Source organism: Acinonyx jubatus, chromosome D4 (genome assembly GCF_027475565.1).
Source record: "Acinonyx jubatus isolate Ajub_Pintada_27869175 chromosome D4, VMU_Ajub_asm_v1.0, whole genome shotgun sequence".
Taxonomy (NCBI): domain Eukaryota; kingdom Metazoa; phylum Chordata; class Mammalia; order Carnivora; family Felidae; genus Acinonyx; species Acinonyx jubatus.
This window is the reverse complement of record NC_069391.1, coordinates 78,139,549-78,211,637: the sequence shown is the minus strand read 5'-3', so window position 1 is coordinate 78,211,637 and position 72,089 is coordinate 78,139,549. Positions and strand designations below refer to the sequence as shown.

The 72,089-nt window shown below is 39.1% G+C and overlaps 1 protein-coding gene across 1 annotated transcript; it reads right to left on the bottom strand.

Annotated features, from left to right (window-relative positions):
* Window positions 1-12,842: 12,842 nt before the first annotated feature.
* ALDH1A1 (aldehyde dehydrogenase 1 family member A1) lies at window positions 12,843-71,486 on the bottom strand. The gene is made up of 13 exons (XM_015063261.3): window positions 71,332-71,486; window positions 57,646-57,750; window positions 49,639-49,779; window positions 47,368-47,497; window positions 45,168-45,229; window positions 43,271-43,399; window positions 41,734-41,847; window positions 36,934-37,036; window positions 35,188-35,372; window positions 30,451-30,615; window positions 25,283-25,440; window positions 18,370-18,444; window positions 12,843-13,458 (listed from the first exon to the last, which is right to left on the bottom strand). The coding sequence occupies exons 1-13, from the start codon at window positions 71,395-71,397 to the stop codon at window positions 13,386-13,388; spliced, it is 1,506 nt and encodes a 501-aa protein (XP_014918747.1). The 5' UTR covers window positions 71,398-71,486; the 3' UTR covers window positions 12,843-13,385.
* Between the last annotated feature and the right edge of the window lie 603 nt (window positions 71,487-72,089).

The window sequence follows — 72,089 nt, the reverse complement described above, 5'->3', positions numbered from 1 at the left end:
GTTGCTTTTAGTGACCCTGACAGCTTTTCAGAGTCCAACATGTTCAATGTGCCTCAGGAACCCTGGGATGACCAGGTCCTGACGCGGGGCTCCACCCTGAGATCCCCCACGGGATCATGACCAGCGTGGAAATCAAGAGTCAGACACTCAACTGACTGAGCCACACAGGTGACCCTCTGTATCCCATTTTCAACTAAAAATCTGTTGTTGAAGCAGAGTATGTAACTAATACAGGAGATGTTCTGGTCAGAGCTGGAAGGAGCAGGCAGAGCTCCCCAAAGCTGGCCATTCACCCTTTGCCTTGCTGCAAAACACCTCTGCCCCGTTCCATCAAGCAGGCCACGTGGGACAGTTTGCACAAACCAGAACGAATGCACGAGAAGCAGGCTGTCACTTTAAAACAAACCTCCATCCTGTTGAGCCCCAGAATGATAACCTCTTATCAAAACTGAACTGCGAGGGAGGCTATTATACTAAAAGAGCAAGACCGTTCCACATATGTATGGTAGGCTGTCACCCTCAATAGGATGCAAATTAAGCAGGTCACTGGGATGGGACTACAAACCCAGGAAGATCAGAATTCACTCAGAGTCAACCGGATGGGAATTAATGCCCATCCCAGCAGTTAGAGAACATGCACGGGTTCCAACTTTCCCAAACCATATGAAGTGAGAATGGAGTAAAGCTGGCTCCCCAAACACGTACTAAGTTGGTACAACAAAACAACCACCACCAATATGTATGGCAGCAACTCTCAAGTCACTTCCCAACTCAAGGTGCAAATAGCAAACATTTTTTGTTTAGAAAATTGTAAGTTGCGAGCTGCTGGGAAAGATCCCAGGCGACAAATCAGCAATCCTAGATTCTAGTTGTAAAGCTGCCACTAAGTAGCTGTGTGATAGCGACCATCTCACTTTACCTCTAGGACCCTCAGTATCTTCATCTATATAATGATAGGTCTGGGCTAAATGTATACGTGATTCCTTCTCCCTTATAGCCCCGTGGCAGGTATAGAATGATCTTGTCTGTTTCTAGAGGGCTGATTTTGACTTTGCAGTCATTCGATGCTGACTTCCTCCTCAAATCTACAGCGAACAATCTGTCACAGCCAGAAGAACCCTGGAAAGTTCATTGCAATGTGGATGACTTACAGAAATGGAATTTCAGTGCTTCTCTTTTACCTGCTGGGTATAATCGTGTCAGAGCTGCCCACATTTCCTTGATTCTAAAAAAGCTTATAAACCAGGAGAAGATCAGATGGGATATTTATAAGCCTAGCAAAGCCATTCTTTTTCTTCAAATTGCATCTTCTGCCTTATGGGAAAATCCTACCTGGTTTTTCCTCTCCAGAAAGTAACTCAAGATGATTAGAGAGAAAAAAAATGATAATGCAACAGTGGAGAGAATATCCTGCAATCCTTTAATATCCTCTGCATAGTCATTTTCTGCCTATTCTTGCAGTCTGAGATCACAGGATTCTTGACAACCTAATAGCACTTCATGCCAATAAAGTCGAGACTGCCTTTTTGTTTGATGTCGTTTGGAACGTGCAATTATCCCAAGGGCAGGTTGTAGCTAAACATTTTCATCTACCCTCAACCCTTTCTGCCCGAGGAGAGGCTGTGACAGACTTCTCAGTTTCATTATGCAAAGGTCCAGGATTGGCAAGGTTCAGGGCTTTTGCCTTTTAGAATGCCTGATGTTGCCAATCCTGTTTGGGGGAGGTTTTTTGGCTCTTTAATAACGGCCATTTTGCTTCTAATATTTACTTGGATGACAGATCCAGAAATTTCCATATTGCTCCACTTCCATCACCATTCAGACCTTCTTTTGAAGCTTTTGTCCATCTTTTAGATATGAAGGGATTTGTGATCAAATTCTCAAGCCCCAAATAGAGAGGGATCTCTTCTGGATGGAGGTACAGACAGCCTCTATTCTTACACTGTCCCCACCCACCCTGCCCTATGCTCTACCTACTATTTAGAAATGGTAAGGAAACAAGTAAGAGTTAGGAGGTCAGAGTTTTGAAAGGAAACAGAGCATCCCTGAGGAAGTCATGTTACGGTGTCGTCATCCCAGGAACACTGAGCGCTGTATCCCATACATGCATCCCTTCCTTATGCAGAGCTAACCACATGCAGCTCTCCTTTGACGTTCATTGGCAAAGTGAAGGAGAAATGCCACACTGCCTCCATGCGCCACCTTCCTTCCTCCCTTTGACTCTTTCCCCAGTACTGAGCTACTGTCCTTTGCCATAGCTGCTTCTCCAGCAGGCTCTGAGTTTAAAAGTATGGTGAGAGAAAGAACAATTATTGACGTAAGGGCACTGTCTAGGAGCCTGGAGTAATGAAATCAGAAGATCTCAGCATAATCTTTGTGCCATTATGCCTTACCTGTGTGAACCCGAGCAAGTCGGTAAATCTCTTAGAAGCTGGGATTTCTTATATATCCAGTGGGATAACCGTACCTTCCCAGATCACTTCACGAGACATCACAAGGATCAAATAGAATAAAGTGTGGGCAATTACCATATAAAATGCAGTAAAAATGTTAGCTGTCGTGAATAATTTCATAGTTAATGATTTCCCAGCTAACCTTTACGAACCAGGGGCTGTGAGCCGAGAATCAGGCTAAGTTAGTTACTTACGTGGATTCTTCCAACCCTCCAGAGTTTTCACTGTTATGTCCCCGTTTCACTGAGGAGATGAAGAGAGTAAAACCTAGAACGGTTATTCCACCCAAAGGGGCTCAGTTACTCACATCAGAGTCGGGAGCTGGCTCTTTTGAAGCAAGTCTGTGTGATGTTCGAGTTACCTCTCTTGTGCAAGATCTCTATAGTATTTCTTGTAAGGATCGCTGTGCCTGCCTGGGTGAAGAAGGGCGGATTTCTGATCTTCTTAGCTTGTTCTTCTCTACCTGCAGCCCATGCAATGACGGGCAGCTCTGGCTCTCTCTCTTAGTCTCTTTTTCTTCATCACTGGGTTCCATACCCTTTCCATCATTCCCAGACATAGAGGAGTGGGAAGAGCCAATGGCCAAAACCAGGGTCGTGGCAAATCCAACATATATGATTTATATATGAGACCATTTTTTGGAAGTGTAAACAGAGCTTGCAAAGGACCAGGGTATTGGAGCACAAATTCACTCTGTTACTTTTATTTGAACTTCTAATACATGGTAAAGCACGATACTGGATCTCAAAATGTAAAATAAAAGCAAAGCATCCAATCTCAGGTTGCAACTTTTCCATCCGATGAGTAAAGCAAACAGGTAAGCAGAGGGTGACAGTTTGGACCAATAACTTCCAGGTGAGAGATCGACCGAGCATCTTGGGGAGTACATAGGAGAGCCAAATAACTAGACGAGTGGGAGACAAGCGTGCAGTAGGGAGGCTTCTGGGTTAAGGTGACCATTGACTGAAGCCATGAAAAAGCATCACCAAAGTCAACGCTATAAGAAAATACAGTTGTTCTTTCCCCTTCAGCACCTGTGACTCCAATCCCCTTGTACTTTCATTCCTTACTTCTACAAATCTTACCCTGATTTTCCCCTGAACCCTCACTTTGTTCTTTAAAAATTCTTAAAAGTAAATACATCTTCCTCCATCCTTTCCCTTCAGACTTGATTTGACCGAAAACTAGCACTCCCTTGGTTACTGGAGGGGATGAGCCCTAACAAAATCCTTCTATCTTTGAACATCGGCTGAGAGCAGCTTAAAGGTCTTGAGATGTTACAGAAGTATGACAATCAATTCCCTTGGCTGAAGAAGACCTTGGGCACTGGAGTTGTGGATGCCAGTGTTTTGAGCATCATGGAGCTGGGGAACATTTTAATGCCTGAGATGACGGCTTCCCTTGTGTGCTCCTTCGTGAAAATGAGCATGAAAGAGACATGGAGGGACTTCTCCAGCAGCTGTGTCTTTGGGGGTTAACTGCCACCAAGACCTCCCAGCCTATGGATCTTTTTGACAGCAGAAGTCAAGAAGAATCTAACAGAGAAGTCTGGGACATCTGGACTTAAAGGTCAAAAAGAGGAGGAAAAATAAAATATACTTGAAATCTGAAAAGTCTCAATGACTTTTCATGCAACATTTAAGGCAAAAGGAAAAAAAAATTAAGTTTTGCTAATTATACTCTATAGTTTGGTTTTGCCTGACTGTGCTTTGATGCCCAGTTATTACAGTTTATTGGTTAAGAATGAGGAGGGCTATGTAGTTAGACTGCCTGGCTTTGAATTCTCATGCTGCTACTTACTCGACATGTAATCTGAATTTTCTGCGCCTCAGTTTCTTCGCCCACAAGTTCAGGAAAGTAGTTCTGGTCTAATGTAGTTGTTGAGAAGAGGTGATGAGATGACTCATTGAGTGCGCCTACAATAGTGGCTGGAGTGAACTAAGTGGTCAGAGAGGGGTGCTGCTGGTCTGTGTGCTGTTCTCTGGTGTTGGGTGATATCCGATGGTATTTCATGGTATTCTGGGGCGGCTACACCTTCCACTCTGCAGGGAGGGTCACAAGTACTTCTGAGTGTCACCATAGTCATAGCCGGATTTAGCAGTTGGAAGAGTAGGGAACAATCCAGGTTCATGTGGAGACAATCTAACTTCTGGAGGGGGGGAGAAGCAGGAGGAAACCAGTCTGTTTGGCAGTATGTCAAAAGCTCCTGAGGGAGAAATTACATGCTTTCTACCTCGAGCTTTCTGGGGAGTACTCACGAATGGAAATGAATGAAGAAGACACATAGTGTAGAAAATCTACTGACCTGGTTGTCTAAGACTATGAAGCACCCTTTCTCCCATGGTGCCCTGCACCGTACCCTCAAGCCTTTGTTGAGCATCTAACACTGATGCTGAAAGGATTGTTTCTTCTATTTTCTCAAATCTAACTCAGAACTTCAGAGGAGATTCGGTTACACTTTCTGGAAGTGAGGAAATGGAACATTCTCTGTTTCTGCCAACAGATCCTCCTCCTACTTACCTACCCTTTCATTGTTATCCTACACTCATACTTGGTTGGAATATGATAAGACAATTCCACTCAATTGAGAAGTTATTAAAGAAAAAAATAGTGAATGTCTCTCTAGAGGTATCTATCTTAGGATCTGGCAAGACGCTTCCCATTACAAGTAGTAAAATGCAGGGGCACCTGCGTGGCTCAGTCAGTTGAGCCTCCAACTCTTGGTTTTGGCTCAGGTCATGATCTCACTGTTGTGAGATTGAGTAGGGGTGTGGAGCCTGCTAGGGATTCTCTCTCTGTCTCTCTGCCCCTCATCCTGTCTCAAAATAAATAAACTTAAAAAAAAAACCAAGTGGTAAAAATGCAGCCATATATTATAATTTACCACACACAATAACTTGGATGAATCTCCATAGAATTATACTGAGAAAAAAGGTTACATACTGTGTGATTCATGAAATGACAAAATTATAAAAATGGAGGACAGATGGCCAGGTGTTAAAGAAGGAGAAAGGTGGCAGAGACAGGGTATGACCATAAAAGAGCAACTTGAGGAATCCATGTGATGATGGAAAGGTTCCGTATCTTGTCTGCGATGACATCAATGTTCTGTTGTGATATTGTACTATAGTTTTGCAAGATGTTACCATTGGGGGAAACTGGATAAAGGGCACATAGGATCTCCATTTTTTTTTAATGTTTATTTATTTTTCAGAGAGGGCGAGCATAAGCAGGGAAGGGGCAAAGAGAGAAGGGAACAGAAGATCTGAAGCAGGCTCTGCCCTGACAGCAGCGAACCTGATGTGGGGCTCGAACCCACAAACTGTGAGATCTTGAAGTCGGATGCTCAACTGACTGAGCCACCCAGGAGCCCCCGAATCTCTTTTTATTATTTCTTACAACTACATGTGAATCTATAATGATTAAAAAATTAAGAGCTTAATTGAAAAAAATCCACTTAAAAAAAAAGAAAAATCCCACAGCAATGTATTTGCTGTTGATTTTAAGAGTTCTCCTTGTTAAATTTTTATGGCTTAACTTGGAATTCAAGTTTTCCATGATCTTGCCCCAAACTGCCTGTCCAGCTTTTCTTCTCCACCCACCAGGGCCATGTAAGTTCACCGTTCACCATATAAAGTGGGGCTTTTCCACTATTACTTTTCATTTCCAGGATAGAACATGCTCCTTGCTTTATTTGCTCGTGTTCAGGGTCTGCTGCTCTGTGTCGGGTTGGGCCACGTGCTGCCTACTTCATGAAAGTCACTCCAGAAACTGACCATTTTCTTTCCCGCAAACAATTGCAGATTTTGTTGCTATCCATCTTACAGTACTTCATACATTTAATCTTTTCTTTTCATGATTTCGTGTATATTTCTCATCTCCTCTACTAGATGGAAGCACTGTACGAGCAGGATTTTTCATTTTTATATGAAACAAATAACCTGTTTAAGGCACCTAAAATTGTGTTTGCACAGGACAAGGACTTGATATTCATCCTTTTTTTTTCAATACACAATATTTTGTACACAGTAGACTTCTGATAAGTTAAGAAGTTAGCACATTTAATGGATTTTAATCTTTGTGACTCTATCAAGACACTCTGCTTTGCAAGTGGTTGAAGGCTTATTAAAAAAAAAAAACTATCACTTGGAGGTTTTTCCCTTTGTAGACAAAAGGAGTAAATTCCAATAAATAAAATACATGCAAACAAAATGCAGCATTACTTTTTTTAGACAAAAAGAATAAAAATAATAAATAAAATACAGCACTGCATGTTACATATTTAATTAAGTATCAATGTAAGCATCTACGATACCGCATGGGACACAGGCAGTGGCATAGAACTAGGAGTTAGAATATAGGGGTTATTAGCTAAACCCTGCCACTGGTAATTTAGTGATGCTTCAAGCATCACTTGATTTCTGCATGCCTCTGTGAAATGAAGCTATTGGGTTAGAAGGACGCTAAGTTCTTTTCTAGCTCTGACATTTTGTGGTCGCATGAATGCAAGGTGACTGAACATTGAACACAAATGCTAAGCCATGTGCTTTTAAGTCCACTAATCCTCACTGAATGCATGTGGGCTGAATCTCTGAATCAATCACCGGATGACCAATGTCATTGTAGGCTCCTGTGCTGCATTTGAAACCAGCCTCTTCAGTTTGTTGTTCTCTTAGTCCCGCTGTCCCTGACTATTAGCTTACGGATTAATCATTATGACTGGCAACTCAGGGGTGAAAGGCATTTGGGTTCATTTAATTAGAACTAGCCCCACTTTGGTACTAAATGTATTTAAGTTTCTAACTTCGATTCTAAGCCAAGTTTTTTGCTCACATTGTCCTCCACTCTGCTCTTTCTTTGATAATTTTCACCTGTGTCTAAAGGAATGATATTTTTTTAAAAAGATGGTGGGGAGGGATGGGCAAATCATAATTATATGGCCCTAACTGAAGGTAGCCTAATAGCTAGGACACAGGAAACCAGAGTCAAGAGACCAGAGTGAAGGTCAAGAGAAAGATACTTCCTATAGTGTCTAAAGAAACTTTATTATCTTTGTTGATATTGTTATTAATTTTTTAAATTTTTAAAATGTTTATTCTTGAGAAATAGATACAGAGCATGAGCAGGAGAAAGGCAGAGCAAGAGGGAGACACAGAATCTGAAGCAGGCTCCAGGTTCTGAACTGACAGCACAGAGCCCAACGCGGGGCTCGATCTCACTGGTCGTGAGATCATGACCTCAACCGAAGCCAGATGCCCAACCGACTGAGCCACCAAGGTGCCCCGATATTGTTATCATTAATTCCAGAATCTTCATCAGTAGATCAGTAACATGTATTGAGTATTTGTTATATGCTACGAAGCTTACTAAGCATTTTACAAACATTATTTCTTTTAATAGAATAACTCAGTTAGATAAGTACAGTATTAATTCCTCCTTACAGATTAAAAAGCAAAAACAAAAACCTGAAATTTAGAAAGGTTGGTTATTTTTTTCCAAATCCCAAGGCCAGTGGGTGCTGAACAGGCATTGGAAACCAGATTGCTGGACTCCAGGAGCCCATGGGCTTATGTACAATATTATATTGCTTCCTAAATATCAACAGCCACCATTACCTGTTGAATGATGGCTAAATGGGAAGGGCTTAATAATTGACCTAAGCTAATACCACTCGTGAGTGGTAGAGCCAGAATTTAGCGTCTCTTTGACTCCAAAGATCAAGATCTTCCTACCACAACCGTACTTTGAGAGTAAAGTCATTTAAGATGTTTCTAAGTCACCAAGGGATTTGTAACCAAGTACAATTATGGTGCCTCCCTAGATGTCATCAGAATGCAGACAACCTGTTATTATGGGAAAATATTCAAATAATCTAGGGAATGAAATGAAAACAGGCAGTATTGCAATAATGCATGTAAGAAGTAGGGACTAGCGTCCTCAAGGGAACACAACTTTTCTTCAGAATTGTCAGCCTGTTTGTCAGTCTATATGTATAGAATCCTTCTCAGTTTTATCATGAAGGATGGCAATTAATAATCAATCTAGAAATGAAGTATTTATTCTTTCAAACTATTTAATGCTCTTTTCTGGCTTCTCTTAATTTAGCTAACTCTGTGAGTTTTGTGTGTTTCCTAGGTTTCTCTCCAGGCCAAGACATTAACCAACCTGGCAGAATATTAGATGTGTTTACATGTTACACCACCATCAGTAAGGAAGAGTAAGACGAAAGAAAAGCATGAAAACCAAATGCAATTCGTGATCCTGGATCAAGTTTTGGACCACCGGCAGAAAAAAATGCCATCAAGGACAATAGGGGCAACTTGAGAAAATAGTATGTGGATTGTATATTGGATACTAATATTTTGTCACTGTTAAATGTCCTGAATTAGGTCATTACTCCGTGGCTTTTGTGAATGAGCTTGTTCCTAGAAAAAGATATTGAAGCATTTGGGGGCAAAAGGACCTGATATCCAAGAGTTATTCTCCAGTGCTTCCCTCAAGAAAAAAGTGTATCTATCCAGAGAATTGGAATGATAAAGTGAATGAGGGAAAATAGTAGAAATCAGCGAATAAAAGATATATGAGAGTTCTTTGAACTGCTATAGCAACACTTCCAAAAGTGAGGTTATTTTAAAATAATAAGTTGAAGGAAACTGTTTTGTGTTCTTATATTTGGTAATATTTTTCTAGGCATGATGAATATTTATTATTTTTTAAAGTCTTATTTATTTATTTTGAGAGATGAGCAAGTAGGGGAGGGGCAGAGAGAAGGAGAGGGAGAAAGAATTCCAAGCAGGCTCCGCACTGCCAGCATGAAACAGGATATGGGACTTGAACCCATGAGCCATGAGATCATGACCTGAGTTGAAACCAAGAGTCGGGAGCTTAACTGACTGAGCCACCCAGGCACCCCTAGGCTTGATGAATCTTTAAATAAGTGACTTGACAAAAAACAAACAAACTAAACTTTTAAAATCCGGTGAAATCCACTCCTGGAAAACACTATGTCAGCCTCCTGTGAACATTTCTATAAAACTCAGAGATGTCCATTTTCTATATTTTTAAAAAAATTTTTATTTATTTATTTTGAAAGGGAGAGAGCACAAGCGGCAGAGGGGCAGAGAGAAGGAGAGACAGAAACCCAGGTGGGCCCTGTGCCATCAGTGCAGAGCCCGATGGGGGGCTCCGACTCATGAACGGTGAGATCAGGACCTGAGTCGAGATCAAGACTCCAACTCTTAACCAACTGCACTGCCCAGGTGCCCCCCAGAGATTTCCATTTTTCTAAATAAAACAAAAGGCTAGGGAGCACATGGCACTAAAATAAACATGTGAAAAGCATTGCTATACCTTTGCCGTAGATATTTCATTTGGAAAGAAAGTTAACTTTCTAGGGATTTTGGAATTAGGATAATACCAAAATAAGTGTTGACAGATGTGACTATTTTTCCCTGGGATAAACCCACTGCTCAGAATCCAAGGGCCCATTTAGAGACATAATGTAGGGCAATCTTTTTTTTTTTATTTTTAACTGTATTTATTTTGCCAGAGAGAGTAAGTGGGGGAGGGACAGAGAGAGAGAGAGAGAGAGAGAGAGAGAGAGAAGGAGAAGGAGGAGAGACAATCCCAAGAAGGCTCCGCACTATCAGTGCAGAGCTCGAACTCGGGAACTGTGAGATCATGACCTGAGCCGAGATCAAGATTCAGACTCTTAACCAACTGAGCCATCCAGGCACCCCATTCTGTGTTGCAATCTTAAGCCCAACTAAGAAGTTTGTGGCTGTCTTTACCCTTCCACAGAATGTCAGAGTGATAATTGAGCTGTTTCTCTCTCATTTGTGTCTTGACTCAGGATAGCATCTTCCAGAATACCACAGTCCCCGCGTGCTGTAAGAATAAGCTTCCCTGCCCTTCCGGCAGTCACTGCATTTTGATATCGAGGGAGAACAGCCACCATCTCCAATTCGTTCCAGTATATTCTTTTACCATGAAAATGATAAGGCTCAAATGCATCTCCAGAGAGTATATAAAATAAAAATTTTTTTTAAAAATCCCAAGATAAATCAACGAGTGAAATTCCAGTTGGGAACTTCCGCTTCATGTCAAAATATAACCTGGTTATTTGATATACTAGAAAGAAAGCAAGCAAGAAAGAGAGCAAGAAAGAAAAAAAGAAAGAAGAAAAGAAAATAAACAGGAAGAAAAAGCTTTCAGTAGATGGTATATGTACACTTCTAAAGGTCCAAGTGAAATGTGACTCAAAAAAATCATGCATTACCCAGGGAAGGGGGTCTTCTAATTCATCACTGCCTCCGAGTATGTGAGGCTAAAATTCCCTACTTTGAGTTGGTTCTATTTTCAATTGGCCACAAAAAAATTAAGAAAAAATACTTTCCCCCATTTCCCCTTGGCTATTACACCGGAATCCAGAAGCATGGATCATAGAAAATGGGCAGGGGCGGGGTGCGGGGAGGAAAGGAGGTGGGCAGACATTCGGACATTTGTATCGTATCCCTGACCCTGTCTCTACCGGAACAGTGGTTCCAACGTCTGTGACATCATTTGGCATTCCTGGAACAGAAAACACTTTCTACCACGTGGATACTGGGGACAATGATAGCACATTAATGATCGCAGAACTGAATTCTTCATGATAAAATTCCTTATATTTTCTGTAGCGCATAGGCTAATAAAATACCCTCTAACTTTTCAAGGTTTTAAGAATTCTTGCCAGCATAGCTTTATAAATCGGAAGAAAAGAAATACAAATAGTGTCTAAAGGCTCAGGGCAAGCCAATATAAAACAGATATTTTCTGTTTAATCCTGTAATGTCTTATTTATACAATGAAGATTTAATTTTCAAATATTTAAACTTGCTTCTGGCTTTTCTCTTGCTCTGGGATCAGCCCTCTTTGTTTTACATTTTAAAATGTTCTGGTGGGTTGCCATTACAATATTAACTTGTCCGCCTATTAATTTATTTGTGCATAGTTTTAAACACATCTTTTAAAAATGTAGACATTGTCTGGTTTTGGGGAAATGTGAGTCTCCTCTGTATTTGGGTATTTTTTCTTCTCAACTCCCAAAGATCCTTTAGGTCTCCCTATGCCTTTGACTTCTCCGGACTTCAAAGTAATGAGGTCCCAAATACTACGAGGTGGTCCAGATTGCAAATCTTATAGGCTCACAGAATCCCAAGAAATTCTTGCAGTTGGAGTTCGGATTATTTCGGGTCTGAGAAGCCAAAGAATTGCGTTTGTTCATACATTGTGGCAGCTGTTACATGTCCTAACAACAGTGTTACTGAGGTATCTGCTGATGTAAGACGATAAATAATTATTTTTATAAAATCTGAATCTGAAAAAAATGTTAATCTGAACATTTTAGGTTGCTGAACGAAGAGCCTTTTAGAATATATGTGCACACAAAATACTCACTTGTTTTTACTTTCTACATGGGAACCCAGGCAGAAGTTCTTTGTAGGAGGGCATAAATATGTTAATTTACACTGAGGACATTCATTCTTCCAGCTGCCCCGCCTTGATCTCTAGCTCTCCCCAGAGCACTCAGTGCTAATTTGTTGTGTAGAACAGTGCCCAGCAATGTGGATTCCTTAATGTTAATCAGTATTAACTGACAGGAGAAAGGGAAGGTCTACGGTTAAATAAATTTAGAAGAAAATACGTATCAAACAAAACTGAGCAGGTGCTAGAACTTCTCGGAACCTAGAAAACAGCAACGTGCAATTAGAAACTCCAGGAGAGGAAAATATGATATAGAATTTTTTCCATTTTTTCCAATGGAATATGCCCTGAGAGAAAGTATGATATGGAGCCTCTTTCCTCTTTATTCACCGCAAATCTGCTCATTATTCAGGTTCATATCCTGTTAAATTTCTTCCATGAGGTTCTTCCCAATTCCCTCAGTTAAAGGTCATCTCTACCCCATTGGTACATTATTATCACGCTCTTCAGTTTCCTTCAATTCTCATTCCCTTGCTATGCCCCATCACTAAAAAATTTTTTTTGGTGTATGGCGTTTTTGTTCCCCATTAAATCAAAGCATTTTGAGGTAATGGAACATCCACTATTCACCTGTTTTTTTTTTTTTTTTTTCAATAATACCTAATGTAGTGCACAGAACTATCTACAAACTGAATAAATACTTGCTGAAAGACGGAAGCCACTTACTTTAAATGGTTACTATTGATTTCAAGAATTCCTCTGGAAAAGAAAATCTCTTTCTTTACCTATTTGAGAATGAGTGTTTTTGACTTTTCTTCTTAAATACATATTTGTGCCCAATTTAACATTGCTTTTGAATGACAGGGAGAGTAGTAAATCCCCATAACCAAAACTTCTACTTAAAAAATCCAAACTTGACAAAAATCATGCAAGGTTGTTTTTATTAAGCTTTACGTCTAGATTACAGCTAAGTATTTCAAGCAGGACTTCATTTGACAAGCAGACATGACATTCTAGGAAACATTTCAACAAACACCAGTGACGTCAAAACTATTGGGAACAGAACACATCTACTCTGCAGTTCAAGGGTGTGTTGAGGACTTTAAGGGGTCATTAGAGAAAGAAGCTACATGGCAACTGGTCCTCTTCTATAACATGATTATTCCGGACAAGTAGCTACAAAGAGAAGCACGTAACTATCACAGAGCTTAGAGAGATCTTGCCTCCAATCCATCCTTTTTATTACCAGTAGGACTTGGGGGTCACATATCAGAAGAAAAAGGATTCTTTCAGAATAAGCTACATGTCAAGTGTTCTATGTATAATCTTAATGCTAATATGATTAGCTTACGTTTTAAAACAAAATCAAGAAAAGAACAGTTTTATATTTAAAACCCACTACGATATATTACGACTGGAGGAGATGCTTATCCACTGAGGATTCTTTGCTCCACTCTTGTAGTTTCTTTATGAGCTCTTCTGAGAAATTTTCATTGTGACCGTCTTGACCTCTGTGTATTCGTGGAGACCATATTCTCCCCTAGACAGGGGAAAAACCCACAGAATTTAGCACAGCAGTACAATTGTACTAGTCCATGATTTGGTACAAATTTGTTCTTGCCTATCTGGTTAGGGACAATGGAAAATATTCTCTGTGTACAGAAGCATTTCAAATAGTAGCCAGCCAGCCACCCATAAGATATCTGGTCTCACACAAATCCCCTTGTGGGGCAAATTTTCAAATTTTTTTTTTTTTGCATTTTAAATGACCATGTACATTCTGTTGATTTGCACAGAAATTGTCCAGTTTTGACATTGTTCTATTTGACTATAAACAAATAGTCACCACACGAAAAAAGACGGTTCAGTCCAAGAAGAATTGTATCATTTCTAGTTTAGGTTCAAATAAACAAGACATATTAGTACAAGAGGAGAAGTAGTAATATACAATCACTTAAGTAGTGGAGTAAAACTGTAAATTCAAGTACAGCTTAGCTTAGTGTTTTTACTGTGTGTGATTGGCCTGGAAGTGATGAGGGGCCAAAAAATGGCCAGACTTCTATTTTCATTCTAAAGTGCTCTGATACGGTTTGACACAAAATATTTTCTAGCAGTAGTATTAACAGTATCTCTTGACTTTTGGGAAAACAAAACAAATCCTGACTTTTATTGTTACAGTTTTTCTTCCTCCCTTCTTTCTTTCCTTCCTTCCTTCCTCCCTCCCTTCCTCCCTCTCTTCTTTCTTTCTTTCTTTGTTTCTTTCTTCTTTCTTTCTGTTTTGTTTTGAAGGGAGAGAAGACAGGGTTCATTGGCCCAATTTCAGACCTTTGGGCTGCTTGTGGGTTTGGGGTTTTTCTATTCAGACAACCACTGCCATTTGCTTCTATAACTCTTAAACCCAAACCAAATGACCAAGAATTAACCTGAGTTAATCAATTAGGACCCTGGTATCCTATTATTGGGTTCATTGAGAGTTCCTACCCATTTTGAAAACAGTGATTTACCCTCTGTTGAAGAAATAACGAAAAGCATTGAGCTTCCTTATTCTCTGGATTATTTTGATGATAGGACTACATCGCATGTACATAGGAACACTCTTAAAATTATAACACTCAGGCACATGCAGGCTTGCAGAAGAAAATGATCTTGATCCTTTTCTACCCCTCCCTTCTGGTGAGGTAGACAGGTATGTAGAAGACATCTTTTTCTCTTGGGTAACCTAATCTTCTTACACTGATTATTTTCCTGGGCAATTAAGCTTCTGAAAATACCTTCTAAAAGCTTCAATGAACATGTTCTTCAAAGTAATTAAAGGGCTTAGCCTCAGTTGTCTGAAACCCATTAAGGGATAATATTTTAGTAAGTATTTTATCTCACAAAGTTAGATAAATTAACCCATGATTTCTGCCATAGGCTTTCCATTGTATTTTGTTACAGGGACACTTGAAACTCTCAGGAGAGTACTAAGTGTCATTATTGTCATACGCAGGTTGAACTTAGTCCCACTCCGGAGTATTCCAATGCGTAGACATTCCTGTCTATAATATAACACAAAAACATCTGTGTGCATTTCTCATTATCTTGCCAGTCTATGAGCTACTAGGTTTTGTGCTAAATTCCTCAATGTACCAATCACCTGGGACCTTATTAAAATGCTGATTCTGTTTCAGTAGTAGTATTTCCAACAAACTTACACATGATAACCTTGCTTCTCACCCAAGGTCCACACTGTAGTAATAAGGTACTAGTAAATACGCTACATCTGTTTTTTGTTTTTTTTTTTTCACTCTGTACCCAGAACTGAGCCTGGCACTACTTAAGTAAGCACAGAGGTAATGTTTGTTAGACTGACTTGGTGAACATAATCAAACAAAAAATATTCCTGCGAGCTTGGTTTGTAAGTTCAGTAGTTCACAACAATTTCATGCTCCCCTTTTCTCCAAGGGACAGGAGGAAAGAAAGAGCTTGTGAGGTGCTGAGAACCAATGGAGTTTGCAATGATATACTAGTAAAGTCTCAAGTGACTTATGTTAACTGAAGTGAAAATTAGTACAATTACACACAGGAAGGAATTTCTACCATTTGACTCATTGCAGGGCCAGCACCATGATCTGAGACCCAAACCCTGGTTTGAGCGCTTTGTATTACCACCACACTGAGGTCTGTGTACCACTATTTCTGGCTCTCTAAGGAATTTGTTCCCAACTGATCAATTATACCTTCCTATCTTTGAGGATAAATTGTAACTGAGCCCTTAGGAGTCGTGTGAGGTTATTGCTTCAGTAATTCTCTTTAAACATCTTGTAGCAAATGACTTGTTTATTAAGTTCACCAAATTTGGTTTCAAGTAGAAATTAACAGCATCCTCAACTGGAATTTTTGAAGGAAAAAATTATAGACTGACTCTTTTCTTTATATTTATACAGATGTAAAAAGGAATTATCTGTATTCATTTCCCAGAATTTTAAGAAATTACTGAAGTTTAATTCTGACATTCCATGCCCTCCCTTATTTGATTTCTGTATGCCTCAACCATAAAGTTGGACCAAACTATAATCAACAAAATTGACCTATTTGGTCCTTCTTAGTTATTTTGTCCCCTTTGATCGTTTTATCTTCAATATTCCTAGGGAAATGTCTTAGGTAGCTGGGCCAGCCATGAACTCCGCCCTTCAAAATAATCTAACCTTTGTTACAGCTTTTTGTACAAAGTAGTTCTGCCAAGGCACTCTCTAATAATGAATACTGTAAAGAAAAGAAACCAGGGAAGGAAGGAACCATTTGCCGAGTCCTCACCTTGTGACAGAATGCTGGTGAACAGGCACAGGGTGTGTCATTTCACTCTCAAACGACTATCTCAAGAGGCTTGCTAACATCGCCATTTTGAATAAGAGGAAATGGAGGCTCCAAAGTTGCACAACGTGAAACAGGCTGCATGGCCAGCAAAAGGTGGAGTTGGGATACAAGTGCAGGTCGCTTAGTGTCCAATTAAGCTTCCTCTACTGGGCCATGCTCCCTTTATATGTTGATCCTTTGTCATTCCACCTCCCCAACGCCATTCTACAGATAGCCATGGCTTTTCACTGCTCTACTAATGAAATGTAAGCCAAGACTTCTTAATCTGTATCCTACTTAACTCTGGTATCATACTCCCCAACTCCACAAATCCTCGCCAGCCATCCAAATTCACAAACCCCTCCACGTGTCACATGTAACGTTGTGTTCAAGAATGCTCTCTTCTCTGCTTACTGACATCCTACATTTGTTTCCTGCCCTAGATCGAGTCCTGTATTTTCTGTAGGGTCAACTACCAGTAAGTTCTTATCCACTGAGTTATCACAAGGGTTAATACTATAGAATCTTAAGTATGGGAAGGAGCTCGTAGACCTTCTACATCATTCTCCCACTCCTATCCCCACCCACAATTGTTGATTTTACCTGATGGATGAAAATTGTGGAAGATAGAGCCATGCCACGGATGTTATATTCTGGTGGTGCCCAGGTTTTCTGTCCTTCAGTGCTGTGTGCTCTGCATTTTATCTACTTTTCTACCTCATGACTTATGAACTCACGGTTTATGACTATTTACTTCATGTTGTGTATAGGTTATTTTGCACTACTTATCTTTTGACATATTCCTCCTGCCACCACAATTATGTGGAGGATGGGATGTGGTATCATGTTTCTGGGGCTCCTGGGCAAGTACTTAACAAATGTGTACTGAGGAGAAGGATGGATCATTTTATCATCCTTCTTTTTTACTGGTTCTCCAAGGAGATTGCGTCATTTCAATTTCACTGATTTATTCAGATGACAAAGTAGATGGCTACCTAATGCATTCATGACCTTTAGAAACTGAGACTCATTTGCTCTTGCTATTTACAGAATGAACAGCTTTAACTATGTTTGATTCCATAGGGTTTGTATATGATGTGTCTTTTTGCCGCATGACTTTTAAAATGTGTTGATAAATACAAGAAGTGTTTAAGAAATAAAATGGTTAGAATTGTTTGAATAAAATCAATCAAACATTTTGTCACCCCTTTCTGTGTATACACGTGTATATATGCACATTATAAAAAGTCTACACAGGGGCGCCTGGGTGGCGCAGTCGGTTAAGCGTCCGACTTCAGCCAGGTCACGATCTCGCGGTCTGGGAGTTCGAGCCCCGCGTCAGGCTCTGGGCTGATGGCTTGGAGCCTGTTTCCGATTCTGTGTCTCCCTCTCTCTCTGCCCCTCCCCCGTTCATGCTCTCTCTCTGTCCCAAAAATAAATAAAAACGTTGAAAAAAAAAAAAGTCTATACACCCAGGTTTCTAAGGCAACTAAAGGCTTGTAAATGATTTTGTATATATATTCTGAGCATAGTCATGACTATAAAACATGTTTTCCTTAGTTAAATTTCCCTTTCAGCTTATATTTTAGTACAAAAAGATAATTAGTTGAGGTAATTTAAAATTTTAGATTCCACATCAAAAATATTTCAACACGTGAGAATCACTCTTCTTACGCTGAAAAGCTTTTTGAGATAAAGTCACATGATTTACTTGTTTAAGAGGCATATTTAAATGGCTGGAGTGTTCTTATAATCACACTTCTTACAGTCACCAATTTGTACTTTCTGCCTCCTTTGTGGAAATGTTTCCCAGATGGATTACATTCTTATATACAGGAAGAAATCGTAAAAGTTGGCATTATTTCAATAACTAAGGTAAAGTGCTTAGCATGGTCCCTTATGAATAGTAGGAGCTTAATATGTTATATTTCCCCTATGCCATCACTTTTTTGCACTCATGGGCTAAATCCAGCTTTTAAAAGCTATTTGACAGTAGGAATTTCCAGGGAAGAACAGAGGTAGGTTTTAATTCAAATAGCAACTGTGGATTAATTCCATTGAGTGACAGCCATTTTTATCAAGGTAAACATTTGTCTTAATAGAAAGTGGTTCTTACAGTTCTCTTCCATTTCCAGACATCTTGAAACCACCAAAGGGGCACTGGGCAGATACCACGCTATAGCAATTCACCCTGAGGACAAAAAGAAGTATATGTAGATCATACATAACCTCTGAAATAACTCCTAAATTTGGAATTTTAGAAATTCAGAAAGCTCTTTAACAACCTTGTTAATTTCAATGTTACATACTCATTGTTATTTAACAAAAAAGCAGTACTATAAATTAGAATGCAGAAGTATAAGTATATGGATAGGTACTGCCTAGAAAGAAATAGAATGGTACAGCTCTGTGTGTAGAGAGCCATTTTGAATGGTAATAGGATAGCCAACGTAGCATAGGAGAAAGGATATGGTTTGCCAGAGAATGGAGTTTGGTGGGTGGATATTCCTTACTGCCTATATTCATAACCTTTATAATTCTCTGGAGGACTGTGTACTTAACAGGCTCGAATCAGTTATCTTTTGCAATTGTAACATGTATCACATTCCTCAGTTTCCTTTTTTCATTAATTGCTTTCATACAACAGGCTTTGGCAGGAGTTGGATTTCACTACTGATTTGTCTTTTCCTTGCCGTCTTTCATAAAATGTTTAAAGATGCTTGTATGAACAAATATAGTTACAAAAACATGAATAATTAGAATTAAAAAAAAGTTACAGTAGAAAGTCAAGACAAGGAGGAAAGGTTAGAATGTAGTCTCGCAGGACATGAACAATTTGTTTAAATTTCCTGGTGGCCAAAGTCAACAGCAAAATTTAATTACCTATATGATTGTCATTATATATAAGAGGAAAAATATATTATCTAAAGGAGAAACAATATTTTTAAAGTATTTCCTCTCCTTTGATGTTATCATAATAGGCAAACAACAATGTGACTTCTAAATACATTGTATTACGCATGAAGTTTGGTTATTAATTTGATCCTGAAATAATATCCACAAATTTCCTCAGTAAAGCATTTACAATCCCGATTCCCAGAGCTCCATATTCTCACTGGACTACAGATTCTTATCCAAGTCTCTCCTTCTGGAGCATAGTTCCTTAAAAAAATGTATGCTTTCAAAAGACAACTTGTCTCAGTTTTGTTTAATTGCCCTTTAAACTGCAAAATAAGATCCCTACTCTGAAATTATGGGTAAAATCCCAGCAACCCTGGGATTCAGTAGTTATCTTGAATACACCATGTGGAAACTATGTCTGGGACAATGCCAGAACTTGAATTATGCTCTAGAATAAGTAGCAGTAAGAATATGCCTCTGTTTTAATAGCAGAGGAATTCCTGACTGGGGATTTCCATGCCACTGGGCAGAATGATGTCCTAAGCTTCTTGATCCAGCAGGCATATAGCATTCCGAAGTCAAAAACCTGAAACTTGTCTTTGTTGAAAGGTGCCGAAAATGAGTTTAGTCTTTTGACCCTATACTGGAAATGAAACTATTTTAGTTTAAGTAAATGGAGAACTAAGAAATATCCAGTTGGAGAAAACCTCAAGTTCAAAACAATCAGCCTGGCCAATTGGTTCTCCTTCCACAGTCCTTTCTTGTTATAAAGAAGGGAGGTTCCAAGCCCACAAATCCTGGCTTTGCCCCTTAGTACCTAGTTGGCACTGGGAAAGGTGTCTGGCTTCTCTAAATATATGCTTTCTCTCTGTACAAGGGAAGTGACAATATTTAATTGGGTTATTTCAAGGTATAAGTAAGACGATGCATCAAATATGCTTCTTAGAATGGTTGGTACTGAGTAAGGTTTTAGTGACTGGAGATAATATACATACATGCATTAGGAATGCTGAATCCTACAAATAATTTTATCGTAGGAAAACCCCACTTTAATCACTGTCCTGACTGATTATTGCTTGACTTTAAGCCTCTGAAGGAAAACATCCCATTATAAAAACAATCAGGCTTTTTGAGCAATTTCTCAGTCCTAGTCCCAGTCCTAGAATCACATGGGAGCTTTGAAAAATACTCTTTAAATAAAAATCCATATTGAATCACAGAGTTGATACAACTGATGGATTTTATGTGCACCACCCTATGCCGAATCAGTTTATTATTTTTAAAGCTCCCCAGATGACTAATGTACAGCTGGGTTGAGAATCACTACTTTAGAGTCTTGAAATAGGTCTGCATCTCAGCTGCCATTTATTGTGTTAGCTTTGATCAATGACTGAACTTCACTAAACTTCAGTTTTTTCATTGACAAATTACACAGATTAACAATTGCACAGTTGTTGTAAGGTGAAACGAGATAATGAACATAAGGAATGCAGAATAATGCCTAGCATAGAGTGTATTAATTAATGGTGACTCTCTTTGATTAGGAAAAAAGATTTCAGAGCTACAGAGACAGGCAAGGACTGCTTGGCTGTCTCTTAAAGATAAATACCTTTCAATGTCCAGTGGATGTTTAACCTGAGTAGATGTGACTTATCATCAGGAAAGAAAATAAACTTTGAATGTTGACAAGACTGAGGGAACAAAGTGAGGTTTGGGGAGGGGGGAATTACCAACAAAGCCGTCCAGAGATTGGGGGCTGGACAGAAGTGTAACAGTTTGTGAGGCATAGGCTTAAAGTATAAAATTCGGAGATATAAATAAAGATATAATATAAATCACAGGGCGCCTGGGTGGCTTAGTTGGGTAAGCATCTGTCTTCAGCTCAGGTCATGATCTCATGGTCCATGGGTTTGAGCCCTGCGTCTGGCTCTGTGCTGACAGCTCAGAGCCTGGAGCCTGCTTTGGATTCTGTGTTTCTCTCTCTCTCTCTCTCTCTCTCTCTCTCTCTCTCTGCCCCTCTCCCGCTTGTGTGGCTCTCTCTCTCTTTCTTTCTCAAAGTGGGTATAAATCAGTTAAAAAGGAATAGACACGTTCCTCAAAACTCACTATGTTCTCCCAAATTAAGACCTTCAGACATTCCTAATAATCTTAGAAAAACAAACTGAAATAAGAATTAAATGTTTTCTGACATAGGGACATTGAATAAATATTGTCCTAGCATTTAATTAACTTGATGAGCAGAACTTTCATCTCCTTTGTGTATAGCATAGTGCCAACTACCTAGAAATTAGTAACACTTATACTATATTAGCCAGACAATGAAATATTTTAGGGGAGCTATTTAGGAGGCCAGACAGAAAATGCCCTTCCGAAGTTCTCCCAATATAGCAGGTTTTTAAAAATTTTTTTAAAAATTTTAAAACAAATTTGATTTTTGTTATTATTTTGTTTTGTATTGTTTTGTTTGTTTTTGGTGTGGTTTGGTTTTTAAGGCAGCAACTGCTTGTCTAATAGGACAGGTAAGTCTAGGAAAAAAAATCAAAGTCTGAAAAAATTCAAGTTGGGGCAACTCAAAACAGTAGTATAAGAGCATCCTGAACTTACCTTTTTCCATGGATGCATACATAAATAACCTAACTTTACACTTAAAGAAACCAAAAAAAAAAAAAAAAAAAAAAAGGAAAAATGAAGCCTAAAGTTGGTAGAAGGAAGGAAATAATAAAGATCATAGTGGAAATAAATGAAATAGAGACTGGAAAAATGGTAGAAAAGATCTATAAAATTAAGAGCATGTTATTTTTTAAAAAATGTTTATTTATTTATTTTGAGAGAGAGAGACAGAGCCTGTGTGTGAGAGTGGGGAAGGGGACGAGGGAGGATGGGGTGTGGAATCCCAAAAAGGTTCCACCCTTAGTGCAGAGCCCCAAGTTGGGCTTGAAATCAGGACTGTGAGATCTTGACCTGAGCCAAAATTAAGAGTCAGATGCTTAACCGACTGAGCCATGCAGGTGCCCCAAGAGCATGTTCTTTAAAAAGATAAACCAATTGATAAATTTTACCTAGACTCACCAAGAGCAAAAGAGAGAGATTTAAAAAATAAAATCAGAAATGAAAGAAGAAAAGTTACATCCAGTACCACAGAAATAAAAAAGATCGTAAGAAAATACCATGAATTATACACCAATAAATTGGACTACTTAGAAGAAATACATAAATTCCAAAAAATCTAAATCAGAGTTTTTCAGGATTGAATCATGAAGAATAGAAAATCTGAATAGACCAATTATTAATGAAGAAATTAAATCAGTTTTTAAAAAATTCCCAATAAACGTATTTCAGGACCAGACGACTTTACTGGTGAATTCTACAATACTTTCAAAGATTTAATATCTATCATTCTCAAACTCTTTCAAAAACTTAAAGACAAACTATTTTATTAGGCCACCACTACCCTGACACCAAAACCAGACAAGGACACCACCAAAAAAAAAAAAAAAAAAAGAATAGAAAATTATAGGCCAATATCCCTGATGAACATAGATGCAAAATCTCCAACAAAATATTAGCAAACCAAATTCAACGTTTGCATTAGCATTAAAAGAATCATACACCATGATCAAGTGGGATTTATTCCAGGGATGCAAGGACGGTTCAATATCTGCCAATCAATCATCATGAAACACCACATTAACAAAATGAAGGGTAAAAATCATATGATAAGCTCAATAGATGCATAAAAATTTTGACAAAATTCAACATCCATTAATGATAAAAACTCTCAAAAAGTGAGGATAGAGGGAATATAGCTCAATGTGATAAAAGCCATATATGACAAACCCACAGCTAACATCATACTCAATGGTGAAAAGCTGAAAGTTTTTCCTTTAAGATCAAGAACAAGACAAGGATATCCACTCTTATCACTTTTCTTCAACATAATATTGGAAGCCCTTACCAGAGTGATTAGGAAGAAAAGGAAAGAAAAGCTATCCAAATAGGAAAGGAAGAAGTAAAACTGTCCTTACTTGCAGATGACATGATTTCATACATCGAAAACCTTATAGACTTCATGAAAAGACTCTACAAAAATCAGTTGCGTTTCTATACATTAAAAATGAAGTATCAAAAAAGAGAAATTAAGAAAAAATACCATTTATAATTCTATGATAAAGAAAAATACCTAGGAAGAAATTTAAGTAAGGAAGTAAAAGACCTGTGTACTGAAAACTACAAAACCCTGATGAAAGAAATAGAAGACATAAATAAATGGAGAGATATTTTGTGCTCATGAATTGTAAGAATTACTATTGTTAAAATGTCCATACTCCCATAAGCGATCTACAGATTTAATACAATTCCTGTCAACATGTCCATGACATTTTTCACAGATACAGAACAAACAATTCTAAAATTTGTGTGGAACCACAAAAGATCCTTAAAAGCCAAAGCAATCTTGCAAAAGAAAAACAAATCTGGAGACATTAGTCTCTTCAATTTCAAACTATACTACAAAGCAATAATAATTAAAACAGTATGGTATTGGCATAAAAACAGACACACAGATCAATGGAACAGAATAGAAAACCCCCAAATAAGCCCATGCATGTATACTGAATTGATTTATCGCAAATGAGGCAAGAACGGACAATGGGAAAAGGACAGTCTCTTCAATCAGTGTTGTTGAGAAATACATGCAAAATACTGGCTCTAGGCCACTGTTGGGCACCATACACAAAAAATAACTCAAAATAAATTAAAGACTTAAATTAAGACTTGAAACCATAAAATATTAGAAAAAAACATAAGCAGTAAGCTACTTCAGTCTTGGCAATAAATTTTTGAATCTGACTCTACAAGCAAAGTCAACAAAAGTGAAAGTAAACAAGTGGGGACTACAGCAACATAAAAGACTCAAGCGTCGCAAAGGAAACCAAATGAAAGGAAACAAAATGAAAGACAGGCCACTGAATGGGAGAAAGATTTTGAAATCATCTATCTAATAAGAGATTGACATCCAAAACACATAAAGAACTCATACAACAAACAATCAAAAACCAAACAGTCCAGTAAAAAAAATGGGGAGATGATCTAAATAGACATTTTTCCAAAGAAGGTAGGTAGATGGACAACAGACACATGAAAAGAGGCTCAACGTCACTAATTATCAGGGAAATGCAAATCAAAACCACTGGAGATATTGCCTCACACCTGTTAGAATGACTAGTTTCAAAAACGATAAGAAATAACAGTATTGGTGAGGATGTGAAGAAAAGGGAACTCTCTTGTGCTTTTGGTGGGGATGTGAATTGGTGGAGCCACTATGGAAAACAGCATAGAGATTCCTCAAAAGATTGAAAATAGAACTACCATATGATCCAGCATATTTATCTACTTCCGGGTATTTATCTAAAGAAAATAAAAATACTAGTTTGAAAAGATGTATGTGCCCCTATGTTCATTGCAACATTATTTGCAATAGCTAAGATATAGAAACAACCTAAGTCCCCATCAACAGGTGACTGGATAAAGATGTATACGTATATAAAATGGAGTACTACTTAGCCATAAAAAAGGGGATCGTGCCATTGGTGACAACACGGATGGACCTTGAAGGTATTATACTAAGTAAAATAAATCTGAGAAAAAACAAATGTAAGATTTCACTTACATTTGGAATTTAAAAAAATCCAAACAAAAGAAGACTTATAGATACTGGTGGTTGCCAGAAGGGCAGGGGTTTGGGGTGTGGAAGATATATGTGAAGGGGGGTCAAGATGTACAAACTTCCAGGCATAAAATAAATAATTCATGGGGATATGATATACAAAATGGCAACTCTAGTTCATAACTTTGTATTGTATATTTGATAAAGTTGCCAAGACAATAAATCTTAAAAGTTCTCACCACACACAAAAAATTTAATTTTGTATAGTGACTGATGATAACTAGGTTATTGTGGTGATCACTTTGCAGTGGATACAAATATCAAATTATTGTGTCGTATGCCTGAAACTAATACAATGTGAATACCTCAAAAATAAATAAGTAAATAAAGAAACAAAAACGTTCAAAGTAACATGTTAACGCACTTACCAGTGAAAAGGCAAGATGATGTAGATTTGACTTACCACACTGTCCCAGCCTGCAGAGCGGAGGAGACTGTTATGGCTTTATCCACATCTTTGGTAAAGATCCCTGCTGATAAGCCATAAATGGTATTGTTTGCTCTCTTGATCACTTCATCTAAAGATTTAAATTTCATGATTTGCTGCACTGGTCCAAATATCTATACGGTAAAAAGAAAATGAATGAAATAAATCAGAGTAGCAGGTTAAAACTAAATGTTTTACATGGTATTGTAGTTTTATTCCCCTACAAACTATCCCAGATCAAGATTTTATTTTGTATTTTAAAATTTAGGAATCAAAATGGTAGGTCCTGGGTTGGCAGGTTAGGACAGGCAATGGTCATGGGTTAAATTCCCTTTGGAACAAAATGGAGCACAGATAAATAAGGCAATATTTATTTTCTTGGTGTTGGAATTAGACTTCCAAGACTTACCATTGTGTAGAAAGTTATTAACTTTGAGTTTCTTTTACCTTTAGGAATGTGTTATATTCTCTCTCTTGTTTTCTTCATCATCCAAATCACTACCTAAACAGTAAACCTGAGAAACCAATACTTGTTCTACTGGATAAATGAGTAAAGCAACAATGGATGATAATTATAATTATTTGTCTTAGCTATCAGTGTACCGTCAACTGAAATCTATTGGACGTAGATCTTTTCACAATCAGTCAAATTAGGTGAAACAACATGAATTTTTGTTCAGCTCCTACTCTTCGGCCAAATCTTATGCAACTCACATATACCAAACCAAATAGTCTATTACTGAAAGAGCTTAAACCTTCAACCACTAACCAAAACATGGTTTCATTAACAATGACCATAATCACAGGATAGGAAACAAAAATCACAGTTTGCTCATTCAAGCCTAAACTACTCTTTCACTTTTGCTGGATTCTCTAGTTAGCTCAGCCCAAAGTCAGCTTATTCTTTGTCTCCTCCCCAGATGGGAGAAAAGCGACTGAGTTTTCTCTTAAAACTTAAGCTCCTGTATTATGTTTCTATAAAGCATATATTAAAACTAAAGGAAGAGGGGTCCTTCGGAGTGTTATGAGAATTTTCTGGGAAATGGAAATCAGGGGAGGCAAAAATCAGTGTTCATCACTGACCTAAGTATTGGGAGTTGGGGGCTACCATTCCACAGAGGCTGAGTGCAAATCCTAAGGCTGTGAATCTAATTATAATACCGTAACCTGGGAACCAGACATATAGCAGCGACCGTAATAAGTATGTTAATATCTTACATAATTTTAATTGACTACAGCACGTGGCTCAAGTCTTCTTTGAAACAAGCAAAGCTACTCTACTATGTATATTATAGGGACACAATAAATGCGTCCTGGATTGAATGGTGTTTTTCTTTGTTCTTTCCCATGGTATGCAAGAACGGCAGCTCTAATAAGACAAATATTTGTCAACACACGCAAAAATTATATGCAAATAAATGCAAAAAAATCAGTGGAGGGCTGAATTGATGTGGAGAAACTGTTTGGTTATCCGATGCATCTGTTTTGTTATGGTTTATTTTTCCTATTTATTTACCGTTTGCAAATCTGATTCTGCACTTCCCCTCTTCCTTGATAGCATTTTGGGAGGTAGAGAAAATAACTCTCCCAGATTCTCTATTGTATAACAAACATGAAATACAAGTTCATTGAATGAAAAGATTCTGATTCAGTGTGTTTGAGTTGGCAGGGCCTTGCTGCTGTAGTGCATATTGTGTAACACCTTCGTAGCCCAAGGTCAATGAATCTATCTCTGAATTTGCTAAAACCCCTCTCTCCATGAGGTAGATTATTCATAATTCCCAAATGCAAATTAGCCTTTCCTAGTTACATATCATATCTCTGGATAATATCTTCTTGATGTCACTTGGTTTGTGCTCACAAAATATTTAGCTGAAATATATTTGTCTAGGAAAATTACGAAGTGTAAGAGCTGAAAACAGGGCCAAGAACATAGGGAAGGTAAGGAGTAATGTAGGGGACGAACGTTGTTTTCGATTATACGGATGGCTTTTATGTGGAAAAGGGCAGAGTGCAGATATGAGGCCAATAGATAGAACATAAGGGGAGGGATTTGTAGGCCGCCAGAAGCAGAACTTTCTAATGCTTAGCATTGTCTAAACATGGAAAAGCCTAAGAAATAATGAGTTACCCATTGATGGATTTGTTTGAAGAGACACTGGCTGGCCATTAGTCAGGAGCAAACGGATGGACATAGTGGAGACTGGAGAGGTGGGCTTAAGAGATCCTTCTAGTTTGATGAAGCTATCTACAATTCTGTAACAGTAAGAAGTCACCTAACCTCTTTGCATCTTAATTACCTCATTTATAAATTTGACTTTTGGCTTAAATCATTCATAATGTTCCTTGTAACATTAACATTCTATCACCTTTTAGCAGAAAGTTTCCCACATGCTCCATGGGGTTCTACAATGTCCGGTTAAGTGGAATTGGATGGATAATGAAGTTGGTATGAGCAAAAGTAGGTCACAGTAGAAAGAGCGGGGAACGGGGTCATGAGAATCGGCTGTACTCCCAAGCTGCCTTTAGCTAGTCATGTGACCTACCCCTTTCTGCTCCAGAACTTAGGTTTTTCATTTACTATTTAGGACAAGAATCCCAAATCATAGTTGGGTCTGTGGATCAAAGGCGAACTCAAGACCCAGGACACATAACAATACAAAAAGGTTCAAAAAAGTTTGACATGTTATATTCATAGGGGTAATAAAATAGGTATAATGTGTAGATGCTGAAAACAACTACCATGTCATTACTTAGGAAAATTCTTGGACTGAAACATTATGTTTAATTTTATTTAATAACCAGTCATAAAAATGTAACATAGGAATTTACACCTTATAAATGCCCTGAGGTTTTTATTAGAAAAATACTACCACTCTAAATAGGTGAAAATAATAAAAGAGAGCATTTGTTTCTGGGAAGAAAAGACTAAAGAAAAGAATATAATAATACTCCTCTTAAGAGGTTGATGTGAGAATAAAATGAGAATATTTTATATTATAGTAAATATTTTATATTTATTTATAAAAATATATTTATATACACTAAACTTTATAAAAAATGAATACAAATGTCATAAATATAAATATGTATTGATGATATAAATAAAATATTTATATTTAATATATTTCATAGGAACATATTTATGTTTTATATTGGTGCTGATAAGTCTTAGCACTATATCTGGCATATAATAAGTAATCACTAAATGGTTCTTATTATTAAAACAAACAAAACTATAGACCAATATCCCTCAGACTAAAGACAAATATCAACCACAGCAAAGGTTCTTAAAAAGTATTAACAAATAGTATTCAGCAATACATACAAAGAATTATACACCATTACCAAGTGAGATTCATTCCAGAGATGTACGGCTGGTTCATTATTCAAAAATCAATTAATATAATACACCACATTGGTAGAATGAAGAAAAAAAATACCGCATAATCATCTCAGTTAACACAGAAAAAGCATTTGACAAAACCATTCTCTTTTCGCTCTCAACAAATTAGAAGAAAGGCGCTTCCCAAACCTGATTAAGGGCATTTACGAAAATCTCACAGCTAACATCACATTCAATGGCAAAGACTGAATGCTTTTCCTCCTTGATAGAGAACAAAGCAAAAGTGTCCGCTCTTGCTACTCTTATTCAACATAGTGCTAAACAGCTAAAATCAAAAACAGTCGCAACATTAATGTGAGCGAGGGTGCAGGGAAACTGGGTCGCTCATACATTGCTAATGGGAACGTGAAAGTGTTCAGCCACTCTGGAAACCAGTTTGCCAGTTTCTTTAAAACTTCCGTCTACCATACGGCCCAGTAATTGTACTCCTGGGCATTCATCCCAGAGAAAGGAAGACTTAGGTTCTTACAAAACATGCACACCCATGTTTATAGCAGCGTTATTCATAGTAGCCCCAAATGGAAAACAATCCACATGTTCTTCTGTAGGTGAATGGCTAAATGGTGGTACATCCATACAACAGAGTACTACTCTGCAGTAAAAAAGAACAAACTATCCTTACACACAATGACGTAGTTGAATCTGTAGAAAGTTAAGCGGAGTGAGAAAAAAACCAAAAAAGCCAATCCTGAAAGGTTGCATGGAGAATGAATCTATTTATGTAAAATTCTTGAAACAACAAAGTAATAGAAATGGAGAACAGATAAGTGGTTGAAGGATAGTGTGTGTAGGAGGCACATGGATTTGACTCGAAAGGAAACATGAAGGATTTATGTGGTGAGGAGACATTCGGTGTTTTGCCTGTTTCCATGTCAACATACCTGCTGTAATGTTATGCTATAGTTGTGCAAGATGTTCCCATTTGAAGGAGACAGGGTAAAAAGCACATGGGACCCGTCTGCATCATTTCTCATAACAGCAGTTGAATCTACAATTACCTCAAAATAAGAGGCTTAATTTTGCTTCAAGTATTTTTTTTTTAAATTCTAGCTAAAGTATAGTGTATATTAGTTTCAGGAGTAGAATTTAATGTTCATCACTTACCTATAATATGCACCCCGTGCATATCACAATTAAGTGCCTTCATTAAAAAAAAAAAATCCTGCCTATCTGGGGCACCTGGGTGGCTCAGTCGGTTAAGTGTCCAACTTTTGACTCAGGTCATGATCTCATGGTTTGTGAGTTCAAACCCCGTGTCTGGGTCTGTGGTGGCAGTGCAAAGCCTGCTTGAGATTCTCTCTTTCTGCCCCTCCAAACTCTCTCACTTTTTCTCTCTCTAAATAAATAAATAAAGTTAAAAAAATTTAAAAAATCCTTCATATCATGTAATAATAATCATTAATAATCAATCCAATAATCTTCAAATATATTATTTCCAGAGGAGAAAAAGGAACAATGAAGATGAAGTTTTCTTCATCTCTCAGGCTGTGGAAGAATCACCTAGAAGTTATTAAGCATCCTGATCTGCCCTTGGCTGGAAACTCTTGGCCAGGCTCATGACTCCCTTACTATTTTGAGTCTTGATCACAAATAAACGTTTATCGGTAGCAGAAATGGAAAGTTACATGCAAACCAATAACGATGTTCAAAGAACCGAGAATTTTAAAGGGACACTTTGTACCCACACACGTAGATAAACCTGGCAACAAAGGGAACAGAGCAGGATGAAAGCATTTACCTCCTCTTTGGCGATGCGCATCTCGTCTGTAACATTAGAGAAAACTGTGGGCTGGATGAAGTAGCCTTTATTCCCCCAGGGGCCTCCACCGCATTCCAATTTGGCCCCTTCTTTCTTCCCACTCTCAATGAGGTCAAGTATTTTTTCATATTGTTCCTTGTCAATCTATTTGAAAAATATCATACGGAGCGGAAAATAAGTGAATGAATTAAGAAAGCAAGTTTATGGAAGTAATACATCACTCAGCCTGTTAATGAGGGCTTCAAAATGCTCGAAAATTGTTATGAAGTCAAATATCCTATCAAAATAGCTGACAGAGGCTCAGATTAATTCTGTGTTTATTCTCCTGACTTTTCTGGAAAGCACACTTAAAGATAAATATTTGTATTTAGTATCTGTTTTATAGTTACATAAGAAAAGCACATGATCACTGCAAACAAGTGTTATTTATTTACATTATTTACGTATTTACCCTGGAAAAATGCCTGTTCATAGTCAAACATACTTACTTGACTACTGTAGTCCAAAGTGAAATAAAGAGTGAAAGGAAAAAAGAACTTTGGGAATGGGTTTAATTAAATATGGCAATTGGCAAGCAGATGTTTTGGGACTTTGCCGATCCCTAGACCTCTCTTTGGTTCTCCTCATTCCTATCTCCTCTGGCCAGATCCATGCTGACCACAGTCTGGTCATCCTCTTCAGTTCAGGTCCCTCTCAGCAGGTTAAGGTTTAGTTTTAAAGGAAAAAGATTAAGGGCGCCTGCCTGGCTCAGTCGGTTAAGCATCCGATTTCAGCTCAGGTCACGACTTCAGCTCAGGTCATGACTTCGGCTCAGGTCATGATCTCACGGTTCGTGAGTTAGAGCCCCGCGTATCTGTGCTGACAGCTCGGAGCCTGGAGCCTGCTTCGGATTCTGTGTCTTCCTCTCTCTCTGCCCCTTCCCTTCTCTCTCTCTCAAAAATAAACAAGCATTATTATAAATTTTTAAAGGAAAACGATTGAAGATCCAGGAGTCAAGTGGGGGGGGGAACCCTCTTGCTACCTCAACTTGTCTTTTTTTACTACTTAAAAAGTGTTGCTCTTCATCATCTTTTACCCTGCAATCTCCCCCATCTTCTAAATCCCAGGAAAAGTTTTCAAAGACCTCTGATCACACAAACCAGCTCCCATATCCAATTAGATTATGTGCTACCTGAAACCAGAAACGGTTTTCTAAAATCTGGCACGATATTCGGTACGACGTTGCTCAATCCTCCGTAGTGCACGATATTTAATTGAATGGTCTCCAAAGAAAATGTTCCTTCATTTCCAGCAAATTAAGGAAGTCGTAGCGTTGGTTTAAGAAATGTTGGTTTGATATTTAAATTGCTGCATAATACCTTCTACAGCCAGACTAAGTGGTGCTGTTAGTTCTGCCTGGTGAAAATATTCTGGTTTGTCAGCAAATAACCAAGCATCCTTGTGTCTCCGTGCAAAGCTTCCCTGGCCTATTCCAAAATATTCACTTAACTGTGGCCTCAAAACAATCGTGATTGTTATGGCCCTAAGCCATAACCTTTCCCTGCCTATGACCAGAGTGGATACTTGGTGACCGTGCTAGTCTGGCTTATGCACTGGGAGGTAAAGGCTGAAAGGATTTGACTATTGGAAGGCTTCGATGGTCAATAACCTCTAAAAAGACAGGAATTCATCTTTTACTGTTTGGCTACCGACAATGTGGTTCTCTAACCAGCAACTTTAGCATTACTTGGTGGCGAAAATGCATTTCTCAGGCCTCACCCAAGACCTACTGTGTCAGAATTGGTCTTTTTAACGAGATCCTCTGGTGATTCAAATGCACAGGAACGATTGGGCATGTTGCATTAGAGCTAGGCCTAGTGAGGGAAGTTTTCAGTTATACTTAGGAACATACTCAGTTGAGTCCCGCTGATTTTGATTCACCATACATACTAATCTTCCTCAGAAGGTTTCAGACTGGCCATATCTGAATTTGGCTCTCCTTTTGGCCCTCAGGAACTTCTCAATAATGCTAGGATGTAGCAGGGGCTCTCTACTGTGCAATGGGCCGTTAGCTCATGGGCTAGTCTGAAATGTAATAGGGCATGGCATTGTAATAGCCTCAGAGTATACATTTTGATGTGTTTGAATGCGCAAATTCTTTCATTCCTTAGGGTTCGTGGGCTGAGAAAGAAGAAAAAGGGGGAAATGACACGGACACATCCTTCAACTTATTTGGAAACCATAGATCAACAATAGCAATGAGAGCAGATATATGGAGTTATTGATCTGTGATAATAATTGTCACCACAGTTGTAAATGGGAGCCTGCAATTCTCATTTATTTAACAGACATTTGAGCATGTACTGTGAACCAGGCACTTAGATAGATGCTTTATATAGATTATTGCATTTCACTGCACAATGACCCCACAAGATTGGTGTTACTACTTCCATTTTACAGATGAGAAAACAGAGCCTCAGGGAGGTTAGATTTTAAATCCAACCTCTATTTCCAAAGCCCATCTCTCTGCATTAAGACAAATGCAACTGTGCTGATAATGTTACAACATTTAATATTGGTATCATTACTTCTTTTTCAAATGAAAACATAGATATTTCCAGGTGTTGAAAAAGGCACATTTTGGTCTGTGAAATCAGACTGGAAAATCACTTTACCCATTAAGAAATTTATATATATGTATATATAATACACACACATATATAGGTACACATATGTATATATGTGTGTGTATATATGTAATATGTATTTACATATACATATAATGTATATACATATACATTAGTGCACAAATGTCTCTTTCTGTAAGTTTTGTCTTATAACAACAGATATTTTTAAGGGTGAAGAAGTTTCAAGGCCTTTTCAGTCTTCTCAAAAATCTACTTATTCTATTTACTCAGTAAAACTTGCGATGAAAATCTATTTGCTTATAGAGATTAAGGCCTCATATTAAGCAGTTAGATCACTGTTTACTTAAGATTCTATGAATAGAGTCTATTTTAACTCCCTTCTCTTAGGAAGAATGAGGTATTCTAGATCAATTTTTGAGCCTCTGGTTGAATTGCATGGATCCCCCAATGGGAGAGTGTATTGCCCAACAATGTTTAATATTAAGTATCTTACATATTCTATTCTCTTCATTTCCCCTTTTTTCCTTCCCTGTTCCTCTTTGGATCTATCTATCTATCTATCATCTATCTATCAATACATCAAATGGGAAAAATGCTTTACTTTTACATAGATAGGTAGTCATTTATAGAGAGAAATAATCAAACTGAAAACTTAGAATCCCATCCTTCTTTTAGAATTGGGGACCAAATCAAAATCAAATTTATTATATGTCTTGGCATCCATTTGAAAACCTACCTAATATGAGCAAAATCATCAATTACTTCTATGTACTCATTAACTCAAAGATAAAAGCAAAGCACATGTGACTGAGATAAATCAATGTATTACTTCATTTGCCAGCTGAGTTATTTTAGGGCTTTTAGGTTTAAATACCTGGCATTGTCTAAATCCTAAGATTTTCCTACTTGGCTATCTTGCATGAGCAGAAGAACCCAAAACATCCTTTTAACCTTTCCAGACTGTAAACTCCATGAGGTCAGGTATCATATCCTCCTTGTTCCTTTTGGCTTTGCCAGGTACTTATCCCAGTAAATTCAGTATTTTGGTAAACCACATTTATTTTTGGTTTAGTAAGTTAAGATTAGTGTTTGCTTCAAATCAACAGCATGGAACAGTGTATAATTTTTAGTGTGAAAGAATAGAGACTCTAAGCTTAATGTCTACGCTCTAGAGAAGGATTTCTAAACAGCAGCCTTATTGGCATTTTATGGCAGATAACTCTTAGTTGTGGGGCTCGCCTGTTGCATTGTAAGATGTTTTATAGCATCTCTGGCCTCTACCCTCTACTAGATACCAGTAGAAACACCCCCTTTCCCAACTGAGAACCACTGCTCTACATCAGGTCCCAGAGGGTTGGAGTAAATTTAGAACCAAAGATCCAGGAGCTTGCATAACAGACAATGAACAGGAAGGAAGGAAAGGGCAAAGATAGCTTTTGGACAAGAACAAGACTCTCATGTTGATAATGGGTCTAAGAAGACAGAAAAAACTGGGAAGCTTAGGGTTGTTGGAGAACTAGGGTTCTCCACCTAAAATGAGAAGTTTGTCACAGAGCCAGGAACTCAGGACCTTCTAGGACACCCAGGCCACCATTAGAAGGCCAATCAGAGTAACTGAAGACTGGAGAGAGTTTAGAGGTATGCTTCCTGCCCACATCTGTGAGATGTAAACTGAGAAAAAGGACTGACTCAGAGGAAGATATAAATGATAGGACTGTATACAAACTTCCAAAGTGGACAGAGACCACATACAGGAATCAAGAGGTGTGCAGGTGGAGAAAAACAAGAAACCTATAGCATTTGTTGTTTCTCCTCACATCTTTCATTTTCAACATGCTTCTAAACTGTTTCAAGACATGAAGAGTGGGCAACACACAAGAAAGGATGCTTTCTTTAAATCGGGTGCTGTATTTATTTATTTATTTATTTATTTATTTATTTATTTATTTTTGTTAAATACCAAACTGATACAGTATTGTCACCTAGGAAGATCTGTGGCAAGGAAATAATCTTATTCAGTAATAAGTAAGCCTAAGAGGGCACTTTTTCTTGTCCTCTGTGAAAGCTATTCCTTCCATTTTATACTCACTTGAGGGCCTTGACTGACTCCTGGGGTCAGAGGATTTCCAAGAACGTATTTTTTAGCCCGTTCAACACTCCTTCGAACAAACTCATCATAAATTGATTCTTCCACAAAGAGTCTGGATGCAGCTATGCAACACTGGCCTTGGTGGTAGAATAATCCATGGTGGGAAAATTCAATGGCATTATCCACTGCAAAGAAGACACTCACATTGAAGAAGAGTTATTTTCTAAAGGTTACATATTTTTATACATATCTGTCAGAGGCAATATGGTGCTGTGGAAAACTTATGAGTTGCAGAATCAGACATAAATTCAATACATCCCACCTCTTATCATCCAGGTGACAAATTACCCTTTCTAATCCTCTCTGTGATATGGAAATGATAGCAAAAAATATTGAATCTAAAAAGAATTGTGGTTATTATTACAATTTTGATGTAGGTATTACCAAGAATATAGAAAGTGTCACAAGATCCAATCCCCCTGCAAACGATTTTTATAAATATCTCCGTTTATACTTAGTTAGGTGACTATGAATATTTCAGGCTCCAAGTTTTAACTACATGACAAAGAAAATATGAACTATCAATTGTATTAAATAACTTAAAAATATTTTTAGGCACCCTGATCAATAAGAAAAGTGTTATTTCTGAAAAAAAAATTAATATTCAGAATCATTCACCAAGCCTTACAACCCTGGTCCAGAAAAAACATTCTCCAGCTTTATTTAAAATATACTGTATTATTTCATATATGCCTATAAGCTCTTCTTCCCTATGTATTTGAGATGGTAGAATGGGTCTTGAAAGGGAGGAAAAGGTTGCGTCATTATTAAGTCCTAAACAACCTGAAGAAAGTTTTCTCTGCATTTTAATTTTTTAAATGCTGAAAACTTAATTGAACATATGTCAGTCGAGTGCTGTTGTATTTCTTTTGTGAACTAACCACACCTACTTACGTTGTAGTGGAAACAGTTCACAGAAAGATTTCGTAAAAATCAGGAATCTCGTTTGTAGAGTATATAATAAGGTAGTGTGGTCTGAAAAGCTTCAGTTATGACCACATTCAGCCATTTTTGTTCATTGCCATATACCTCAACTGCTAAAGAAAGAGCTAGATGAATGCTTGACAGCCTATTTCTGCTAATTGACATCCATTTAGAAAATAACTATGGGATTTTACTCGGTAATATACTGAGAATGAACCTGGGATATTGTATAGTGGAGTCAGATCATGACTGGAGATTGAATATATGTAAATTTGACTACACTTGCTAGGAAGAGAAAGAGAGGGAGAAATTCCTTGAATAATAGGCGTCATTTTCCCCTGGCCATTTCATTTAATGTGTGTATGACCCAGAGCGAAGGGAAAGGACAAATGTGAAATTTACTGTCTCCCTAGCTGGTCCCAGTACAATTTCACCATGCCTAACCCAATGCTAATATTTAAAGGCATAGACTTAATTAAGAATATACCATGGCTCCTAAGTGCAAAACAGTTAGTTTGCCTGGAGTTCAGCTGAGGAAATAGCAAACTATTCCAAATCACGAGGAAAGAGTGTCTGTGTTAGACTTATCTAGGTGTTGTACTTTAGGACAGTTTGAGAGACTTTCACGAGTAATTCTAGATTCTCATTAATGCCTTACATTTTGACGTTAGGGGCAAACCCTTTTATAAACTTCAGGTTCTCCGTACGGCATTACGGGACACCAAGGTGAGGGGTGAAAAGTTAAGAGTGGCTTTCACTCACAGTCGGCGTCGGCAAACACAATGCAGGGGCTCTTTCCACCAAGCTCCAGCGTCACCCTCTTCAGATTGCTTTTCCCGGCAGCTTCTTTGATCATTTTGCCAACCTGTAATGGAGCATTACAAAGGAGGAGGCTTAGTCTGCTCCCGTGAAGGTGGGTTTATTTGGCAGTCTAAATTTAGACAATGTTTGTGCCATAGTTAAGTTTCATTAGGGAGAGACATTAGTGGCATTTTTCGAGACTGGCACCTTCAGATATCAAATGCTCCTCCAACCGAGCACACATGTGATGAATCCGAAAAACCCTCATGAGAAAAGATCCACCGCTGACCTTGATGAACACCACTGGACAGGAGGTAGTTTTCATTTTAATCAGAACTTCCCCTTTCTACTGATGGACTTGAGATGTCACGGTCCAGCCAAAACTTACCTACTTTAATTTTATCCCTCTACAGCAATCCAGAGAACTCTGTCCAAACGGTCATATTCACTAACCCCCCAAATCTCATCTCTGTTTCTCATCACGTGCTCCTTGTGACCTGGGTTGACTCCAGTCCTGCCCTTCCCTGGGGTCCAGCTGATATCTGAACACTTCTTTGAAGCCTGCTCTGTTGACTCTGGGTAGACATGACCTTTTCTTCCTCTTTTGCCCCATACAACGCTCATGAGGATTGCTTCAGTGTCTACCTCGGATTGTATTATTTGTGTCCATATCAATTTCCCAAACAGGTATCACCTCCTTGGTAGCAGTGATAAAGTCCTATCATTGCGTATTTCTTGTTAGCACTATCTGTTGCGGTGGGGGTTTGTTTAACTATGAACTGACTGACAGGTATCTCTCTCTCTCTCTTCCTCTCTCTGTCTCCCCCCTGCATTCTTCCCTTCCCCTCTCCCTCCACACCTTTGAACAGTAGAGCTAGAAAAAAGAAATTGGATCTGTGCTTTCTGCTGCTACTTCCGCTAGCTGGAATCCTACTGTTCTGGTTTCTTCTTTAATGCTTGCTGCCTCTCTTCAGAGAAAGACATTGTTTTCATTTTTTTTCTTTGTGGATCACATCCCATCAAGATTATTTTCTGTAGTTGTTTTATTTTTCCATCTCTAAAACCTGGCCTGCTTTACAACTATTTCCTCTTCATTAGTTTTATTGAAGTCCGAATGTACTTAAATGATCTTTGCTTTTCTTTTTTGAGAGATGATTCATTTTATCTTGCTTCTGGGTTTCTTTTCCTATTTGACACATCAGAGTTAAATAAAAAGTTTCTATCCCAATGGAACAAAAGATAAGTAGATGCTTGCTGAGTGTGTGTTTGATTTTTACGTGGTTACTGAGCCGAATGCTACTGTGCATTACAGAGTAAAGCATTAATTAATCTGTCAATGTTTTTATCTTATTTCAAGATGTTGTGCACAAACCCTTTAATATGGGTGAATAAAGAGAAACTAACATGCTTGCAGTAGGGAAATCCTGTCTGAAATTTTTCTTATATACCATTTTCTTTCCATAATATACTTCTTATTCAATTTTCATTTAAGATGATTAAGAATTCTGTATTTCCTACATAATATGCTTTTCTTTTCCTCCTTTGAATTTAATTCTTTCTGCATCTTTTTTTTTTCTTAATTGTTTAACTTAGAAACATTTACTGGGGAAACTTGATTAAAGTAGGTAAGTTTTGCCTTGGGGAAGGGAATAAGATTGGAGATATTTTTCTTAAAGCCACATATGTCAGAAGAATGAGAATGAAGAATGGCTAGAAGTATGAGTAAGAGAGGAAGGTTACACATCTGCTTAGGACAAGTTTAGATGGCCAACAAAAGGTTTGTTTGAGTTTTCTCAAAGGTCTAGCTAACGCTAAAAGAAGGAAACATCAATTTTTGTCTTGTGATTTTGTTCCTTTACTTGGAAAAAAGTAAAGGTTTATCATTTTTTCTTAAAAAAGCTCTGCAATGAGAAGGATAAGAACCTTCAAGACCATGGTCAACAATATGTGGCATGATAATGTGGCATTGCCTTGTGGGGCAGAAACAGCAGATGCTCGTGAAAATAGCCGAGCTTATCTCACCGTGCACAGTGTATGTTGGATTCTGTTTTAAACGAATCGAATGAGGCATGAACATTCTTCTCTTACCAGAAGGATTTTTAGAAAGAGTGTCATTGTTATAAGGACCACGCAAGATGGAATCCCCTGTTTGCCTCTTTCACGGCCCTTGGCAAGTTTCTTGCTATCTGCTAAACACAAACCTGAAGCTAAAAGAGAGCCCAGGAAGACCGAGTTTTCTGCGTGGCCTCTAAAATCATATTGGTTACACTTGATTATTTAATGCCTATTCAGAAGTAGTTACTGTACTGGTTTATTTAATGCTTATTCAGAAGTAGTTACTGTACTGGTTTCTGCAGATAACAATGCATAAAATAGTCTTTGAGGATGGTCAGCAAAGGAGAGAGATCCACGACCAAGCAAAGAGCACGAGCTATTATAATCATGTACCATGGTTAATGGGGACACAGGAGGGGAGGTTCAAATTCAGGATGGGGGCACCTGGGTGGCTCAGTCGGTTAAACATCCAACTCCTGATTTCGGCTTGGGTCATGAGCTCACAGTTTGTGAGATGGAGCCTCGTGTCAGGCTCTGCACTGACAGCACAGAGCCTGCTTGGGATTCTCTCTCTCCCTCTCTCTCAGCCTCTCTCCGTCTCTCTCTCTCAATAACAAATAAATAAGCATTTTAAAAATTCAGCATGCCCCCGGAACTGCAGAGAGAGCCATAGAGGTAACATGTGGCAGCAGCCTTATCATAGTCGGTGTGGCCACCAGTGGGCACAAGCCTGGAGGAAGGAAACGATACATCTGAGTCCTCGATAGGGTGCTCGCTAGTAAGGTGTTTACTACTCATTAGCTCTGTCAGTTTTATTCTGTACACTAAGGTAGACATTATTATTCCCATTCACAAATTAGAAATGCAAGTTTAGCAATGATACTTAACTTTTGGAAGACACACTGTGTAAAGGGATAGAGTCAGAATTTGAGCCCAGATGTTGCCTGCCTAGTCTGTTAACCTCAAAATTTTTCTATTTTTGGCAGGTAAACTCCCCCAAAATGCTGCAGGGGCCTGGGGATGGGCCAAGGCAAACAGGCAGTGGTTCCAGAGAGGGGGTCAGGCAACAGCCCAGATGAACTAGAGAATGAGTGGGCATGGGATCTAGAGGAGGAAATATGCATGGAGTCCTTTGGGGGAAGGTCTAGAATGCTCAGCTGAGGAGTTTGTACCTTCCTGCCCTTATCTCCTCTACTATGATTCTGATCTGTGACTTTACCACTTTCTAACTTATTGCCATGTCTCATTTCCAATTATTTTGTCCCACCGAATGCAGGATTTGCTTTCCCTCACATCAACTAGGGGTTTGCAGAATGGAAACTTTTTCTATTCTATGTCTATGAAATGTAAGAAAAAGTACATAAGTATTTAATTTTTAAAAAAAATCAAGAAGAGTAACTTTTGATTTTCCACCATTTAAAAAAATTTTTAATGTTTTATTTATTTTTGAGAAAGAGAGAGACAGAGTGTGAGCAGGGCAGGGGCAGAGAGAGAGAATAGCTGAAGCAGGCTCCAGGCTCCGAGCTGTCAGCACAGAGCCCCACGCGAGGCTCAAACCCATAGACCGCGAGACCATGACCTGAGTCGAAGTCAGATGCTTAACCGACTGAGCCCCCCCAGGCGCCCCTCCACCATTTTAATTCTCTATGTAGATGTTTCTTTATACTGGAGTGGCTAAGTAGGAGTATAAAATAATCCAATTAGCTTCTCCTCATTATCTAGAATGTTCTTCTTGCTTCTCAATCTCCAAGGGAGTTAAAAAAGTAACCCCTCTTCAAAATTCAGAGCAAGTCCTAACACCTACGTAGACATCACCATTCCTATTCCTTCCTGTGAATGCCCTCAGAGCAGTCGACACATATCATAGTATCTTATCACGTCTTGCTGTGTATCTTATTTGTAACAGCCACTTTATAGGAAAGCATTCTCATTCTTCAAACTTTCTACTGAATACCAGTAAAAGGTTTGCACTCATCTTCTAACAATGTCACATAATCCAATAAGAGGACTCAAATTGTGTTTTACTTGATACAGTACGATTTTACCACTGTCTTTTGCTTGTAATAGGAAATCATCTCAATAGGTGGGAATCCATTCTCCCAAACTCCACTTTCCAGGAAGCGCTCTCTCTCTCTCTCCTTCCTGCCTCTTCTTGCAGTGCCCATGGCTGAGACCCTGTTCTTTAGCCTTCCAGAAGGTCGCACTGGAGCCAAAAAGGCATAAAAGTTAGGCTAAACCAGCAGTAACATTCAGGAAGCTGAGTTGCTGGCTCCCTTTCAGAACGATCAAGAAACAGAGAACCCCAAATAAGGAGCTAAGGGTGATGTTCTGCAATTTAATTTTCGTAATCTACAGGGTAAAATTACATTCATTCATACAAATCACTGTGGCTCTATTTAGAATTTCTATCATAAACCATACTAATCACATGACAGGATCCAATTGGCTCTAGTTCTCATCAGGGAAAGGAATGAACATTCTAAAAGCAGTTCACTGTAGTCCGAGTTTGTCACAGGTATTTCGTTTCATCTCAACTACATCTGCTTATGTTCTATAAACACGTCTGAAGGCTTGAATAAGGAACAAATCATTAAAAAGAACTTTTGTTTTAAAGAAACGTCGGCTTAAAAACAGTTACATAAAACACACGCTTCTGACACCTGGAGATACAGACATTCCTCACTACTGGCCCGAGCAACTGATTACCTCTGTAGATCCTGTGAAGGCCACTTTGTCTATGTCCATGTGGGAAGAAATGGCCGCCCCTGCGGTAGGTCCATAACCAGGCACAATGTTCACTACTCCTGGAGGGAAACCTGCCTGAGGATACAAAGTAAAATATTTACAACAGAACTGAGAATCTCATTCTACGACAAAAAAGAGGCGTGTATGGGATCAAAGTTGCCTCTTTATGCCGAGCTTATGAGTTTCTCTACCAGGAAAGATTCGTTTATGTGGTTTTATTATTATTATTTCATTTCTCAGCCCACTTAAAATAACCTCAAGAGTTGCATTGCTGGGGAAGTATTTCTCCTCGGGGTAAGACCATGTTTGACTTTTATGGGTCATTGCCCCTGTGATGGCTGTCTCAAGTTTCCTAACGGTAACTCAGATAGATAGTATGGGTAAAAGAACTTGGTAAATTACTCACATAGAAGGAAAGCAATGTGTATATTAACCTATCGGCAAATCTAAAAGGATCTTACATTTTTAGTTTCTAGCTATTGATTGTGCAGGGCATACCAACTGGGTGGCAAAAGCCTACTGGCAATATTTAATCAGTAAAACATTAGATAAGAATTGTCATCCCGTGCATGATTAAGTGGCACAGACTGATTTCATTCCTCGTTAAAAAAATGATGAGGTAGAAAACAGTGTGTACCTGAGATGGGCACCATCACATTTCACGTTGTAGGCACCAACGTGCCCCATTTTGATATATCTTTGCCTTTTTTTTAAAGTGAAGAATAGTTTTAAGATTTACACTCAGGTTTTTAAAATTTAAGTGTCTAGTAACTAAAGCTTGTTTTCTAAGTTCTAGAAAGACATGAAGGACAATGGGCAATAAATTGTTTGCAAGAAAAAAGATATTAACACAATCCAGACAGTGGATGGAAATAAATTTCACGTGCAAACTTTTTTTTGCCACTTGTTAAGCAAGAAGGCAAATGCAGAGGAAACTAGAATAGAAAACAGAACATAAACATGTCCCCTTGTGGGTAGATGTGTTCAAAACTTATGTGGCACAATATTACAAGTGAGCAGAGAGGCCTCCAACCTTCGAATGGACTAGTTTTTTTTTTTTTTTTAATTTTAAATCGCAGAACCTCCAGGCCATCGGTACCGGTTATAAACCAATTTTCATTTCAATATCCAAAAGAAGGATACTTCAGTTTCAACATGAAGTCACATTCATGAGAGTTAGGCCAAAGAAACAAATAAACAAGGGGCGCGGTCTCCCAAAAATGAATAAACATTAAAACATTTTTAAAAAGAAACAAACAAAAGTGATCATAAGGTGACTGTTTGACATGAAGCCTTTGAATCTGGCATCTTATCTCCATTTGGGCAGAGGTGCATTTGGGCTGATTGCAAAAAATCTCAACTGGCAGCCATATTAAATTTGTCTTCATCACTGGCCAGGAGCCATTGGGAGGTAGTTTAGGGGAGCACGAAGTGAGGTCTTCTTATTGTAAATGAAGGCTCCCGAGTTCTTGTGCATATTTTGATGGGGGAAACTCACCTCTTGTATTAAAGATGCCACGTGAAGAGCAGTGAGAGGAGTTTGCTCTGCAGGTTTGACAACCACTGTATTTCCGCAGCTAAGGGCAGGCCCTATCTTCCAAATGAGCATGACCAACGGGAAATTCCACTAGAAAGCAATATATAACAATAGATTCTTTGTATCACTGAAAGCTACCTTTGCCAATCTAACTTCTACATTATCCACTACCCATCGATGTGAAATAATAATTGTGGTAGTTTTGTGCGGTCAACTGGTGTATTCGAATTCAGTTAATTGCTAAAAGCAAACTCATAAATGCTAAAAAGCTCCAAGTAAGCTAGATGTGGGACGGGAGTGGAAGAGAGCCATACAATTTTATCAAGGGCTGTTATTATGAGTTCTTCATCTACTGGAGGGGAAAAAAAAATCACCGCATGGTTTAAAAATCAAACCTTGCTATTAAACACACTAGAAGTTATCTGTACGTGTTTGAAAAGTGTGATTATTCCTCCCTCCTTATAGATCATTTATTGTAACTACACACCCAATAGTAAGACTTAACAGTGACCTGAAACTAATATAACACTGTATGTCAGCTATACTTCAATAATAAAAATTATATGTATGTGAGTGTGTATGTGGGTATGGGGGTATGTGGGTATGTGTTTATTTCTAAGACAAATATCTCGCTAAAGACATTAAAGTTTAGCGTCTGGTGGCTAAGAACTTGGTTCAAATCTCAGCTCAGTCACTGACTAGCCCAGTGAACTCAGACAAGTTACATGCTCTCCTTGGATGATTTCTTCATCTGTAAGTACTGATAAAAATCCTCTCTACTTTGGAAGGTCATCCTGAGGATTCTTCAAGAAAGTAGGCCAAAGACTTAAGAGACTGATTCATCATAGTCATGCAATAAATATTAGCCATTATTAGTGCCCAGGATTTCATAGTTTTTATTAATTTTATTGAGATTTGTGAAGTAATGAGCGATTTCATTCAAAAAATTGCATGTATGCATTTCAGTCTCATTGGAGCAGAAGCTAATTCATTGTGACTTCCTCATTTAAAAACTTCACGGGTGGCTGTGTGGTTCCATCAGTTAAGCAACCAACCCCCGATTTCAGCTGAGGTCATGATCTCATGATTCAGAGATGGAGACTCGTATTGGGCTCTTTGCTGACAACCTGGAACCAGCTTGGGATTCTCTCTCTTCCTCTCTCTCTGCTCATTCCCTACTCGCACCTGCTCTCTTTCTCTCTCTCAAAATAAATAAACATTTTTAAAAAATAATCAAAAACTTCAGAATACTCTGCCAACTTTTTATTTGGCCTCTTTGAGTATGTTGGCGAAATCAGTTAGGTAGCCTCCTCTTTTGGGGGTTTAAAAGAAAATCTTCATGATTCTGCTTAAAAATACTACTAAAGGTAGGATACATCCCATACAGTGGTCCAACAGGTCCTTCCATTTTAATTGAAAACAGGCATTTAGGACATGAACACTGGTTGCTACTATTCTCCATGATAAGTCTCAATGAGGAGATTAAAAGTGAAGAATAGAAGCAGAGAAGTTGGTGATGACCACTTTGGTTACATGTGAAACACGGGTCTTAAAAAGAGTATATAACACAGCATTTTAAAAAAAACCATACAGTAAATGTCAATGTCAATGCTGAAACACACTCAAGTACTGAAACACTCAAGAGATACACCACAATATAGATACGATTCTGGGCTAACTCATTTGTATCTGAAGAGTTCAGTCACAGGGAGACCTAAGCTCATCAGTTACTACATTTGGTCCACATTTAGCAAATCTCTGAGAACGTATTTGTGTTGGATAAAGCTTCTTTACCAAATGAAATAGAATTCTTTTTTTTCTGTTTTAAAATGGAAAATGATATAGAAAACCAACTTACAGGAATGATTTGGCCACATACACCAATAGGCTCATGTCTTGTATAAGTAAAAAAGTTTCCATCTGGAAAATAAAACACAATCATTTATGGGCAAATATATTTGACATACATGGGATGGTGGTTTGGGTTGATACTTACAGAAAGGTATACACAATAACTAAAAACAAAAACAAGGGTGCCTGGGTGGCTCAGTCAGTTAAGCATCTGACTTCAGCTCAGGTCATGATCTCATGGCTCATGAGTTCGAGCCCCACGTCTGGCTCTGTGCTGACAATTCAGAGCCTGGAGCCTGCTTTGGATTCTGTGTCTCCTTCTCTCTCTGCCTCTCCCCAAATCACGCTCTATCTCTATCTCTCTCTGAATAAACAAACATTGAAAAAAATAATAATAAAAACAAAACCAAAAATTTAGGAAACCAAGAAAACATATCTCCAACCACTTACACAATGAAAAATTGTGTTCTGAAATAGTAATTTGAAATGAGAGGAACCATAAAACTGATATAGGTCAAGAAAAAGATGTGAAACCAGAAAATATCTGAAAGATATTTAGTTCTATCTCTCACCCATGTAGAAGGGCTATTTTCTAAATTATCCTCATTCTCAAAGTTTACTTTTCTTTCTTAAGAAAAAAGGTAAAAGGGGGGCACCTAGGTGCCCCTGTCAGTTGAGCATCAGACTCTTGGTTTCAGCTCAGGTCATGATCATGGTTTGTGAGTTCCAGCCCTGTGCTGGGCTCTGTGCAGACAGTGCAGAGCCTCCTTGGGATTCTCTGTTTCTCTCCCTCTTTCTCTGCCCCAACCCCACTCATGCACGTGCACACGCACATGCACATGTGCTCTCTCTCTCTCTCTTTTTCTCTTTCTCAAAATATATAAATAAACTTAAAAAAAAAAGAAAAAGAAAAAAGGTAAAAGGTGTATGACTAAGAAAATACCTGTTAGAGTGCTATCTCTGACAGTTCTAACTTCTATCAGTAATGGCAGAATTTTTTTGAAGTAAAACTAATAAAATTAGAAGAGAGTAGAATTAAAAAAAAATATATCTCCCTACAAGCCTACTGCTTATTCTAAAGGCTTTTTTTTCCTACCAAAAAATAAAAGCAGACTCTATTAATCCATGAAAAAAAAATGCCAGAAGTAAAAGACATTGCTAAAAAAGGTGTCAGAAGTAAAAGACATTGCTTTGCAATCTGGATTTCATTGATTGATATACCTCAAAGTTTGATGTGGTCATTCTGAGGTTACATGGCACATTTTGTTCTGTTCTATTCTAGTTCTCACAAAAACTTCCTGGCTATCATAGCAAGAAAGCTCCTTATCAAGTCTATTTTTACTTAAAATGGTTTCTCCCTCGTCAAAGGGTAAAGCAAGAATTTCTAACATAGCCACATTTCTTGTTTTTTACCATGGTCTCACTCCCTCCCCCCCCCCCTTTTAATTCCTGGCTATCACTTTTAACCTGCTGGAGGCTGTCATGAGATTGAAAATACCCAGGAGGGCCAGCCCAGAGGATGTTGTACTTCTACAGCCAGTAAGTGCATTTATAGGAATTAAATTCTACCCATCATGTTTTCCAAACTGATGCTTCTTTATATTCATATCTCATTATGTGCATTCTCTACTGAAATAATAAAACACGTACATACACATCTACTCACAAATTCTTAAATTGGGCTATAAACACAGTCTCATCTTGCTTTGAAGCTACTTGAAATAAATCAATGTGAATTGGTTTGTTTAATTAATCTGCTGTAACTACTGAGTTAGACCAGGCACAGATGACCATAACTGACTCACTCTGGAACATGCAAAGACACTTAAATAATTACATTATAGGAGGGGTATAAATGCCACTACTGGAATACACAATAAATAATTTGAGGCCAGCTTTGAAAAGTTTGTGCCTTGAGAGAGACAATTGCCCTAATTCAGTGATTGTGGGCACAAGACTGCTCTTGCTTTAAAATTGTCTAACACATCTGTAGTGGTACTTTCTGTGTGACTATGCAGAAACAATGTTAAAAAGCTATGTGATAAATCTTAGCAGAAGTTCAGAGCTGCATCATCTCAAAGTCGAGGTGAAAATAAGACTGCCTTTTTGGGTGACATCTTTAAAAAGGAGGATTTGGAATAATGCAGCTCTACAGTAATCTTCTCGCACCTACCCCCCATCCCTGGTGGTTTCTCAAAGCTCCTTACCGATGGGTATCGTGCGACCCTGGATCTTGTCAGCCCACCCTGCACAGTAGCGTAATGTCGTTATGCAACCCCCTAAATCCATCTGATATGCATTGGAGAATAGTTTTCCACCATTCATTGACTCCATTGTCTGAAAAAGAAATCAAACCTCAAACATAAACTTCCACAAACATTTTAGATTAAAAAATACAGCGTTATTATTTTCAATGATCATGTGTTAGAGAATTTTGGAAATAGAAAGAAATCCTGTAAGCCATCTTATATCACCTTCCCTTTCTAACAAAGGGGGTAAAACAGAAAAGGGCTAAAAGGACTTACTTAGACTTGCTTAAGGTCACATACCAAGATCCAGATAGAAAGGGCAGTGAGATTCTGGTTACTAACCCCTAGTGTTCCTTTCTTCCATCTCATTCTGACTGTCCTCCAGCTGACCAGCTTTCTAGGAATTGGTTCCAATTTGATAGACACGAAGTTGGTGAGAGTGAGTGCACCTAGTTTCGTTAGATCAGAGCTCCAACAAAATTTCACTTAGTGCATAAATACAACTGTGGGACAGTTAAATATCGGGGACTATTAATAGTGCCTCAATGATTGGGGTGCCTGGGTGGCTCAGTCAGTTGAGCGTCCGACTTTGGCTCGGGTCATGATCTCGCCGTTTGTGGGTTCGAGTCCTGGGTCGGGCTCTGTGTTGACAGCTTGGAGCCTGGAGCCTGCTTCAGATTCTGTGTCTCCATGTCTCTCTCTCTGCCCCTCCCCTACTCTCTCTCTCTCTCAAAAATAAAAAAAAAAAACATTAAAAAAATAAAAAAAAATAGTGCCTCAATGATTTTTAATTTTTGCATGCCATTTGGATATAACCAATCAAGTTACACAAACTTCAGTGACCCCTGCATCTTTTAGTTCATGAGTTTTCTTCAGTAGAAGTTTTAATTGTGAAACTCCCAGTTTTGCCACTATTATCATAATTCTTGTTTGAGTGGTCAGGCTGTGCTCTAACCGTCTATTGGTATCAGATGACCTGTCTTCCTTTCCTCCTTTCCTTAAGCAGGAACTCTTAAGAGCTCTTTGGGACCTCATGTCCGGCCAGGGCAGGAATGTCCAGGTGACAAACTGTTAAAATAGCTCCTCGTTTATCAGACAATCTTCTGTCTCTGCATTATGTTGTGAGCCATCTCAAAACTTAGATCAAACGTGATTTTCGTGTCCTGATTTTCTTTCCCCCTTAGGAGCTTATCAGACAGAGGGAGCAAGCCCTCTACACTCCACAGAGCAGCTAAATAGGAAAAGTCAAGTTTTGGCAAATTCTGCTTTCTTCCTCCAGGACATTTTGGTTAATATAATATTATTGTGTGTAACTCCTAAGTCCACACTTTTGCATACTTTGAATTACGCTGAACCTTTAAATAATAAATAGTTCTTTGATTAACTATAATTGCTCCTGTTGATTTAAAAATAAGTATAGAGGCTTCTTTGTTACTGCCAGTAAAAGATTCTAAAGGTAATAAAAATTTGCTCTGAAACTTGATCTTGGTTGGTATTGGTTTGGGTTCAATTGGCTTCACTATAATACCTAACTAAGAAGAAAATAAGGAAACACCCCGCCCATTTTACTTAACTGACTCATCTAACTGCCAAATGGTTTTTTTTATCAGTATACATTAAAATATAATTATTATAAGCCATGCACGATTGGATTTCTTTCCTCCTTCTTCACCTTTTTCAACTGTAAAGAGAATATCATTTAATCGAGACTGTTGTGGATGCATACATTTCAGGAGGGGAAAAAGCAGCCATTTATTTATTAAGTGTCTTGGTGGGCTAGATTAAAGAGAAATAGGTTTATTTTAGAGAAATATTCTGGGCACCTTTGACAAACTATGCGATTTTCCATAAAAAGAGTCCCGTGTTCAAGTAAGTTGGAGAAACCCAGTGTACTATTCTAGGCTATTCACTGCATGTGACCTCGTTGAAGGCTCTAAGGAATTCTAGAATAGAGAAAAGAAATTCGTGTAGGTTGGTTTAACTTGGATTGCCAAAGTTTAGACTGTAGAATCTACACGAGTAGAAATTAACATCGTCTAGAACTACAATGCAGATTACTACTCGAGAATAAGCTCACTGATAAGATTTTCTGTACTGGAGCTGGTCGAGGTCTTTTCGTTTTGTTTGTAGTGAGCATGTAGTGATGACTAAAACATAACCGACGTGCCAATCCAAACAACGAGTACTTTCTAGAGATCTCGCTACCTGCCCAGTTTGATTAATACTCACTGCCAGGAGAAGACGATCTCTTTCAATTAAGTCAGCCAACTTGTATATTAGCCGCCCTCTCTCTGAAGCATTCATGGTGCGCCATGGAGAGCCGATCTGAAAAGCCTGTCTTGCGGCCTTCACTGCTTTGTCAATATCCTCCTGTAAGTCAAAGGGAATTCAATTCAGTAGCCTAAAAGTGTTAGCGAATCCAATGGCAGGAACCCTATAGAACAGACTAAAGGTCCTCATAAGTAGATGCTGTGTCCTCATTAGCCCAACGTCGAGCACATTGTACAAACTCAAGTATCATATACTGGAATTATATACCTGCTGCCTAATCTTTGGAATGATGAATTCCACACACAGAACTCAGGCTTGATTTCCTAGAATAGAAATATTATAATACTTAAGTATTGCTATCACTGAAAGGCTTCCCATACATATATCAAATCATGTTCTAATTACTTTACACACATTAACTTATTTGATTCTTTTCTTAAGTGTTTATTTATTTCTGAGAGAGAGAGAGAAAGAGAGAGAGGGAGGGAAAGCACAAGCAGAGGAGGGGCAGAGGGAGAAGGGGACAGAGGATCTGAAGTGGGCTCCACACTGACGGCACAAGAGCCTCAACGCTGGGCTCAAACTCCCAAATCGTGAGACTATGACCTGAGCCGAAGTGGGATACTTAACGGACTGAGCCCCCTAGGTGCCCCAATTCATTTGATTCTTAAGAATTTTGTGAGACAAATACATTCCCCATTTTACCGATGAAGAAAGTGAAGCAAAGAGAGAGAGGAAGTTTGCCCAAGGTCAGTGGCAGGCAGTGGCAGAAGGGAATTTTAAACGGAGCGCCTCTGACTGTAGAGACTGCTCTTCACCACTACGTGATACTGCTTTGGTGACTGCGTTACCAAGAGTTCCAGGGAAAGCTCAAGATCTACTAAAATGGTGTGTATCTTCTTGGATGGCCGGTGACCCGTAGCCTATACACTTTCATCTGGAACCTACTGCAGGTGTATAGCAACTGGGTTTTGCTGTTGAAGGGTAAAAATCATAATCGTGTGTTCATTCCTCTTGTGTAGAGAGAAAAAAGCACAGCAGAGTGAAACTGGTATAGAGAAAGATCTGTCTACATCTGGTTTCAGCTCAGGTCATGATCTCATGATTCGTGAGTTCGAGCCCCACGTTGGGCTCCGTGCTGACGGCTTGGAGCCTGCTTGGGATTCTTTCTGTCTCTCCCCCTTCCCCTCTCCCCTGCTTGTGCTCTCTCTCTCTCTAAAAATACATAAAAATTTTTTCAAAATTAAAAAAAGTGTAATCTGGTGTGATGCAGTGATAATATTCACCGAGCACAAGTAAACATCCTTTCACTGTAATACATCACACACTTGTTTATCTCACTGCCTAGCCTTTGAGGTTAAATATGTATATAGTCATATTTTGGGTATTCAGCTAATCACACTGATCGTTTATATTTGGACGTTGTTTTAGGCCATGGGCTCTAACCTTTTCCAAGTTATTTTCAGACAGCAGTGTTTGGGAAAAAAAAACAAAAACACAAGAGTCTGAAATTGCCAGCAGGATCTGTGGATACCACAGCTTATAAAATATATGCTGCTCTGTGTTTAAACAGACCTGTGTGCCCCAGCTTTCTCTTGGATTCTTCTGTCAGTGTTCTGCTATTGGCCTTAACCAAATATGGTTTATCAGAGGCGTCCTGGCCTCCCGAAGGGATATGGGAAAAAATGACTTCAAGACAATTAACTCTGTCATACGGAAAATACATTCCTGAAATAAAGACCTTTTTGTGGTTGTGTCCTTTGGGTTATAATCCTCCTTTTCTCCTATCTTCTATTTTATCTCGCAGGCATAGAAATAGAGTAATGGTGGTTAATACATAGCTTTGGAAGAAAACAACTCAAGTTTGAATTCTGTTTCCTCATCTATTATCTCTGTGAGTTTTGGGATATCCATCCATCCTTCCACCCATCCAAAAATATGTCAAACGCTATTCTGTAAGTCTCGGCATCAGGTTGCTAACGATAAAATAGCGAAGATGGGAGACTGTCCTTTTGAAAATTAAATAAGGTAACACTGGAAACACATTTTCTATGTGACAGACATTACATTAAGTGTTCACTAAGTGGTAGCAAGTGCTGTCATATTTGCGCCAAAACAACCTTAAAACAACTCTCAGTTCTAGTATATTTTAATTTTTTCCTTTCAGTTTTCCCTACCCTGTATCATTTTAGGGCTTTATTATCTCATACTGCTGCTAATCTTCCCATGTCCATTATCTTCTCTCACCAAACTGTCTTTTCTACTGCTATCAGGCTAATCTTCCTCAAACAATTTTACGTGATCCCTTTCCCTTTCAGATATTTGCAATGTCTCCCCTTGCCCTACGGTCCTAAGGCCAGACTCCTCTTCCTGATTTTCAAGACCCAACGTTATGGGGCACCACCTCACCTACCCAAACTTGCGTTTACATTTTTTTCTCCTCTGTCTAGCCCAACTGCTTCTCATCTTTGCTCCTGCCATTCTCCTTCCCTAGAATGTTCTACCAGCACACTCCTTTACTTTGAAAATTCTACATGTTCTTTAAGACCCAGCTCAGGGGCAGCTGGGTGTCTCAGTCGGTTGAGCGTCTGACCCAACTTCGGCTCAGGTCATGATCTCACAGTTCATGAGTTTGAGGCTCACATCGGGCTCTGTGCTGACAGCTCAGAGCCTGGAGCCGGCTTCCAATTCTGGGTCTTCCTCTCTCTCTCTGCCCTTCCCCCACTCACACTCTGTTTCTCTCTTTCTCAAAAATAAACATTAAAAAAAAAAAAGACCCAGGTCAAAGATCAGAATCTACCTAAACTCTTGCCAGGCTAATCCAGCTTGACAGTAGCTACTAGTTAAGAGTTTACCAAGCTCTACGCACTAAGTGACACCCTCCATAACCCTGCAGTTTCTACCACGGTTAAGCACCACGCACCTTGTTTTACAGGACATGAAATCCAGCAGGAAACCTAGCAACCAAAATTAGATCTCACATCTGGCTCCAAAATCCAATTTCATAGCTTTGCAAGAATATCCTGATAGTGATCTTTGCAATGAATATTTATTGCTATCTGTATTAAAAGCTGTGCTATTCCTTACTATTCTGGGCCTACAATAGGCAGTTAATAAATATTTAATAATTTAATGACCTATCATTTAAATTCATCATATTACTTTGATTTTATAGAAGAGTGCTCCTGATATAAATAATTTGCTGATATTGACATTCACATCGTAAATCGTACTTTAATCAATTCCATTATGTAACAGAGCCTTTACATTAACCGTATTAGGCATGAAGCTTGTTGTTACAAACATGATAAAAGTTTTATGACTAGTATCTCTTGGCTTTTTATTCCGGGACTATAGCATCTGCAAGGACATTAGCTTTTTAATCAACCAGTAAACAGTTTGGTACGTTCAGATTTGCCACCATCAACAATGCTTTTGCCTTAGAGTGTTTAAAATGTTCCTTTTTTTGAAGTAAGGGACTAAAGCTGAATGGAAGAAAGCGGATTGAATGAAGATAAAATATGAAAGTCCTCCTAAACATGGTTAAGGAAAGACAAACTTTTCTATCACTCCCAGGATGTGCATTTCCATAGTAAATCCATTCCAATTTGGAGAAAATAGTTCTCAGACCAGTTTTACTTTTACACTTGTCATAAGCACTTACTTTAATGGACATTTACTTTTATCCCCACCAATTATTTGTTGGGTCATGCTTAGTATTAAAAGCAGTTTTCAGGATTAGTCAATATAGCCTAAAAGAGCCAGTGAAGTGAAAAGAAAACAGTTCCCACCCACATCAGTGCTTTGCTTTGTAAGTTCCATTTGTTCTTGCCCCTCCTCCTTTCTTTATAACACCATTGAAAGGCGGTATATAGCCCATTGTTAGCTCCATTCTGCTCATAAATTAAATCCCCCAAACCTCTTGGCTCATTATCTAAAGAGTCAGTTCCAGAATATTAGGTTTACGGTGACTGTGTAATTTACTAGATTTGTACCTTTCACTAAGCAACGTTAGAAGTTAGTACACATTTGTCGGCAAAACTGTGAGACCAGCAATAATTACTTAGAAAGAAACGTTAGTAGATTACCCCTGAAAGAGAACACGATGACAAGAGTGCTAAATATTAAGCAAGCTGTTGCTTATGCCAAACAGTTTATATCATAAACAACTGAACTCAAATGATCAAGTATCCAGCAACTCGATTAGCATTGTGACCTGATTTGAAGCTTTGCTGGATGTTAATGAGTGTCCCTGATCTACATTTGCACAGACAATGCTGCTCTGCTATGAGCAGGAGTAAAACTGCCAAAAAGCACACAGCAAACAAATGACCAACGTTTCTAAAGCTTCAGGTTTGATCATCAGCTCTCCCTCACTACGGTTTAGGAAGAAGGTAAATGCCACCACGATGCCAAGAAAAGTCCTCAGACTGCCTGAGGAGATTCAGCTGGAACTCCTGGCACAGATTTGTTTCACTGATGAAACTAAAGTTGGAAGCCCGTGGCAAAGAGAAATGTCCAAGGCACCAGAGCCAAAGCATCCGGAATACTTGTTCTGTTGTTAATTGCAAACTGCAACCAGTTCTGCGGTCTTACTCCTGAGTAGCATTTATACCTCTGGAGAGAAAGAGGAGGCAGCTGTCAGGGGGCTCAAATGTACCTTACCTTGCTCTTTATTGTTTTCCCCACCACCCCAGGGTCTCCAGAGCTACTCAAGCAACCAGAAGGACGCTTGATGTAATATGGTGCTTTAATGCAGTGCTGCGTAGATCTCTGGAAGTCTCTGATAAATCATCATTCCTCTTTGTTGAATGTGAAGAACACATTTTCCTCCTATTTCTAGGAATAGCCCAAAGGACACAGACTTCTGGGTCTCCTGGAGCATGTGACCAGGGACCATCAGTATGTCTCTGCTCAAGTTTGGTCTTGTCACATTTCATAGAGGTGCAGAGTGATGATCACAGCGCAGGTTCCAACTCTAACATTTTACTTATTAAGTCCATGCCCTCCATTAAATGCTAACAGAGGGGATACAACTTATTAATACCTAGTTCAGTGGTTCTCCAAGTATATTCCTCCACCTCCAACCCAACAAACTGGCAACATCAGAGTCACCTGAGAATCTGTCAGAAATGCAAATTCTCAGGCCCCACCCTAGAATTATGGAAACAAACTCTAAGGGTGGGTGGGGCCCGGCCATCTGTGTTTCAACAAGCCTTCCAGGGAATTCTGTTGCACACAAAATTGTGAGAGCCACTGCCTTAGTCAACAGTTAATTTAGTACTAGATTTTTAAGATGAGGTGTGTGGAGTATATGGAAGCTCAGAGCTTGACGGAGGAGATTAGCTCATTCATCCGTTACCTGTAGAGTGTTAGACCCTGAAAATATAAAGGTGAGATGCAGTGTTGGTCTCTACAAGAAGCATGCCGTCTCAGACAAATGAATCCAAACCTATACAACACAAGGGTGATAATATAGGTGCATATGATGTCCTCTAATGACACAGGAAGAGGGCAATGCTACCTGGGAAGTTTGGGGTGTTTTAAAGAAGTGTAAAACCCTATAAAGACTGAGGTTTTTGGGGGTGCCTGGGTGGCTCAGTCAGTTAAGCATCCGATGTCCGCTCAGGTCATGATCTCAGAGTTCATGGGTTCGAGCCCCATGTCGGGCTCTGTTCTAATAGCTCAGAGCCTGGAGCCTGCCTGCTTCCGATTCTGTGTCTCCCTCTTTCTCTGCCCCGCCCCCATCTCACTCTGTCTCTCTCTGTCTCAAACAAAAAAAAAAAGACATTAAAAATTTTTTTAAAAAAGACTGAGGCTTTTTTATGTGCCTGGCACTGTTAAAACATTTTACATCTTTTCTTATCTAACCTCCCCCAAGTTTTCCCTATCTCCCCATTTTACCCAAAAAGCAACAGAAACTCAAAGAGGGTAAATAAACTATGGAACAGCTGTGGTCTCGCTGCAGATAATGATCTGAACTGGGTTCCAAGGGCTGCACCGTGACCTTGGCAGTCACGGAGGCTGATTCTGGGTGTGGTGAAGGTGGGACTCCTACGTTTTGGGGGAGGCCTGAGAAAAAGCCAAAACCAAGAGAGTTGTGGTTTGTTTGTTTGTTTGTTTGTTTCCCCAGAGCTGGTAAGAAGCCTGTGAAGAATTTATGTACGGATAAACTCTGGTGTATACACAAAGTGAAATCTGAAAGCACGTGACATTTGTCTCCCTTCTATTAGGCTTCTACTTCTCAAGCTGTCGACCCTTCTGGCTAAACTCTGCATTCTTGCCCCTTGAGGCACGGATCTTATGTCTTCTGATAATACTGCCACCTGAATCCAGGCGCTTCTCTAAACCCAAACGAGCCTCTCAGGTCTATGGCCATCTTAAAATAGATCTGCAAGGCTTAATCTCACCTCGGTGATCTCACCAAGTGGGTAGAAGGTAATGAAAGAGTGGGAGCTGGGTAGGAACATGGCACTGACCCAGCGAACCGAACATTGTGCCACAAATGGTATGCACTTTGGATTGTTATCCTGACTTCATCTTTCAGTGGTCTTTTTACGTAGCGAAATAATTTACCTTTTGATACCTTACGAGACAGAGATTTAAAGCTTGATAACATTTGGACTACTAAAGACTGAGAAACAGGGGCGCCTGGGTGGCTCAGTCAGTTGAGCATCTGACTCTTCATTTCAGCTCAGGTCATGATACCAGGGTCTTGGGATAGAGCCCCGTAACAGTCTGCATGCTCAGTGCAAAGCCTTTTTGGGATTCTCTCTCCCTTTCTCTGCCTCTTCTCCGCTCACACTCTTTCTCTCTTTCTATAAAATTAAATTAAATTAAATTATTAAATTAAAATTAAAAAAAAGACTGAGAAACACATATACATTTTAAGGTATATATTCATATAAAAATTTTGAAGGCTTTTACTCTCCTCATGCCCCAGGCTATTTAATATTACCCTATCTTACTTTTATAATAATCACAAAGTAAGGTTGCCCTGCCAGTCTCAGGCTCTGGGGTCAGAAGGACAGCATTTGAATACTGATTTTGTTATTTATTAGCAACATCACCTAAAGTAAATTAGCCAACTTGTCCGTTCTGCTATTTCATTATCATTTGTGAAAGTGGTCGCAAATGATAGGTTTCCCACTGGGATGCTTGAGGATTAAATTAATATTTAAAATTTTTAAAAAAATGATAAAAGTTGGATTTTGTTGTTGTTAGTGTGATTAGCTAGAAAGCAACAATACCTTTAATGGTTCAGTTTCAGGATTTAAAAGTTCAATTTTTAAAGGTACTAATCAATGTTCTTTCAATGATTTTTAATCAACTAACTTGGCAATATACCATTTCAAACGTCCTACATTGTTTCCTTAGTTTCATTCTGCAACTTAAAAAAGAACAATTTTAAATCTTTTTTTTTTTTTTTAAGTTTATTTGTATTTATTTTGAGAGAGAGATAGAGAGCAAGTGAGGGAGGGGCAGAGAGAGAAGGAGACAGAATCCCAAACAGGCTTCGCGTTGTCAGCGCGGAGCCCGATGCAGGGCTTGTACCCACAAACCATGAGGTCGTAACCTCAGCCGAAATCAAGAGTCGACGCTTAACCGACTGAGGCACCCAGGCGCTCCAAAAAAAAAAAAACAATTTTATAAGAATAAGGGATTTCTCTACTCCATCCGTCTATGACCAATCACTTTACATATAGTCTGTTTGTACAATAAACCCCAATATTATTTAAATTAAAGAGCGAGCAAGGAGAAATAGTGTAAAAAAACCCAGCACAACACCCAGAAACCTAGGCTCATCATTATCACAAGGCTACTGGGTGCCCTTTATGTACCAAGAAAATTTTCCCACAGGGCCCCAGAAATGGTATTTTCATGACATGTTACAAGTTGTGGCCTGTTTGGGAGCTCAGGATGTTGACCAACAAAGAAACCCGGCCTATGTGCTGCAAAACCCACCTTATCTCCTTCTTCTACTTCACAGAGTTTCTCTTCGGTTGCAGGATTAAAGACAGGAAATTTCTTGCCACTCACTGAATTATGCCACTCATTGTTTATGAAAATCTATAGAGAGGAAAAGAAAGGAGCGTTTAAATATGCAGCAAATTTCAGAAGTTCTTTTACAGACTTACAGCATTTCAATAGGCCTAAGTGAGGCCAATGTTAAAACCTTACCTCCTTCACCTACCTCACCTGCCCCACCCTACAAGGCATTTTGGGCCGTTCAAGACATTTATACACATGGACACACACGCGTGTGCATGCGTATGTACACACACTTATTAAAACAAAGCAATAATGGGGCGCCTGGGTGGCTCGTCGGTTGAGCATCCGACTTCGGCTCAGGTCATGATCTCACAGTCTGTGGGTTCGAGCCCCGCATCGGGCTCTGTGCTGACAGCTCAGAGCCTGGAGCCTGCTTCTGATTCTGTGTCTCCCTCTCTCTCTGCCCCCCCCCTGCTCATGTTCTGTCTCTCTCTGTCGCAAAAATAAATAAAAACATTAAAAAAAATTTTTTTAAACAAAGCAATACTTTGAAATTACACTGAGGTATGAGGTCGTTTGAACCCTAGAAAATACAGACCAGAGAAAAAAATCTAGAAATAGTGCTTGTATCTGAGTTTGAGGTAAGGGCAGAGGCTTTGGTGGCTTTAATTTCGATTAATCATCTCAATTCTTCACTTCAGATTCTGAAGTTTCTCATGTTGGGCTGCTGGAGATTTGGTATCATAAGTGACTATTTTCTGATCCTTTATTTTACTGTTTTAAAGGTAGGTTTTAAAAGAAGTTTGCGTAGAAAAAAAAATTGGTGAGTGACATGTTTTCACTGACCTTTTCAAGGCATAAGGGTTGTATTCTTTTAAAGAGATTATCTAATCATTTATTTGCCCTCAGATAAAATCAGGCACTAGATTTCTTAGTGATATCTAAGAGACTTGCATCTAAATAGACAGAGGGGTCTAGAAAACATGGGATTTTGTTCTGCGTATGAAAGAATAGTAATATTTAAAAATGTTAGTATGTCATTTAAAAAGTATGAGTTTCAACTTTTGCTTCATTATGGAGCCTAATAGGGTCTTGATGTGTCATTTTACAGAGTAAAAATATTTTGCAAAGCCTAATTAAGAAGTCCTCCTTTTGTGGTAAATAAAGTTATGTTTTGTTTCTGGAAAAAGCTAGAATTTCTTGTCCCTTCTCTCATTTCATTATTTCTTGTTTATTCTCCTTTTTCTTATTTAGTTTTGAAACATAAAAGTCACCAAAAGCATGCTATTGAACATTATGTATTACAACCTTCCATTAGATTTATTATTACAACGTGAATTATTGTATCTAATTGTGAATCACAGAATCACTGTGATACATGCAGTTTTAAATGAAGGGTGACATACGCACTACATTTTTAACATATATCTTAATTCAGACACCGCCCCTTACTTGATATTTAAAGATAAATTATTAACAGTGCAACCCAGAGGAAGAAAGTATTGAAACACTGCCCCCCTCCCCCAAACCGAGGTTTAAATTTGTTGCTATACTAAATACAAATCAGTTGGCTATTAAAAATTCCCCAGTGGCAGCTATCAAGATTATACATTTTCAGTTTAGTTACTCATATTGTATATATTTCAAATAACCTGTGAATTTACACTAACTTAGCTATTCTATGAAGTCATGTCTATATCATAGCTTAATATTCTGTCAAATTAGTAAAATGTATATTATCATGTATCCCTAAATGCTTAAGTACAATTAATTCTATATTCTGTAATTGACAAGATTACTTAGACAGCCTGATCTCAAAACTGTTTCCCTGGTCTCCTAAACTTCCATCGTAAAACTTGTCACTTTTTTGAAAAGTCATTTTTAAATGTCTCCCCTCTCTCCTAGGCTGTAAGCTTTGGAAGACAAGGTCGAGAACTATGTTGGTCTGGTTTTCTGGTTTATCCACACAGTCCAATACAATCTCAGCCTTCAGGTGATTTTTAAGGTCCATCAAAGATTCTTGAATAAATAACTTAAAATTGAATCAAAAGACCAACAATCCAGTAGCTACACATGGGTAAGACCAATAATATTCTGCACATGAGCACACTATGACATTTGTGATTTGCTGGAAAAAAAAAACAAAGGGAAGGATGATCTTTCTTATCTGCCTATTCACACCAACACAATTATTTGTATGTCAAAACAACATCAGCCCAGGTGTTTAGAGGAGATCGAAAAACTGTAGTGCTAGCCTGGAATTGACAGGGAAAAAATGTGCATGAATAAATAAAGGGGGAGGGGGTGCATAGCAGTTCTGATGAGACTAGAGATTCAAGGACAGAGCCATGGAGGTATGGGAAAGGGTAATGGCACGCAGATAATGTCCTTCATGAAAAACATGATGTCATCTGAGTTCACCTCGAAGAAGGAAAAATTCAATACTGACTTGCCCTGGGGCACCTGGGTGGCTCAATCAGTTAAGCCTCTGACTTTGTCTCAAGTCATGATCTCCCGGTTTGTGAGTTTGAGCCCCTCGTGATTCAAGCCCTGCATCTGGTTCTCTGTTGTCAGCGCAGAGCCCCCCTGGGATCCTCTGTCCCCTCTCCCTCTCTGCCCCTCCCCTGCTCACACACACGTGCTATCTCTCTCTCAAATATAAATAAACATTTAAAAAAAGAATTAAAAAGTTACTGACTTGCCCAACGAGTGCATCAGCATTCTAGCCCTCATGAACACATTTTAGAGAATCTTGTAATTACTTTTAAAGAGTATTTTCCTTTATGCATCCCTAGTCCTTACTTTCTTGTATTTTTCTTCCCAAGAGATGGCTGTGAAACATCTTAAACAATGTGTCCCAGATTCGTCTCACTGTCATCCCTAGCTTTATGCTGCTTACACATTCTCTCTCTCTCTCTCTCTCTTCTTCTCTCTCTCTCTCTCTCTCTCACAGGCACACACACACACACACACACACACACACACACACACATTTTCCCTCTCCTGTTAATGACACACACAATTCCTAGTCATCCTTTGGTATCACTTTGTCTTATACTATCATAAAAAGATGGCTTGTTCTTCCTGCCCCCCACCTCTGCCTCATTAGAATATAATCTCCCCCCCCCACCCTTATCATAATCTTCCTAAACCAACCCAATTCACATTTTGGCCACTTCTTGGGACACTTAGGTGGTTCTTCTAGGTTTTCCAGATATGCTTCTCCTAACCATAAATAGCCCCAATATGCTTTTCCAACTTTTTATTTTTTTCCTCAGTTTACCCTGTATTTTAGTTTCATTCTACTGTCTCAAACACCATGTCCTTCTGCTGCATGCTGTTCCTTTATTTATTCATGCTGTTCCTCAGGCTGAAGTTTCACTGTTTTCTTCTACTCATACTTCAAGCCTCACTGATTTATTTATGCTGTTTATTTATTTATTTACTCATGCTGTTCCTCAGGCTGGAGTTTCACTGTTTTCTTCTACTCATACTTCAAGTCTCACTTAAAGTATCATCTCCTCGTGATGATTTCACTAGTTGGTCCAATTGGACTTAACATTCTTTTCCCCTCTTTCCTCAACTAGCCTTTCATATCCTGCTATTAAATTACTTATGTTCTTCCAAATAGTGAGTAAATACCTGAGGCACCTGGAAGGTACCATGGGAAAGCATGAGAGAGTGAGCCCCTGCCTTCAAGGGGCTTGTAATCAAAGAAGAGCATGTATTCACATCAGGATCAGCCAGTAAAAAATGGAAGGTTGTAGGGTAAAGACGAGAGCAGTGCTTTAGTCAGTAAATTGCAGAGTGGAACTCACGAAAGGGTAGGAAATGGGCCAGAAGAATGCATCCTTGAAGGATAGGATTGGATTGGTGGAAAGAAGGGGAACAAGAGCAAAGGAAGGAACCAGCCTCTGGACACGTGTAACACAGGGAAGAGGTCACGGGACACAGGCAGAGAATTTGTGGAAACAAGTCATAGATAAATTTCGATGATGAAAAGGACGCCAGATTGTAGTGAATCTTGATCTGGTCTGTAGAGTGAGAAGGTTGGACTCTGTTCCGGATGTAATAAGGGCATGACAGGATCAAATGGGTGTTTTAGGAATGCTGATGTTAATGTACCCAACATGGATTGAAGCAGAGCAGCCAGAGTCCCAGGAGATTAGCTGGGAGACAATTTTTAACATTCCAGGCATGCGTCCATAAGGCTGGAGAGTATACTGAGATAGCAATACAGTCTTCGGATTACGAGATATATGCGTTCTCCCCCAAACAGGGGCCTTTCGGCAAACAAACAGAGCCCAGCCTATATTAATGAGATGACCAAGGTGGCTGTAAAGGCCAGGTACCTTCCCTTCCTTTTCTTCTCGTCAGCCGTGGAAAAGTTTTTGGGCAAGAACTACCTTAATGACCTTTTTCTTTCTGCTTTACTTTTGTGGGTTTTACATTTGACATCTGCCTTCCAGCTAACTGTGTGACCGAATGTTTGTGAATAATCATCTTTTCTGTTGTATAAAATGGTTATGTGAAGCCGTGTAGGCTAACGGATGTTTGGTATAATAATCATGAAACCTATTTCAGGCCCGTGGAAATGATCTATCATGGTGACCACCTCATTTTCCATTTGCTGTTTGCCTTCAGCAAGTTTTGGGGGGAAAGGGATCATCGTATAAAAGAAAAAAATCTTGGGTTCTATTTAACTGTTGTATTAACTACATGCTAATTATGAGTTTGGGACGCAGGATACTTGTGAATAATATATGTAACTAGACCTCAGCTTAAAGTTCACAGTATTGATTGGGAATTAGAGACTCCTATGCATGCTGTTAGACATCAAGTGCTTCTCATTTGGGGAAACAATCAATGGGAATGTGGAGGAAACTTAAAAATTGATTTTTACTTTTTAAATTTTAGATATGTCAGCCTTTAAGGGATGCCTCGTGACCTTTGATTTTAAAAAGAAGTGGCCGTTTCCTGAATGCAGTTTAGTGCCCAAGAATACATCATAATTTTGAGGAAAAAAAAAAGGGCTTTCCAGGGTAAAAATTATGTCTTAATGTGTTTGGCATAAAGTTACAATTCTAAATAAATAAGCCCTTTCCTCAAAATATTTCTGGCTTGGATCAAGCCGAATTTGACTAATAGGCAAAATAAAACCTATTAGCCTTTCCTGTTGATAGAACATTTTGGAACCTGTTGGCTTAAAGGGGAGAGAGTCCCTGACTCCCTCCAATAGATATCCAAGGTGCCCTAAGGTCACATCACCTCTTTGGGGCTACAGCAGTGGCTTTAGATCATCTAAGGGAAGCCAGCGCTTTCTCAGTGGCAGAGGGATGTTAATAGCTCACATTTTCAATGCACAGAGAATTTCTTTTGCGATACACCAAGGGTGAGGAAGGGTAACGGAATTCCCCATCTTATGTCCCCTGTGTGCATTTCCAAAACTGAGAACCTGGGTCACAGCATGTGGAGTGATGGGTAAATGTACAGGAAGGGGTATATGCTGTAAATGTGCAAACTCTTCTCAGCATTAGGCACCTACAAAAGTACCAAAGACTTTGGAGGGGGAGGGGGGATATTAAGATGGGGCATGAATAATAGGAGAGGCTGAACAAAAGTCAGGCGGAGGTGTTAAACATTTAAAAGAATCAAAGCTACATCTCCGGCAACTACTTTCACCCCAAACCCTGAGGCAGCAAAGCAAAATGTTGAGACTGAAAGTAAAAAAAAAAAAAAAAAAAAAGAAAAAGAAAAAAGAAAAAGAAAAAAAAATCTAAAAGGAAATTAAGGAGGAAATAACAGAAGGGAGGAAAATATTTAACTGTAGTCAGAGGAATGAAAACAATGGGAGTGACCAAAACAATTGTAGGAGAAAGAAAATTTTCCTTTCGTTTCTGCTTTATATTATAGTCTGACTTCAGTAACACGAATGTATACTCTTTTACTCTTGTTTGAAAAAGCCCTTCAGCTTTTTCAACTCAGGAAAGGAAAAGATGAGAAGGCATGTCTGTTTCGAACCACAACTTCCCTACGTCCCACAGGTGACAAAAGTACTCATCAATGACCTCTGCACATCACGCATACACCGTATCAAAGAGGTAAGATGCAGAAGCACCAGAAAGTTCGTCCTTTTTTTCTCTGTATATTTCACGATATTAAGGTTCAACAATACAATTGCTTGCATGGGAGCCTTCTCCCTTCCAAAGAGAGTGCCAGATACAGAGCGCAGTTCAGTTATGTGTTGTTTGCCTTGTTTCAATTTCGTAGTAAGGATCAGGAGAGCAGTGGAAATAGTCCCATGATAGGACCTGGATGGAGGGGGGAGTTGGTAGTTGTTCAGGCAAAGTTTTGACATCTGTGATATTTGTGCAGATAGATTCCCAGGAAACAAATTTTCGTTAACGATTTCAGCATTACAATACAGTCATCAGGTAGAGATATTACAGCATGTGATCAGAAAACCAAATATTAGCAACAATTTACATCCCTTGCAAACAGTGTCTGTGTGGGAGAGATTTTGATACACAGACGTGCTCAAAATATATCTGCTCCTCTGATATTTTAGCAGTGGCTTGAGTTATGAGGCAACCATTGCCCGTGTTCTTTTGAACATGGCTCTATGTTGCTACTTAAACCTGGTAAATGGGTGAGGGATTTGGCCATAATTATACCAGCATCATGAAAACCCAAACTGCCACCATCAGTAACACCACCACAAGCCAGGTGACTGCTGCTTTGAGAGAAAGGTATCACCATTTTATCAATGCCTGTTTTCCCATGAGGTTTCAGATATGTATCTGTATTACATCAGCCCACAGATTACTCATGCCACATTGGAGGCATGACCTTAACTTTGGGTTCCTCTGCAAAGGAGCTTTTTCCCATAATCCCTAAGAGTCTTCTCACACAGCCCTCTCATTCTGGCAAGAAGGTATTGACAAATCCAGTAGGTGAAGTCCAGTTTAAAGAAGTCACGTGAACACTTGAAGTAGCGAGACTCCTCGTGAAACTGGGCTCAAACTATTCCTTAGAGCATGCGTTATTCACTTTAGGATTGCTGCTGATTAGGTTTCTTGAAGCAGGCAGGTGCCAGAGAATGAAATGATTTGCCAAGACAGTAGTCCTCAGAGATGAGCTAAAACATTGCATTTGTACTGAATGGTTACCTCCCGGGAGCAAAATCAATGTTGGTTCCACCATGGGTTCGTGGCCACCACCTGGCTCCTGTTGGACTCAGGCACTTTCTGAAGGGGGAAGGTCAGTGATTCTGAGCTGGCTGCATGTAAGTTTCTGAGAGAAAGAGAAAGTCAGGTCCCTAAGCAACTAGGTGATGGTCATTACAGGTAAAATTATGAGGTTGACCCAAAACTATTAGGCCATTACTGTTGGTCAAGTGGCCACACTTTGAGTGACATCAGCAAAACGTGGAAGTCTGTTAGACATGCAGAATCTGAAGGGCGTCTGGGGGGCTCGGTTGGTTAAGCATCTGACTTTGGTTCAGGTCACCATCTCACGGTTTGTGAGTTTGAGTCTCGCGTTGGGCTCCATTTTGATAGTGTAGAGCCTGGAGCCTGCTTCGGATTCTGTGTCTGCCTCTATCTCAGACCTTCCCCCACTCGTGCTCTGTCTCTCTTTTTCTCAAAAATAAATTAAAAAAAAAAAGAAATGCAGAATCTCAGACCTCACTGCAGAATCAGAAGTTACATTTCAGCAAGAATCCTCCCTGAATCACCTGCATAGTCAAATTTGAGAAGCACTACCCTAGAGTGCCTTCTCTCTTGTTGGTCCACCTGTCTGGGGATCTAGTGCCCAAATCATACCTCTTCTTTCATCATCCAAATGTCCACTCTCTCAATCAGAGTGAGGAAGGCACAATACAAATGAAGCAATGGGTCTGAAAGCACTTGTTAGAGACCATCCAGGAGGATGCGAGTGGGACCACGGCTAGCATGTAGGGGGAAATGGTATCGTGTGGAAAAGTATCAGATCTGAAATGAGAAGCTTCGAAATCCAGTTCATTCCATCCGTGCCTCCTGAGGGCCGTGTGACCTTGAACAAATCACTGAAGATGTCTGCACTCTGGTTCCCTCAGCTTTAAAATGGGACACTAGTAACATGTTCTAACTCCCTCCCACGGGTTACTTAGGAGCCTCAAATGAGAGCAGGAGATGTAAGCATTTTTAAACTATGGCACGCGTTGCAAGAATTCATTCCATGTCCATCAGGAATAGAATCCCTAGAGAATTGCAAGAGTCATCTTGGAAAGGAGAGGGTTAAAGAGAGCCTGGACCAAGCCGCTAATAAGTGCCAGGCGTTTTCCACAAATTCCCTCACTTAATTCTCACGGCCACTTTCCAAGGTGGTTATTATTATTCCCAATTTACAGACAGGGTAACTGAAACTCAAGGAGATTAGAAGCCTGGCCAAGGTCATAGCATGAAATAAGTAGAAGAGCTGGAAATCGAAGCCGCGTTTATCTTGTTAAGCCACCGTCCCTTGCAGCCACCCAGCTATTTGTTCAACTGCTTGCAAGCCAAAAGCAAACAGAATATTGCCTCAATCAGAAGGGAGTTAGCAACATTTCCCAAGTGAAAGCAGTGCCTCTGCACAATCAGCTTTGTCTTGAACTTGAGTCCCGTTCTGTTTGAAGCAGCCCTCCGTGGTCTCCCTCCTACAAAATCCGTCAGGCGGTCTGGCCACAGCCTCCTCCTCCAGCCTCACCTGCTCTATTCTCTGCCTCCCTTACTACAGCCCTGTTAGCTTTTTGATAGATCTTTGAACACAGCAGGCTCTTCCCTGTAAAGGACTTTGCACCTGCCCTCACCTCCGGTTCCTTGTTCTCCCCCCCACCCCCTACCCCCACCCCCACCCAGGTCTCCAAGGGCACTTTATGCTCTGCATCAATCAGGCTCACCTTAAATGTCCCTTTCTTAAAGAGACCTTCCCGAACAGCTCATCAAAAGCAAGCTCTTCCCGTCAGTTGTCCTCTTTAGCATTTATCAAAATTTATGATGAAACTATTCACTGACTGGCTTGTTTTCTTCCCCACACCCTCCAAGAACATAAGCTCCCTAAGGCAAGAACCCTATTAGCCTCCTTATACATCCGACCAAGCACAGAGTGGTAATTCAGTGACTTGTTAAATAAACGGAAGGGAAAATGGGAGGAGGGAAGAGAATGGGGTAGCTGGAAATGCACGCAGCCTGAATTTGTTTGCTGTAAGAATTTAAAGAGGAGATACTGGCCCGTGGCCCCTAGTGTGCAGTGATTCACAACTCTTCTCTACCAAAAAGTATCTTTAACTCCGATGTGTTATGCGATGATACCAGAAATCTAGGAAGGTCATCTCTTACTCCAAACAAAAGTGATTCCATAGGAGTTGAAGACACATAGTTCCCATGGACATTGCACACCTCTTTCTAAATCCTCTGCATCACAGCCTCTCCCAGCCCAAACCCCACCTTTTCAATCAAAGCAGAATGTCTGTTTGCTTCCAAGCTTCCCTATTGTTCTCCTTTTTTTTTTTTTCCTCAGTTGGCCGCCAACTTCCTCCTGTTGGCCTGGGAACAGCTGAGCAGCAGCTGGAAAGGCTCATGGTCAAGTCCCCTCCAGTAATCAGGAATGGACAAATGAGAGTCAGAATAAAGGGCAGAATAATCCAGCAACTCCATGTTCCCAAGTAATGGTCTGGATCTTAGACAAGACACTTGGTGTGAGGGCTTGTCCCATTCAAAGTCTAGCTGTGTCACTTTCCAGCTGTATGTTTTTTTTTAATATTTATTTATTTTGTGAAAGAAAGAAAGAGAGAGAGAGAGAGAATGAGCGGGGGGAAGGGCAGAGAAAGACAGAGAGAGAGAATCCCAAGCAGGCTCCTCTCTGTCAGCAGAGCCCAACATGAGGCTCCATCGCAGGACCATGAGATCATGACCTGAGTGAAAATCAAGAGTTGGACGCTTAACTGACCGACCCACCCAGGCGCCCCTCTAGCTGTATGATTTAAGGCAAGTTTCTTGGCCACTCTGGTCCTCAGTCTCCTCATCTAAAAAACAAGAAAAAGAACCTCCTCCTAGGGTTATCCTAAGAAGTAAATAGAATCAGTGCAAATAACTTAGTCAGTCATTAGTACAGAGTAAACACAATGAATTTTAGCTACAACTATTTTCTGCGTGTAAGTGCCTGTGTATGTAAGTGTATGAAATGTCATTAGCAGATGAACATCTTTTCTGGTATGAACATCTTATTGTTCAGTGAGTTAAGGTAAACATTTTGGGGTTTGAATCCCATCCGAGAAAGCTTATCTTCTTGAATTTTCTATTTCTCTCTGTCTCTCCGTCTCTCTCTCCCTCTCTCTCTTTTTTTTTTAAGGTAAAACAACAATGTTGCAAAGTGAGAATGGAAAACAAAGGTACTGAATCCTGTAAGAGAAAAGTTTTGATCCCTGAAATAGTGGATAAACCCTGGGAACTTCGCACCAATGTGATAGGTCTTGGAAAGGCTTGGAAAGGCTGAGGTTTTGGAAAGGCTGAGTAAAAGAAGATTCTGGAAAATTGGAAAGAATGCAGAAAAATAAATAGGACTGGGATAGCCAATGTTAATCAATCACTTCCCATGTGCCAGGCACTATTTCAAACGCTTTATATGCTTTCAACTCATTTAATGCTTTTATCCCCCTTAGGAAATTGGGACCTTTATTATTACCATTTTACACAGAAGGAAACCGAGGCAGAGGGAAGCAATGTAGTTTGCCCAACAATCACATAAGTGTCGAAGAAGATCTTCATTTAAAGCCTCAGTAAAACGGATGAGCTGGTAGATATGGGATTCATTTACAATTGCAAAGGGGAAAAATCAGGTTAAGAATGGAATCCGAGTTTATGTGGATTCATAATGATGTTACTAAGGTTTTAAATTCTAAAAATGTTTGTATCTTTTTAAAACAACTTAACGCTGACCTCTGTTTTACCCACCCCAACAACAATAAAAACATAATCAGACTGTACTAGAGAATAAGTCATAAAAGATATGCAACACTGACTTCTTTGGTTTGGGTGAAAAGCAGTCTCAAACTTGAGAATGGGGAGCTGCGATCACTTTTTTGTTACTCAACCCTGCTGTCTGTCCCTCCTCTCCACCTTGCCCCAGTGATTGAGATATTTCTGGTGACAATAGAGAAAGACATTAACATAGTAAGAGACAGATAACAGAGTTTAAGGGCTGCCCATTGAAGGTAATTCCACACACACTATAAAATGTCTCCTTCCATGCTTTGCAATCAGGCAACTTAGTGAATAACCATCATTTTTCCAACTCCTCCTGCAAGTGCAAATTCAATACGATTCTTCAGTGGGGCACAGTAAAAAGCGAATGCAAAGGCATTTGAAAAGCTCACCCATTTAGATTTAATTACATACATAACTGGTGTCCTCCCAAGTGTAAAAACGCTGTAACTAATAAATCAGACAATAAAATGCTATCTGAGCAGAACAGATTTATAGAGAAGATGCGTGAGCAATCAAAATTCACTCCCTTGCATTGGGTATTTCTACCCAGAAAAGTTCTTAAAAACAAGAACAAATGGCTGCTCTTTGAATTGTACCTTCTTTTGAACACTCAGGGCTCTCATTTTCCTTGGAGGGGTGTTCTCCTCTACCGGCTTTGAAGTGAACAGGAGATTCCAATCTTAAAAAACATCTCTCTGTGTTAAAGGATCTCCAGATCTGTGTTTGCATGCTAGATTTTTAAGGTCCATTTCATTTATCCACTACTGTTTTTTTACATGCTCAGTTCACAGCTACTAAATGAAGCTTAATGCAGTGGAAAGAATATTTCACTTTAGAGCTTCCTCAAGATACACATAACAAAGAAGATCGCAAACTTCTGCAAAGCAGTTTTTTAATTTTTTTTAAATGTTTATTTATTTTTGAGAGAGAGAGAGAGACAGAGCACGAGCAGGGGGAGGGGCAGAGAGAGAAGGAGACACAGAATCTGAAGCAGGCTCCAGGCTCCGAGCTGCCAGCACAGAGCCTGATGTGGGGCTCGAACTCACAGACTGTGAGATCATGACCTGAGCTGAAGTTGGATGCCCAACCGACTGAGCCACCCAGGCGCTCCACCATTTTTTTAAAATGTGACATTCTGGAACTATGAAAATATCTTCCCAAGTATATCATAGGGGGAAAAAAGACCCTGTAATAATAGTAGTAAGATAATTTTTAGTCATTGCCAATGATTTTGACATTTATGAAATGCATTTCTTAATGTGCCTGCTTTAGATTGGATGTTTTGTGAATGACCAATTTGGAGTAAGGAAGCTCGGAAGACTGAAGTCTTGTCATCGTTTGGGCACACCTTTCCCAAGTGCAAATTGTTAGAGGGTATGAACTCACCCCCTTTTTCCATGTTCGCATTTGGAATAAAATTAAATTCAAAACATGTTTTCCTTTTGAATAAAACATCATAAAAAATAACACCTCAACACATTTTCTAGCTGCTGATCACCATGTTAAAGGCACAATCTGATCTCGGCAGATACTTTCCTAAGGAAAAGAATCAGTCAGCTGAGCAACTTCCTCATTTGTTGTGCTTATGAAAATGAAAATGTAACCGACCTTAGGATTTCAAAACCATCCCTGGTTACAAGTAAGGGAAGAAATAAACAATAGTGGGGCTTTTGCTTTATCATTAAGTTATATTGCTCTTGATTTTTCATTGGCTAATTCAGAAAGCAAAATGGTTCTCCCTAAGTTGGAACGGTGCCTCTCTTTGCTTGCTGTGCGTAGTGTACCATAAAGCCAATTTTAAGTGATTTTGTTCAGATTGGTTTGTTTGCCCGTTTTATCTGTTCGCTTGGGAGTTCTAGACTCTCACAGGAAAGCAGGCATATAACAGGGTGAAACAGGCAAAGTTCAGAGATACTTTTGAACAACTCAAACAGGATCCATTTCCTCGTTCTTCCTAGCTGTGGATTTTTAAGTCCAGGTCTGGCTCCTGCTCTGGTTTCTCTAAATATTTATCAGTTAACAATTATGCATCTGCTCCAATGGCAACAAACTTGGCCGAAGAAAGAAATAAGAACGCTTTCTTTCCCTAGATATGCTAAATAATGCAAGTCTATTTGGAGTTTTTGAAACAGGAGCTTTCCTCCAATTATCAGACGTGGGTCCTTTGATTTTGACACTCATTAAACATATAGAAAAACCATTTACTTCAGCGTGCGGTTTCTCCTTTAAAAAAAAGATCATTTCCTAAAAAAAAAAAAAAAAAAAAAAAAGATCATTTCCTATTTGTTTGGCTCTTTCCAGTAAGTTTCTCTAGTAAGTATTGGCCTCTCTTATCATGCATGCTGGGTTACACTGAAGTTAACAGAACTGCTTAGTAAAGTCTACTGAACCCTGGTGCAAGAACCTTTCACACAGAAGAGAATTCCTTTCACTTAGAAATATTTTAAGAAATAAATTTAGGAAAAGTTGCCTGGTACGATCTAGAAGTCATTATTTGATCAAGATACCAAACCCAAACCTGCATTTTGCAAGCCTTTTATTTTTGTATTTGCAAAGGGCTCTTTACACAAGGTTTACTTACATTGACCTTTTATGCTTTCCACACATGTAGTTTTTAGCAACCTGAAGCAAAGCAGCAAATATAAATTGTACTAACCTTAGTATATTTATATGTCAAATTGGTGAGTGGGACAGGTAAGTCTGGCGTGCCTGAAGACGACATTTCTGGTTCGGCAGCTGGAACACAGGTGACAGGCTCAGCGATTTGGTTCTGATAGAGCCCTTGGCTTTATTTGTTCCTTTTTATCTGCACGGGCTAAGGTTTATTTGCATACTGGAATATGATTGGATGAACAAACTCGGAGCAAAAAGAAAACGACACTACTTATTTGTAACACCTAGGGCAGGAAGCCCTTGACTTTAAACTTAAATCCTTAAGAAACCAGTGCTCCAGCATTGAAACTACATCTGGAGACAGGGCACTATTTGCAGACGAATTAATTGACAAAGCCGAAACCTGTGATAAGGATATGCGGTGCAGCTGCTCTGGACACTGAGGCCAGTTATTATTTTTTTGGCTTTTCATGCTTTTTTATGCTACTGTGAAACTTTCCGTTCTCTGACAGACTTGGAATCAGAGAATTTGAGGATTGAAAAAGAGTCTCAGAGGGCACTTGTTCTCAGAAGAAGCTGGTGAGGGGAGGTCCCTGGCCAGGTGGCCTCAGGACAATGCTGTCAGCCAATCAGTCCATGCGCCAGAAAAGCAGAGTGGGAAGAAAGTCCCTCCATACAGACCCTACCTCGAGTCAGGTTTAAAAGATCCTACCAATCGAGTGTATTCTTGGTGCTGGGTAAGCAGACCTACTGTGATTGCAGGAGCTCCGAGTTATCTTTGTTATATAGGAGAACAGAAAG

Coding starts and splice junctions, on each gene's coding strand:
- ALDH1A1 (XM_015063261.3), bottom strand. CDS start 71,397: ATGTCGTCTTCAGGCACGCCAGACTTACCTGTCCCACTCACCAATTTG. Junction 43,400..45,167: donor TATGTGGCCAAATCATTCCT/GTAAGTTGGTTT, acceptor ATTGCTTTCTAG/TGGAATTTCCCGTTGGTCAT. Junction 13,459..18,369: donor TCTGGAAATGGAAGAGAACT/GTAAGAACCACT, acceptor TCCCCTGTCTAG/GGGAGAATATGGTCTCCACG.